The 72089-nt window shown below is 43.6% G+C and overlaps 1 protein-coding gene, 1 non-coding gene and 1 pseudogene across 2 annotated transcripts; 1 reads left to right on the top strand and 2 right to left on the bottom strand.

The window, feature by feature from the left end:
• Nucleotides 1-14078: 14078 nt before the first annotated feature.
• On the top strand, nucleotides 14079-17812 carry LOC142526864 (calcium-dependent protein kinase 32-like; annotated as a pseudogene).
• Nucleotides 17813-42014: 24202 nt separating this feature from the next.
• On the bottom strand, nucleotides 42015-42121 carry LOC142528145 (small nucleolar RNA R71). The gene has a single exon (XR_012815627.1). It is a non-coding gene; the product is annotated as a small nucleolar RNA R71 (small nucleolar RNA).
• A 15112-nt stretch (nucleotides 42122-57233) lies between these two features.
• LOC142527037 (uncharacterized) lies at nucleotides 57234-62032 on the bottom strand. Its single transcript, XM_075631742.1, has 6 exons — nucleotides 61594-62032; nucleotides 60749-61371; nucleotides 60413-60649; nucleotides 60248-60302; nucleotides 58331-60201; nucleotides 57234-57764 (listed from the first exon to the last, which is right to left on the bottom strand). The coding sequence occupies exons 1-6, from the start codon at nucleotides 62030-62032 to the stop codon at nucleotides 57234-57236; spliced, it is 3756 nt and encodes a 1251-aa protein (XP_075487857.1).
• Between the last annotated feature and the right edge of the window lie 10057 nt (nucleotides 62033-72089).

Raw genomic sequence — 72089 nt, 5'->3', positions numbered from 1 at the left:
TCTTACGGCTGACCTCTACGGATTCAGTCAAACAACGAAGACTGGAGTGTTAGATTAGACAGCTTAGGAGCTCTGCCCTGATGATAAACTTCTAACTCAAATCTCTGAATCTCTGACTGAAGAGATCTCTGCACTGACAACTATGCTACGACTGCAACTTTTCTGCTCAAGGAGTCCGCCACAAAATTAGCTTTCCCCGGATGGTAGCTAATCTCACAATCGTAGTTTTTACCAACTCCAACCACCGTCTTTGTCTCATATTCAGCTCTTTCTGCGTGAAGAAATACTTGAGACTCTTGTGATCAGTGAATATCTGGCATTTCTCGCCGTACAAATAATGTCTCCATATCTTCAATGCAAAGACAACGTCAGCTAACTCAAGATCATGAGTCGGATAATTCTTCTCATGTACTTTCAACTGTCTAGAGGCATAAGCTATAACCCGATCATGCTGCATCAAAACTGCGACTAGACCGAGCTTAGATGCATCGGTGTATAGTACAAAATTTCCTTCCCTGCTGGTATGGCTAACACGAACGCTGTGATAAGAGCTTGCATCAAATAAACATAAATAATTTAAAATAATGCATTTGAATAAATCATGCAACGCTAAAAATGCATTTAAATTTGAATAAATAATTTAACAATTAAATAATTGCATGAGATTTACGTGTACTGATTTTGGGCTCTACACATAAGATGGACCATACAAATTTATTTAATACTTTGGAAACCCATAATTAATTAGATCATCTTATTGGGTCATTTATTAGATATTTTGTCCATGTACCATTAATTAAATTATTTGAGCCTGCAAAATAGTTATAAGATTGAGATCTGTGGTTTTATTTTGTGCAAGATTTATTTGTAGTTGATTAACAACTACTTTCTATTTTGTAAGTTTTCCTTCACCACATAACATGTGATAAGAAATTTGCAAGCATTTCTTCCAGTGATAAGAAATCATCTGCTAATTTCATTCATATGCGTTCCTTGAATGATATCTTTTATCATCATCACGAGATAAGTTTTATAACACTCTTTTTTCTGTCTTTTTTTTTATACTAGGAAAAGACACGTGCAAAGCACGTGGGAACACACATCTGTTGTTGATAAATTTTGTTAAAGAAATGAGTTGAAAAGAGATTATTTGTTTGCAACTAATTAACGATTTTCATGCTATTTTATTTAGTCAAACGGTAAATTCAATGTAATATAACTTATACAACATGTATTATAACGTGAAAACGTTATCTATTCAAAAATTGTTGTGTATTTCAAATCTAATTGAATTTATAATTGTTGCAAAATATATTAGTAATCAATCTTAAAAATATAATATAGAATTGATGTCATAACAAATTATTAAAATAACTATGAGATAAAGAAAAAATATAATCCATATTGTTGATCACATTATTTTACCACTATCGATTTTAAAAAAAATAAAAATATAATGTATAGATAATGCATTCTAAACCTTAAATCTAATAAGTGTGTCAATCTTTCTTCCTTTATATTTTGGACTTATCTCTCTTTCACGATTTTTTTTGTCATTCGTGTTTTCTTTTTTGTGAAAGAAGCAATATTATCATCATCTTCAATAATAATTCTTGTGATGTTGTCGCCATCAATCATTTGCATTTTCATATCTTCATTTTTTGATGATTCTTTTGTTGGAAGATCTCTTTTTCGTATTTTTTTACGCTGAAAATCTTTCATTGCAAGAGAAGCAATTATTTCATCACCCTTAATCTCCATTCTTGTATTGTCGTCGTCTTCTATTACTTGTATGCCAATATAGTTAATGATCGATAAATTTGTTGGACATTCTCTTTTTAAAAAAATTTCTTGTTGTTCGAAATGTACTGATCTTTTTTTGCTTGCAATTCTTTCGTTGTTGAAATTTGTGCTTGGATTTTGAATACCTTCAATTACAAATGTTACATTCCATCTTATATTTCAACCGACTTGTACATTTTGAGAAGAAATTTATATTCTTCTCTATTTTGTGTACACGTAGATTCAATTATTTCATCTATCGTGGAAGTAAAATTTGTGTAAAAGTAACGAAATCTATTTCTTTAAATATATATAGATTGAAAAGAAAAAAGACAGAAACATGTACCATGTTGTTTCTCTTGAAGTATATTTTCAAAAGAAGAAAAGTTCGATTGGATGGAAATACTATCTTGAGTTTGGATATTAGCTTATGTGGACTTGTATTTGTGAATATTTTGATGTCATTCATTCTCTCCATTCGGAAAAAGAAAAGGATATTGTGAAGGATCCATAACAACCAAAATAATATTTAATTTTATGACTCTGACCATTGCATCCATGATTTACGATATTTATATCATACGGTATATTAACATTATTGCCTTCGATCCAAATGGCAGTAGATTGATCAGCTGTAGGCTTATTGTAACATTGTTGATCCACAATAGCATTTTTACAAATATGTAGCCTAATTTCCTCAAGAGACGACCAATCATTTATTCTGCGTAATAATTGAGCGTAAGGTTTTCTTTTCAGAACCTCCATTAATAGTCTCATTGTGTCTTCATCGATATCAGCATTTCCCATCATATTCATTCTATTATTTAACTCATTACTTGTATCTCAAAAATATATTTGGAAATGAGATGGACTAGCCTCATCGGGTGCCATAGGAGGAAGAATGTGGAATATTTGGCCTAATGCTGGAAACGTGTAAATTCCATGATTTAAATAAGCAAGTTCTTTGTCTATCTTAACTCCAAATGAAGTAAAATAGAATAGACTATTATAAAATATAATTTTTTTCTCGAAAATCAACAGCTTTGTGCGATTGATTTCCTGTGAATAGATATATCAATTCAAACGGCATCACAGTGTTTGCCAACTTAATTTTACCATTGTCACAACAAAATGTTGGAAATTCAAAATTTTTTGCTTCACAATAGCGACATATATTCATAGGTTTCAATTCATGCGGATCAACAAGTGATTGACCTAACAAAAAATATACAAATATGATAATAACAAAAAAATGCAATTTCCCGATACTTCATAAATGTGTATGAAACTAAACTTGGTTTTACCTTCATGAATCAAAACTTTCAGTAACCAAACTGTATTTTCCTTATTTAATTAATTTTGTAGATGTGCTGGATTCACATTCTTTTAATATTTTTTCATCTAGAATTCACAACATTATTAATGTAATGATGTTTTTTATCTATTGCCAAATTCGAATATTTGTTTTCGAAAGTACAACGCCTATCAAATGTCAATACATATGCAATTTTAAAAAAAAAATCAAACATCTTGTTAGGAATCAAATTTGGATACATTTTTTTTCAATTAAATACTACGAATTTGAAATCTTCAATTGATTTACCTTCGTACTATTTTCAATGGATGGGTTGGTTGCTTCAAAGAACTTACTATTTAGAAACACAATTGGTCACAACTTTTATTTCAATATATTATCAAAGATGCAAAGGACATTGAATAAACATAGTTTTTTGTCAATACCTCTTCAAATTTGAGAAAGAAGATTTTCTGTTTATAATAAACAGATATTTTGTAAATTCTACAAACATGGGCTAAAATTTCCGTTGATACCTCGAATCGAGGCAAAGATTGTACATACATTCAAAGATATAACAAATATCAATATTAGTACCAAAAGTCGAGCTAAATTGAAAGGTTAAAACTCATTCACCGGAAACCTATGAAACTCGAGGTAGGGCAAGATTTCGACCTCCAAATGCCTTGAAAAATCAAGTCCAAGCAACGGTGGAGGCCGGTGCGGAGGATGACGGCGGAAAAACGATCGGAAGAAAAAAGGGTCGACGACAAAGTTGCGAAATACCCCTCAATATCGGTATCAATAGATCTTTTCAAATATGCATTTATTTCTAAGCTTTGACGATGTACGGCGGCAAACTGACGACAAGAATAGGCGGCAAACATTTTAGAATTTGCATCAGAATTTTAAGGGGAGATAAACTTCATTTAATGGGGAGAGAGACGAGATGAGAAATAATAACATGAGAGAAATGACCTCTTTTCAATTACAAAAATTCTTTTACAACTTTTACATATATTATATAATTTTTATAGGAAAAAATATGTTCACTTTATCTGTAATAGTAAAAATCAAAATATTTTGATATTTCAATCAAACTTGATCCTTATTCAACAAATACATAGATTTTCATCGGAAAAAAAATGTTTACTTTATTTGTAATCAAATAAAAAATATTATAATAAAAATCAATGTGTTTTGGTATTTCAATCAAATTTGATCATTATTCAACAAACTATGATCAAATAAAAAATATAATAATAAAAATCAAAGTATTTTGATATTTCAATCAAATTGGATCTTTATTCAACAAATTATGACCAAATAAAAAATATAATTGTAAGGTCCAAAATGCGATAACGTAATCCAACTGCATGCAAATATAGTAAAAATAGAAAATGTTTAATTAAATCATTTTAGTTGTATTAATTATATGTGGTAGATATGTTTACATGTTAAAATGAGTTTTTTTATTAGAATCCATAAAACTGTGTTTTCAAGGGTTATTCGAGACGCGATCGATGAACGGGGAACGAGAACTATTAATGAAAAATATTTTTATTAAATGATTATTTTTAATTATTTAATATATGACATATTTAATAGGCAATTTTCAAAAATGTGTTTTTGAGATGTTTTTACATGCTGAGTCGTATTCTAAACCGGTAATCGAATTTGGAAGAAAACAAGGATTTTTTGGAGGCTCGGTTATTATTTTCGAAATTTTTCCTAAACGAAATATTGTTATTACATTATAATGGGCCTAATAAGCCTATTATACTAAGGTTATTGGGCCTAACTTTCTACCCAATTATGTATATCAAAAGATAGAGTTTCTAAACAACAAAACACTTCATATCACACAAGAAACCTCGGGCTTCTCTCCCAACCACACACGCATGCACACACCCACGTTTTTGAAGCAATTCACATCGGTTTTGAAGAAAGAAAATGCAGCAAGATCTCCCAGTCTCTCTGCCAATGTTCTTTGCGTCTAGAATTGGTTTTCGTGCATGAAATATGCAAAGGCATACTTTTCTCCTTCTTTTATCATCATTCATACCATATTATGTGTGAATAAAATTGTTGCATGAAAAATTTGATGTCCCTCATTTTATTTTCGTTTTTATGGCATATACATGGAAAACTTGTATTCTTTTGACATGAAACTCGTTGCATTCATGTTGCACAAGGGCCTGACATGTTAGGGTTTATATGGGCTTTATTTAGGGGTGGTTTAGGAGCCCTAGATGGGGCTGTACAAGGCTGGACATGGAGGGAAAAAGATGAACGAAAATTTGAGATCATGGATAGCTAGGGCACGGTTTTGGGAGGATAAAAGGGGGAGGCCATGCAGGGTGCTTTCCAAACAAGGGTCTGGGCTCATGAGGGTCCTAACATTGAGCCATGGTGGTCCACGCACGGATGGAGAGGCTGGATAGGTTAGGCGCACGACTAGGGCGGTGGCTGCGCGCAAAATAGAAGAACCATGCACATCCTCATGCATGGCTAGCTAGGGCTGGTGCAAGTGGGTCCTAAGGGGTTTGTTCTAGGTCCTAGGATAGCTGGTTAGGGGCTGGTCACGTTGGTTAAGTGCTATGATCGAAGGAGCTTGGGATATGTTGGGCTAGGGTTTGGATAGAATGGTGCAGAAATTTCCAGCAGCTTTCTAGTCATTTATGTGGGTTATAAATGGCTAGATTTGGGTTGCATAGGATATGGTTAGGTGTGGTTAAGCTATGGTTAAAGTTTGGACAAGTTTCGAGTTTATTCGGGATAAAACCGGGACTTCGGTTCAAGTTTTAAAACGAATTATGAAATTTAGTCGAGGGCTTAAGTTTACATCTAAAAAATGTTTATGAGTATATTTTAAGGTGTTATGATAAGTTTGGATGAATTCAGGTCATCGTTTTATGGTCCAAGTGTAAAAATGGGAAAGTTAAGGTTTCAGGGGCAAAACGATCATTTTAGACCTAAAAAATGTTATGACTCCTGGCAGTGTCCTGAATGCAATAACAAATGTTAAAATGTATATTATGAAAGGTTATGAAATTTTCTGATGAAAATTGTAAAATGTTAAAGAATAAGCCGCATGCTTGGTTCCGAGAACATGTTATATGCGTGAATTTTTATAAGAGATGGATATGATAAAATGTTTTGAAGGAAGTGATTTGATTGCAAATAATACGAACACGAATATGAATATCAATACGAAATGACACAATGACATGTAAGACCAATGCTCAGTTGACGGGTGAGAGTGTCGCTAACGTCCCCGCCACCTGGTACCATGGTAATACGTAAGATTGATCAATCGACAAACAGCTGATACGAAAGTCACAATTAATGATCTGAATTCATCCAAGGGGAAAACATATATGAATATATATATGATGAAATGAAAAGTATATGATGAAAGAAAATGTTTAAGTTTATGAATGTTCATGAAAAGCTATTTTTATTAAAATTATTTTCACTGTTGCATGTAGATGTATAAGTATTACTTGTTACTATGGCTTGCAGAGTCAATAGACTCACTAGCTGTGAATGATGCAGGTGAGGATTTTGATGTGGAGATATATATATATAAGAAAAATTATAGTACATTTTAATGGAATAACGAGTTAGAGACGTTTCAATAATAATAAAAATCAAAGTATTCATAAGAAAAATTATGTTCACTTTATCTGTAACAAAAAATATATAATAATAAAAATCAAAGTATTTTGTTTTTCAATCAAATTGGATCCTTAATTTTGACTTTATCATAATAATTGATTTTACAAAAACATCATTACTAAATGACTCAAGTGTGTACAAACCAAAGACAAAGTTGACAATACACAATATGTTCACTTCATCTGTAATCAAATAAAAAATATAATAATAAAAATAAAGTATTTTGATATTTCAATCAAACTTGATTCTTATTCAACAAACATGTAGTTTGTATATTTTGAACTTATCATAATAATTGATTTTACAAAAATATCTTTACTAAATTACTCAAGTGTGTACATACTAAGGACAAAGTTGACAACATATAATGAAAAATTTTAACCTTGGTTCACACTTTTATAATATGAATAGATAAATTAAGAACTCAAATGGCGAGCAGTTAACCATTAGACCTTTACACCTGATATCTACACATTTCATTTGGCTATGACGCAGTTGTTGGAGCACCGTTTTCTTGTACCAAAGGCACAACAAAAGTTTAAAAATATGTGAACCCAATCGAAACGATTGTAAGAAAATTTATTCAGCCCCTCAAATTTCATATCTCGATCCTATCACATTATATAATTAATATGAGAATTTAATTAATGAAATTAAGAGTTCTAAGGGCATTTGGATTAGAAACCCTAGTGACATAAGATTTGTGTATTTTAATAAATATGTTATCAAATGTTAATAATATAATATAACAAACAACACAAGACAAAAATTAATCTTTCCATCCCTCTCAATATTTCGGCCATCACATATTTTTCAAAGAAAAATTTCGGCCAACAGTGCTTCCTCAGCCGCTGTTCGTTGCCACCGCATCGACTCTGGATTTTTGAAATTTAGGTGTCCTAGTCTCAACACAGAATTTGTTTGAAATCTCTAATGCGATCCAAATAAGGAACAAAATCTCTGATCATTGACTTAATTTAACAATAAAAAAGAAGAAGATATGAAGTTACATATATACCTGTATGAACGTTACGTGGTTACGTATGCAGAGACACAACGAGAGGGGAGAAGACTTCGTTGACAACTTGTGTGATTTTTTTTTCCAAGTAAAATAAACAGCTTCTATTGGTCAACCAAACAAGTCACGGTTTATAGACGAACTCAAAAATAAAAGAGCATACCTCCTAAATTATAGGAGCACCCCATGAAATAAATCATGAGAGAGATTTGAACTCAAAAATAAAAGAGCATACCTTCTATTTTATATATAAATATAAATATATTTGTGTTGAAATATAATATTTAAAATATGTGTATTGAATATTTGAATGTTGAATATTTGAATGTTGAAAATAAGAGTTGTAAATATTGAAAATTAGTGTGTGATGATGTAGGTAATGATGAATTTATTTTTGGATTATTTGTAAAGATTTTCTATAAATAGATCTCTCATTTGTGAAGAAAATCACAATTGAGTTGAGAGAAAAATATTATAAAGTGCGTAGTTTGATAATTTTGAGAGTTTGAGATTTTTACTTTTTACCATAAATTTTTACTTTTTCACAACACGTTATCAGCACGAAGCTTTAAAAGTCCTCCATACTTTTCCAAGCTCCAAACAGAAGAAAAAGTACCACCATGTCAAATTTGACAAAGCTCGAATTTGTTGCGCTCGACATCACGGGAAAAATTTATATGCCATGGACTCTCAATGTAGAAATGCATCTTGAGTCATTGGGTCTAAACGAGACCATTAAAGAAAATGATATATCTTCATCACAAGAAAAAGCAAAAGCTATAATATTTTTGCGTCGACATCTTGATGAAGGTTTAAAATGTGAATATCTCATCGAAAAAGATCTCATGGCTCTGTGGAAAGGATTGAAAGAAAGATTAGAACATATAAGGGAAGTTATACTTCTGACCGCCCGTGATGAATGGAATATGTTAAGATTCCAAGATTTCAAGAAAGTTAGTGATTACAATCCAGTGATGTATCGAATAATCTCGCAATTAAAATTTTGTGGACATGAGGTTACAGAATCAGAAATGTTTGAAAAAACATTTTCCATGGACTCTCGATGTAGAAATGCATCTTGAGTCATTGGGTCTAAATGAGACCATTAAAGAAAATGGTATATCTTCATCACAAGAAAAAGCAAAAGCTATAATATTTTTGCGTCGACATCTCGATGAAGGTTTAAAATGTGAATATCTCATCGAAAAAGATCTCATGGCTCTGTGGAAAGGATTTAAAGAAAGATTAGAACATATAAGGGAAGTTATACTTCCGACCGCCCGTGATGAATGGAATATGTTAAGATTCCAAGATTTCAAGAAAGTTAGTGATTACAATCCGGTGATGTATCGAATAATCTCGCAATTAAAATTTTGTGGACATGAGGTTACGGAATCAGAAATGCTTGAAAAAACATTTTCCACGATTCACGCATCAAATATAACTTTACAGCAACAATATAGAGTGCGTGGATTTGCGAGATATTCTGAACTTATCGCCTGTCTTCTTGTGACGGAAAAGAACAACGAGCTATTAATGAGAAATCATCAGTCCCGACCCACTGGATCAACAGCATTTCCAGAAGTAAATGCTGTGAGTAAAAATGAATTTAAACCTGGAAATCAAAATCAAATCCAGAGACAAGGTTTTGGTCGAGGTCGAGGTCGATGTCGTGGTCGTGGACGTGGACGTAGAAGTGGTCGTGGTCGTGGTCGCGACCATGGTTTTGAAAACAATCGAGATAGTTATTATTATAACTCATCTCAAAAGGGCGTCACGAACCACCCACCAAAAAAGCATCATGAGAACATGAGTGTAAATGAAAATCACTCAAAAAGATTTGAAAGTTCTTGTTTTAGATGTGGCACTCCAGGACATTGGTCTCGTATTTGTCGAGTCCCCGAGCACCTTTGCAAGCTTTATAAAGAATCGATAAAGGGGAAAGAAAAAGAGATCAACTTCACTGAACACAGTGGCCGTTTGAGTGATTCAACTCATTTTGATGCTGCAGATTTCCTGAATGATTTCTCTGGAAATGATCAATAAGCTGGTGGATAGAAATGAAAAATATTGACGCTGGAAATTTTCTCAATGATTTTTCTGAAAATGAACAATATATTGGTAGAATATAATTGTAAAATAATTTATTTTTCATGTACTCATATGATAATGTTTCATTGTACAAGTATGATATGTGTTGTATTTTTCAATTTATTGCATATGTATTTTCAATAATTTTTTTTTCATTGTATATTTTTTTGAAGTTCAAATATAGAAAATGCTACGAACAAAGTTGAAGCTTGCATACCTGATAGTGGTACAACGCACACTATCCTCCGAGATAAAAGATATTTCTTGGAACTAAAACCAATAAAAACAATGGTGAATACAATATCAGGTCCTGTAGACTTGATTAAAGGATGTGGTAAAGTACAATTTTTGTTACCTAATGGTACAAAATTTTTGATCAATGATGCTTTGTATTCACCACAATCAAAAAGAAATTTGTTGAATTTTAATGATATATATTCCCATGGGTATGATACTCAAACAATGAATGAAGGGAATGAGAAATATATGTGTCTTACCACATACAAATCAGGAAAGAAAGATGTAGTTGAAAAACTACCAATGCTACCTACTGGATTGCATTATACATATATAAGTCCAATTGAATCAAACATGGTAGTTGATAATTCTTCAATACTGATCAATTGGCATGATCGATTAGGACATCCTGGTTCAACAATGATGCGAAGAATTATAGAAAATACACATGGTCATCCGTTGAAAGACCAGAAGATTTTTCAAAATAATAAGTTTCAATGTATAGCATGTTCTCTTGAAAAACTCATTATAAGACCATCACCAGCCAAAATTCAAACTGAATCACCAATGTTTCTTGAACGTATTAAGGGTGATATTTGTGGACCAATCCATCCACCATGTGGACCATTCAGATACTTTATGGTATTGATTGATGCCTCCAGCAGATGGTCACATATATGTTTATTGTCAACTCGAAATGTTGCATTTGCAAGATTACTTGCTCAAATAATAAAATTGAGGAATCAATTTTCCGATTATACAATCAAGAAAATTAGACTTGATAATGCTGGTGAATTTACTTCCCAGACTTTCAATGATTATTGTATGTCTATGGGAATCATTGTTGGGCATCCTGTTGCTCATGTACATACACAGAATGGATTGGCTGAATCATTGATTAAACGTCTGCAGATGATTGCTAGACCAATGATTATGAAAACAAAGCTCCATATTTCTATATGGGGACATGCAATTTTACATGCTGCTTCATTAATTCGCATCAGACCAAGTGCATATTATAAATACTTCCCATTGCAGCTTGCATTTGGTAAAGAACCAGATATTTCTAATCTGAGAATTTTTGGATGTATACTGTATGTGCCTATTGCACCACCACAACGAAAGAAAATGGGACCTCAAAGAAAGATTGGAATTTATATCGGTTATGATAGTCCATCAATCATTCGATATCTTGAATTTCAGACAGGTGACGTGTTCACAGCACGTTTTACTGATTGTCATTTTAATGAGGAAATCATCCCAATATTAGGGGGAGATAAGAAATATACCGAAAAGAAAATTACATGGTATGTGTCATCATTGTTACATCTGGATCCAAGAACAAAAAAATCTGAAAAAGATGTACAACAAATTGTGCACTTGCAAAGAATAGCAAATCAAATACCAGATGCATTTACATATGCAAAAAGGGTAACTAAATCATATATACATGCTGTAAATGCTCCTGCTCGAATTGAAATTCCGAATAAACAAATTGAAGATACTTATGATGTCATTAAACGCCTGAAGTGTGGAAGGCCAGTCGGTTCCAAGGATAAAAATCCTCGAAAAAGAAAATTCATAGAGAAACACGATGATCACAAAAGAGAAAATGATGTTTCTGAAGAAACACATGATAATTACAAAATAGAGAATGATGTTCTTGAAGAAACACATGATGATGAAAATGTTCTGTCAGAAACACAAACTGACGAGAATCATGAAATATCTATCAATTACATTAATACTGGAAAAATATGGAACCGAAAAGATATAGAAGAAATTGATGATATATTTTGTTATAATGTGGCAATCGACATCATAAATGATAATTAAGATCATGAACCAAAATCTTTTGGTGAATGTAAAAATCGACAGGATTGGATAAAATGGAAAGAAGCCATCCAGGTTGAATTGGATTCGCTAAATAAACGTAATGTTTTTGGACCTATAGTCCTTACACATGAAAGTGTAAAACCTGTTGGATACAAATTGGTTTTTATTCGAAAGCGAAATGAGAATAATGAAATAGTAAGATATAAAGCTCGACTTGTTGCACAAGGTTTTTCTCAAAGGCCTGGAATTGATTATGAAGAAACGTATTCTCCCGTGATGCAATTACGTTTCGGTATTTGATTAGCTTGGCAGTATCTGAAAATTTAGAAATGCGTCTTATGGATGTTGTTACAGCTTATTTATATGGATCACTTGATAGTAATATATATATAAAAATCCCTGAAGGATTTAAGATGCCTGAAGCACAAAGTTCAAAACACAGAGAATGTTATTCTGTTAAATTACAAAGATCATTATATGGGTTAAAGCAATCCGACCGAATATGGTATAATCGGCTAAGTGATCAATTGACGAAAAAGAGATATGTAAATAATTCAATATGCCCTTGTGTTTTCATTAAGAAAACAACATCCGGATGCGTAATTATTGTTGTATATGTTGATGATTTAAACATCATTGGAACGAATAAGGAAATTCAAGAAGTTTTGTCATACTTGAAGGAAGAATTTGAAATGAAGGATCTTGAAAAAACCAAGTATTGTTTGGGTTTACAAATTGAACAAAAAGAATGTGGAATATTTGTTCACCAGAAAAATTATACAGAAAAGATCCTTAAACGTTTTAATATGGATAAATCAAATCCTTTAAGTACTCCAATGGTTGTTAGATCATTAAATATAGAAAAAGATCCATTCCGTCCATGTGAAGACGATGAAGATATTCTTGGTCCAGAAGTAACATATCTAAGTGCTATCGGTGCCCTTATTTATCTTACAAATTGTACAAGACCCGATATATCTTTTGCATTAAATTTATTGGCAAGATTTAGCACATATCCAACAAAGAGACACTGAAACGGAATTAAACATATATTCCGTTATCTACGAGGAACGACAGACTTGTGACTTTTATATTCAAAAGATGCTAATCCAAGTATAATTGGTTATGCCGATGCTGGATACTTATCTGATCCACACAAGGCACGTTCCCAAATAGGATATGTATTTACTCGTGGAGGCACTGCAATTTCTTGGCGTTCACAGAAACAAACGCTCGTAACTTCATCAAATCATGCCGAGATTATTGCACTACATGAAACAAGTCGTGAATGTGTGTGGTTAAAATCAATGACCCAACATATCCAAATTTCATGCGGATTATCATTTGACGAGAAGCCTATGATACTATATGAAGATAATGCTGCATGTGTTGCTCAAATGAAAAAAAGGATACATAAAAAGCGACAGAACTAAACATATTCCTCCTAAGTTCTTCGCATTCACCAAGGAGCTTGAGAAGAATAAATATATTGATGTTCGTCACATTCAATCAAGTGAAAACTCATCAGATCTCTTCACAAAGGCACTTCCTACGACAATATTCAGAAAGCACATATATAATATTGGGATGTGCAATCTACGAAATTTGTGAAGAATTGTTCGTGTCAACATGAGGGGGAGTTTACGTGACTGCACTCTTTTTCCCTTACTATGGTTTTTATCCTACTGGGTTTTTCCTAGTAAGGTTTTTAACGAGGCAGTATAAAATTACATAATGAAGACAATAATTATGTTCATCATCACAAGGGGGAGTGTTGAAAAATAATATTTAAAATGTGTGTATTGAATATTTGAATGTTGAAAATAAGAGTTGTAAATATTGAAAATTAGTGTGTGATGATGTAGGTAATGTTGAATTTATTTTTGGATTATTTGTAAAGATTTTCTATAAATAGATCTCTCATTTGTGAAGAAAATCACAATTGAGTTGAGAGAAAAATATTATAAAGTGTGCAGTTTGATAATTTTGAGATTTTGAGATTTTTACTTTTTACCATAAATTTTTACTTTTTCACGACAATTTGTAATTTTTTTGTTAATTTTTGCATATTTTTTACTATTTAATGTTTCAATAACTTATTTTAGAAATTGAGGTCATAAAGTTGGTGTTAGCTTAACTCAAGGAGGAAAGTTTCTGATACTAAATTCCCCTTCTCGTCTTCGTTTCGTTCCTCGTTATCTTATGATAAACGACTGCCCCAGCTTCAGCAATTCTAGGCACTACACTGTTTTCCTTTCCTTTGAAGTCAGATTATTTTCCTCATTATCTTATTATTTTTGTTGGATTTACATATGCAGTTGGTATTTTCTTGATTTCTCTGAGATCCCCTAGGTAGGTTTTGATGGCTGCCTTTTCAGTCACTGATGAATATCCGCTTTATTTTTCTTGATTTTTCTTGTATTTCCATTCGTCATTCCTTTTTTTTTTTCGCCTCGCTACTATTCATTGGCGGGGATCGAAGTAGAGGAAAATTCTTCTAGCTGAAGCTTTAGATGAGGAAGATCGAGTCTTTTCAGATTTGTTTGAGCTGAGCAAAGCTTTGTTTTTTTTTTTTTTGGTTTGATCTGTCTCGATTCTTTTGGAATGGGAAATTGCTTTGCGGTACCTCAAACTTCCGATGAGAATGGAAGCAAGTATAAGTCGAACACATTTGCTGGTGATTTTGTGCCGACCGGTGGATGCAAGCCCTACGTTCTGAGTGGTCCGACGGGGCATAATATCGAGGAGTTTTATGATCTGGGTCGCGAGCTTGGCCGTGAAAAATTCGGGATCACGTATTTATGCACCGTTAAAACAAGCGGTGAAGTGTTTGCTTGTAAGTCCATATTTAAGAAGAAACTGAGGACTAGGGTGGATATTGAAGATGTGAGGACTGAGGAGGGAGGTTGAGATCATGAAGCATTTGCCCAAGCATCCCAATATTGGGAGTTTGAGGGATACCTATGAAGATGATCATGCGGTTCATTTAGCTATGGAGTTGTGTGAGGGAGATGAACTGTTTGACAGAATTGTTGCCCTGCGGATATTACACAGAGAGGGCCGCTGCAGCTGTCACACGCACAATTGTTGAAGTTATTCAGGTATGACTTGAAATTTCATGTTGCCCCGACTCTGATCTGCATTTAGCCGGTGAATCTTTTTTTCCCTGTAACCTGCTTAATTTCATTGCTGCTTACTACTACTACTCTTTGTTCGGCGAAACGGTCGTGGTGTCAGAGACTGCAGTTCCAGTTCCAAGCGCGAATTTTTAATTCTTTGTAAAAAAATAGAGATTAATAAAATTTTAGAAAAAATTATATAAAGTAGTTTGAATATCAATTCCAAATTTTTGTCCGATTGTAAATTCCAGCTTTCAAATGTCAACTCTTGACTTTCATGTTCATTCATCGATCTTTGTCATCATTTATCCTGCAGTTCGTCATGTCCCGGAAGATATTTTATGTTAGTGGAGTATTAATTTACTGATAATTATGAGATGATATTTTTCTCACGCTTTTAACATGTGAAGAATTTCTTTTGGTTTGTTTTGTAGAATTGCCATAAGCATGGGGTCATATATCGTGATCTTAAGCCTGAGAACTTCTTGTTTGGTAAACAGAAAGAAACATCTCCTCTCAAGGCCATTGATTTTGGGTTGGCAGTTTTTTTCAAGCCTGGTAACTCCACTCCCCATACACTTTTATTTGTTCATTGCATTTATGGATAGGACAATATTTACTATTTAGTTGATTTGTTGTTCATATGTTTTCACTTCAATAGCCGAGAGATTTAATGAGATAGTTGGGAGTCCTTATTATATGGCTCCAGAGGCGCTGAAGAGAAACCACGGACCAGAAGTGGATATTCAGAGTGCTGGAGCAATACTCTACATCTTACTTTGTGGCATTCCTCCATTTTGGGCTGGTCGGTTGCCTCTTTTCGTTTTCTGTGAATTTAACATTAATATGCTACTAATCATGTCTCGGAGTTTTTTACTGGATTTGGAACTCCTATTTAGTGTAAGTAGGATGATCAGTATTTTATATGGTGTGATCCAGAAATTTAATTGAAGCCAATAAGAAATTTGCCTTTAGTGGTCGATAATATACCTACACACAATTGAGGCCAATTCTATTGTGTTACGGATTAACCGAAGCTATTGACATCATGACGAGAATAAAGACAAAAAAATCCGGAACAAAACAATTAACAAAAACACAATAATTTACGTGGTTCACCCGATATAGACTCTTTTATGAAGGATCCTGCAAATCTTTATTACATGTACAAATATTTTTCAAGTGTTCACAAACATTCAATTTCTCGCAATCCCGACCCCGAGGATAACAAAGAAATAAGTTATCTAACTCACATAATAGGACCTCACAACAGTCAAGAACACCTTTGCTTTCTCACTTGATTTTGGGACGGTCTTTCAAATGAAAAGAAGGAAGCTATTTATAGCCTCATCCCCTGGTGTGAATATGAATTAAGAACACTTTTTCCGCCTCCATATTTTTCAAACTTTACTGCAACTGTATTTAATGTGGTCATCTAAGTTTGACACCAAAGTTCAGCCACTTTCCTGGATTGATTGAATGATGAGGTCCACATTCACCTGACATATTGTGCTTCAATTGCATGCTTGCGAGCTGATTTTACCTAAATTTGGCATACATTTGACCTAAATGATCATTAAATTGCAGAAACTGAACAAGGAGTTGCCCAAGCCATCATTCGTTCGGTTGTTGTGGACTTTGAAAGAGACCCTTGGCCTAAGATTTCAGATAGAGCAAAAGACCTAGTGAAGAAGATGCTCAACCCTGACCCTAAGAGGAGACTGACTGAACAAGAAGTTCTAGGTAATATAGTCCATTAACAGTTATTTGTTTCTTAGTTTGCTCTGGTAATGTCTGCAGAATAGTTTTTTCCAAGTTCGTTGCATCAATGAACATGCATGACTGATGTACCTGTGGATCATCATTGGTTACAAAATGAGTGCTCCCAATGTTTCTCTTGGTAAAACTGTCAAAGCTAGGCTTAAGCAATTTTCAATGATGAACAAACTGAAGAAAAGAGCTCTAAAGGTAACATTTATTGGTTTATATAGAAGTTGAAATATTAAATGAGTGACGGTACATGAGCATGTGTTGCAGCTCATGTTGGACCAACCCATGACCAGTAGTTGTGCATGAGTATAGGCTAAGGCTCATGCTGGGTCAACCTATAGCCCGTGGTCTTTACACTCTCCCTCAAGGTGGAATGTACATGTTATACGTTCTCAGCTTGCCAACCATTTTTTAGTACATGGGTCTAAACTGGCCTTTTGTTAGGACATTCGTGGTTTGATCCGATGCTGGGACATACGTTATGCTGATTGTTATTTCAACTGTCTTCTCTTTAATAAAATGCCGATCGACTTCAACATGTTTGGTACGATCATAATGCACCGGATTGTGTCATATTTATTGCAGCCCCGTTATCACATAATAGTTTCAGTGGCATCATTGTATTCATTTTCAGCTAGTCTAGCAACTTTTTCAGCCATAAGGCTTCACACACACAATGGGCTACTGGCCTTAGTTCAGCTTCGGAACTGAACTTTGCTACTACTGGTTGTTTCTTACTCCTCCAATTTAACAAATATCCCTAGACAAAGGAACAATATCCTGATGTGGATCATCATTTACTGGTCCGGCCCAATCTGCATCAGTAAACATCTCAATGCTTATCGCTTTTGTTTTCTTGAAGAAAAGTCCTTTTCCTAGTGCCCATTTAGATACCTTAAACTTCGATAGGCTGCTGCCATGTGTTCTTCTGATGGGGCATGCATAAATTGGCTTACACAACTCAGAGGAAAAGCTATGTTTGGTCTAGTAGTAGGGAAATTGATTTACCTTGTTTAGGGTTTGGGGTTGGAGGTAGCACCAAAATATTAAAACACAGTGATGGGCAAGGAGAACCCTGCAGTAAGCGCCCATCAAATACAACCTGAATCAGGTGGTCGCCCATAAGGTAAACCCGCCTGGCTCTTCTGTGTCCTGTAAAACGTGCACTTCTGAGAGCGCGTGCGACCTGGTAATGGCAAAGACTGACATGCAGTAGTAGGAGGAATAGCCAAATCATCCACTCGAGAACCACTCCCAAGATCGATCTCTAAAGGTGTAATGGAAACAGAAGCTGTAGGATCAACCATCTGCATCGGAAAGGTGGAAACAATCATCGGATCGAGAGCAACTGGGACCACATCAACCGGAGGAGAGCTCATCCCAGCACTAGCGCCTTGATCTTCACCAGAAATAACAGAAGTAACAACCACAGAGATGGCCGGAGGAGTAGGCTTTGGAGCCACCACAACCTCAGGGACAAAAGGGGCGTCTACTACTATAGCCTCCAATTCATGAGAAGAAGGCGGTGAGCATGAAGATGAGCAACCACCTGAAGCTCCACCCTGAAAGGACTCACCTGGGCTGGAATGAAGAACCTCAAAAGGGTTACTCGAAAGAGCCTGGGGAATAACCTGACTAGTAGCCGGACGACGCCTACGTCGCTGTTGAGACCAACCCGACTCAGCACTCCCAGAATCAGGACCACTGGGGTGAACAGAACCAAGAGGAACACCCTGAGACTGACCTGTAAACCCTGGATCATTAGCCGAAGAAGACTGAGGCTGCTTCTCCTGAGCTTTGGAACGGCCACCAGAAGATTTGTAACTAGTGCGAGCACAATGCTGGGAAGAGTGCCCCAACATCTTGCACTCAGAACAGTAAAATGGAACTCGTTCATAAACCACATCCAAGTGAAGAACATGAGAACCCCATCCAACCCAAATCTTATCCGGACGAGGTTCGCAAACATCAATCTCAACACACACACGGGCAAAAGAGCCCCGGGAACAATCTGCAGTAAACTCATCCATCTGAACTGGCGTCCCCAAAAGCTTGGCAATCATAAAGAGAGTCCGCCTCGAGCAAAGATGAAGAGGTAAATTTGGAATTCTAACCCAAACTGGGGCAAGAGGCGACTCCTCCACAAAATTAAATTCCGGAGTCCACTTCGAAAACCTAATCAACACCGAACCAATAGAAAGAGTTCCAAGAGACGTGAATTTCAGAAAATCCTCCTCACGATTAAGAAGTAGAGCCATGAACCCCCGAGGAAGAAATCGAACTCTAGGCGAGCCCACTAACTCAAACTGAGAAATAGCAGTCAAAATAGCACTATTGGGAGTGACACCCCTATTTCCAGTAATGCGTCCAATCAAAGAAAAATTAAAAGGCGCAACCAATTTATACATAACCTCATCCGGGAATAGTATACCCAATATACCATCAAGTACCTTCGGCTCAAAATACTTATCCATCACTTCCGCAACACCAGCAAACGTCTTAACTCGAGGCACGGAGGATACAGGAGCAAGTAAATCACGGAATGAACGAACAGATTCAGGCGAAACAACACTTTTCTGGCCCGAGTTGACTGCAGGAGTTGAATGGTTGACTGCCGAGTCAGCACGCCGAGTTCGGCCGAGTGACTCGCCCGCGTCAACTCGTGAGTTACCGGCCGGAGACACACCAAGGACCGGTAAAGGTGAGGGGATTCTGGAACCGGTAGATACAGCACAAGAACCGCTCGAAACAGGGCCGATAAAGACCGAACTCGGTGATGAACTCGCTTGAGAAAATTGAAATTGGGCATTTTTGATCGAGCCAACTTTTTCTGAAATTGATTGCGCCAATGTGTTACCCATAACTTCTTGATTATTTGGTAGAGAGGAATTGAAAATCGGAGTACCGATGCCGGAGTAATTGGAGAAAGAGGCTGGCGCAGCTAGGGTTTGAGCCCCTACAATCGTAGATCTGAAATTACGGTCGGTACCGGCTATAATCGGAAACGGGCCTGGGTTCAATAGAAGCGCCGTCTCATGGGTATTCAGGATTTGGTCTCCGATTGAAATTTCATGGCCGAATACGGCCGGAATTGCAGAATCAATCTGCCGCGGCGCGTGAAGGACAACCGACGAGATTTTAGCTGGCAAATTGGACGGGCAAACAAACTCCGAATGACTTGAAATTTAGACAGTAGCATCGCCTTGAGGAGAGGGATCCAATGATATATTATTTGACCTGAACTGGTTACGATTCGCCGGAGACGTCAAGGTGGCCGGAATTTTCGGGATTTCGGGTGGCATTTTGGTCGGGCAAACGAGCTCCGTTTTGGCTGAAATTTTAGTATGTTGTTCGCCATGATGGGACGAACTATCGGAGGCGGTGAACCGGCGGCGGCGGCGGCGAAGGAGAGTCCATTTTAAGGCTAATTTGGGGCGATTTTGGGTCTTTTTTCCTTGGAGAGCATTTTTTCTTTTTTGTCTTTTTTCGGTTTGGTTTAGGGTTTAGGGTTTAGGGTTTCGGGTTTCGGGTTTCAGGTTTAGGGTTTAGGGTTTAGGGTTTTTTTTTTGGAGAAACACCGCCGAAAGCGAGGGTGTTAGGCAGACCCCTACCTCTATGTATCATCAAAACAGAGATACAAGATAAGACCTAACGAGAGGGGGACTATACCAAACCTCTCGAAAAGTTAAACACACAACTTACATAAAAACAAATACCTAAGGTGGCAAATATATGAGCCAAAAACTAATCCCCAAGAAAAGCGAATAATACAAATGAACATCTAGGAGCAGCGCTAAGTACATGAAACTATATCGAAACATATCTAAACAGTAAATATCCAGCTCAGAAGTAGGTGCAAAAGACTGCCGATGGTACCCATCTCTGAGCCGTCTGTCAGTGTAATGCCAAATTGAAAAAGACACCCTATTCCGAGATCGGTCTGCTGTACAGGATCCCGCAGTCAGAATAGTAGCCAGCTTGAAAATCACGGTGCAAAAACGGTCGAAGCACAAAAGGAGGACCGCAATCCAGCTCAACTCAGAGAAGCTCCAAATCTCCAGTAGTAGGTGAAAACGGACGGAGCTCAAAAAGCCAGAAATCCAAGCATAAATCACGTTACTGGGCCTCTGATATAAGAAACAAACAAAAGAGAACATCCAGAGCCACCAATACACGCAGCAAAAGTAGAGCACATATAAACCTCGACATGAATGGAGCTCCGGGCCAAAGAAACCACCGAGAGATATCATCCAGAGCAACCACAACACTCGGGAAGCGAACATAAAAGATAAAAAGTGATGGGCAAGGAGAAGCCTGCAGAGAGCGTCCGCTAGAAAACAAGGGTGATCCCAAGAAAAGCACCAACAAAGAAAATGCTGGAACCCAGCCATATCCAAAGAAACAAAACACTGAGGGTGCAAATGTTTGAACCCACTCGCACACAACTTGCAAAAGGGGAAAAATGCGATCCCAAAAGATACAGTACCTGCAAAGGAAAGAATACATACGTATATATAGATAAAAAGAAATAGGTCCATAAAAAGGAAGGGACTGCAAATAGCTAAGAACATCTGTATCTAAGATAGGGAAGCCCGGATATATCCGAGCGGGTCAGGATGGATATATGTCTGGGTAGGGAAGGACCTAACTCTAAGGTATAAACCCTAAGGGTATGAGCCCTCGCCGCCAAGCATCCGCCACCGAACTGCCCTCCCGAAAAATATGAGAAAAATGAACAACCCGCCCCCTCAAAAGAACCAGAATCCGAGTGACTATATGATGAAGATCCCAATGACACCGACGCGATCGAAGGATCTGAAGAGAAATCTGAGAATCGGTCTCAACCCAAAGGGGAAAAAGACCGAGATCGGAACAGATAAGAAGGCCCCTCCAAACCGCCCAAAGCTCCGCCCGAACATTGGTCCCAACTCCAATAAACTCGCTGAAGGAGAGCACCACCCGGCCAGCAGAATCGCGAACAACACCACCAACAGAAGACACCCCAGGATTGCCCCTCGAACTCCCATCGACATTTAGCTTAAAGCACCCAGGAGGTGGACAGAGCCACCGGACAATCGCTAACCTATGGGTCCGCTGAAAGCCAACAAAGATACCCAGCGATCTCGCCGCCTCAAATGCACCAAGCCAAAGCTTGGGCTTAACAATGAAAGCAGCATGGGCAAGACGCAGATAAGACAGAATCTGAGACTTCACAGTCTCCCCTGAAATACGCAACTGACGGTCCTATGCATCATTATGAGCCGTCCAGAGAAACCACAAAACAATGAGAGGCAAAAATTCCTTGACATGGCCCCCAGGTGCCCAATGAAGATTAATCTTCCAAGCACTAAGGAACAGCCTGAGATCTCTTGTGCAGGGGATCCGGACACGAAATATGGCCCCAAAGAAATGCCAAACAGAACGTGCTACCGGGCCATCAATGAAGACGTGTGTGAATGTCTCCGACATATCACAACACTGACATCGAGAAAACAACTCAAAGCCACGACGCTGGAGCAGATCATCCACTGGGAGCCATTGATGCCAAAACCTCCAAAGAAAGAAAGACATCGTGGGCCTCAACCAACGGCCCCAACAACGAGTCAAGATATCAGAAACAGGGTCTCTCAATCAGACAAGCTCCCAAGCAGACCTAATTGAGAAAGCACCGTCAGAACTATGAATCCAAAGAGCCAGATCAGGCTCGCCCAAGGCGATCGGTGTCAGAGTAATCGCCTCAGCAACAGAGGGGGCCACCACAGAGCAAAGAAGATCAAAATCCCAAGCCCCCTCAGACAAAAAGTTGAACACCCGAACATCACGGCCCCCACGGACCTCACACTGACTGGAGAGAGCGGTGTCCCCAAACCATATGTCATCCCAAAAGTACACGTCTCCAAGGCCAACACGCCAGCGAATGCCAGGCTCGGCGCGATGTCGGATCCGTAGGAGACGACGCCAGGTGGGGGATATAGAACCACGAGGGAGAACACAGGCAGGAGCATCCATCTGGCAATACTTCCGTAAAAGGAATCTCGCCCAGAGAGAGGTGCCTTGCAGAAACCGAAACAACAACTTAATATAAAAGCTTTCCACCATGTCTTTCAATCGACGGAAGCCAAGACCGCTCTCCTTTACTGGGAGGCAGGCCCGGGACTACCTGGCCCAGTGCCATTTCTTCCCCAATGGCCGCGACCCCTAGAGAAAAGCATTGAAAGCCATCTCAAGTTTCTCCATGACAGCAAGCGGTGGTTGGACCACCTGAAACAGATATATCGACATGGAGAGGAGCACACTGGGGATAAGGGTCATGCGGCTACCCGGAGAGAGAGTCCGGATCTCCCAACCCTCAAGCTTCCTACAAACAGACTGTAAGAGGAGCTCAAAAAGGGAGCATACTCGATTACCCCTAAACAAGGGAACTCCGAGGTATTTGAGGGGAAAAAGACCCTCCGCAAACCCAGTGATGCGCAAAATACGTGAGCGGAGTCGCGGAGAACACCTCGGAGACAAAATCACAGAGCTCTTGACAGCGTTCACCAGCTGCTCAGAGCAATTTTCATAATGATGTAATAAACCAATAAGACGTTTCAAACCACGAGACCCACCATTGGCAAAAATTTTGACATCATCAGCATAAGCCAGGTGGGAGATCAGAATATCACAGCCAGAGTGCTACCTGAGCTCAGGATGCTGCAGGTAGAGGCGGTCAAGACCTCGCGAAAGGTACTCCGCCCCCAAGATGAAAAGTAGGGGGGACAAAGGATCGCCCTGTCTGAGGCCTCTGGTGGAACCAAAGAACCCCGAGAGAGAGCCATTAATGTTCACGGAGAAATGACAATGGGAAATACAGGCCGAGACCAAAGCCACAACACGCTCGGAAAAACCAAAATGTCTCAAAACGTCAAATAGGAAATGCCACTGGACCCTATCATAGGCCTTGGCCATATCCAACTTCAAGATGACATTACCACCACGAGTGGTGAGAGTAATGCTGTGAGTGAGCTCCTGGGCAAGGAGAATATTATTAGATATCATCCGCCCTGGAAAGAAGCCACTCTGATTCGGAGAAACAAGTCTCTCCACCACATCCCTCATACGAGAGTACAACAACTTCAAGATGATCTTGTTTGTGACATTGCACAGACTGATCGGACGGAAGTCCGACCAAGCACGTGCACCCTCGACTTTGGGAATCAGAGTGATCGTGGTGGCGGTAAAACCCTGATGCATAGGAGAACCCTGGAAAAAATCAAGAACAGCACCAAAAACATCCTGATGGACAATCTCCCAGCAATGCTGAAAGAACGCCGAAGAGAAGCCATCAGGGCCAGCAACGCTATCAAGGTGAATGGAGAAGACGGTCGCGCGGACCTCCTCCAAAGAGGGAATCGCAGCAATACCATCATTCTCCACATCAGAGATAACCGAGGGAAAACCCGAAAAATCGAGGCAATCGAGCGCAGAGGGCTCCCCGGTAAGAAGATCCTGGAAAAACAAGGCTCCCGACTGCTGAATCAAATCCTGAGACGTCAGGCAGACCCCATTCTCTCAAATGCGGAAAATCTTATTCGCAATGCGCTTTTTCCTTACCATGTTATGGAAGAGTCTGGTGTTTCGCTCACCATCCTCAAGCCAATGGCAAGCCGTTTTCTGTTTCCAAAAATCCGGCTCCATGGTGGTGATACGGGCCAGATCCTCATTGCGATCAGACAGCAAAGTCCAATTCGCGTGAGAAGGGTTAGCCTCACAGACAGTCTCGGCTGAACGAACAGCCCTCTCAGCCTCAGTGATTCTATCAAAGATGTTACCAAAAACATCCCGATTCCACCACCGGAGGTGATGCTTGAGACGCTTCATCTTGGCAAAAAGCCGAGGCATGCCGCTCAGACTGCAAGGCAGATTCGAATTAAGTCTCACAGTCTGCAAAAAACCATGGTGCCTAACCCACATACGCTGGAAGCGAAACGAGCTCGGCCCACGGGCACAAACAGGAGCGGTGACCAAAAGCGGACAGTGATCCTAGACAGTACGAGCGAGATGTTCAACCTGAATCGAGCTGAAATGATCTCCCCAATCAACAGAAACCAAGACCCTGTCCAACCGCTTCCAAATCGTCTTATTCGTTCAAGTGAACGAAGACCCCTCAAAACCAGCATCGATCAGGCCAGAATCTAGAATAAAAGTATTGAACTCCTCCATGGGTAGCAACCTACCACCACGGGAGCCCAAGCACTTAGACGCATCCCTGACGACATTAAAGTCGCCACCAACCACCCAGGGACCCAAAACAGGCTTAACCAAAAGCAAAGAAGCCCAAAGATCCCTACGCTGAACATAATCACATCTAGCATAGACAAAAGAACAAAATATCTCTGTCGGCAAGAAAGAGGCAGAGACTCTGATGTGGAGGAACTGAGCATGATCGAAAACACACTCCGCCCTCACATCAGCAGCAAAAAATACCCAAATATGACCGGAGAGATTAGAGATGACTCCAGAAAACCCCAAACGGCGAGTCATGTATCTCTGATCCAGATCAATCATGGGCTCCAAAACAGCCAAAACCTTAATCTGTTTCTTCTTCACAAAGGCATGCAGCCTCTGCTGGGACTCCGAACCCCGAAGTCCCCTGATATTCCAGATTAAGAAATTCATGGGGAACGGGTGGAAGAAGGATCCGATTGCTTTTTACGCGATCGCCGACCATCATCCTGAGTTCTTTTCCTGGGATTGGACATGTCAGTGTCCAGGATACTACACTCAGACCCACAGCTAACTCCAGACACAGAGTGTCGATCAAAATCCTGATCAGGATCATCAGCCGACATGTGACTGGGAATCATCTCAAGAATGGGGGGGTCCCTATCTAGCAATCAACTCGTTCAGCATAGAGGTGCCATCAGCAGGGGATGGAGGAACGGATGGGACCGAGTGACTGCTATGATTTTCAACACAAACCTCCGGGGGGACAAACACGGTCACCACATCCGGGCATGGAGATCCAAGGTCATCAACGCAATCCACGTAATGAACACTCTCATCGTCCTCAGCCACCGTGACCTCAGGGCGGTCAGAAATAGGGGCCTCCTGATGAGAACTCAAACCAACAGAGGGATCAAGAACACCTAATCCAAGCTACTCAGAGCCTACCTCTGTCTCCTGCAAATGGGAAAGAACTCCAAAAGAGTTCGAAGCAAGAGGATCAGCCCTCAGGAGAGCCTGACGAACAGGCCTCCGTCTCTGTCTACGTCGGGGACCATGGCCATTGACATGAAGCTGGGGCTGTGGTCCCGGAACAATAACAGGGGCAGCACCCTCAGGAGGTGCTGTAGTAGGAGGGGCCTCCGACTGAGGAGGATCTCGATCAGCATGCTTGGATCGAGCAGGTTTTGGATTTTTCCGATGGGAATAGCAAACGTTGGTCGAATGACCCAACATCTTGCAATCCAAGCAATACCCAGGGATTTTCTCATAAACAACATCAATCTCCTGAGTATGATCACCCCAGCCCACCCAAATTTGCTTAACGGGTGGTTCCAACACATTCAACTCCACACAGACTCGAGCAAAAGCGCTCCGAGAGGAATCAGCAGTAAAGTCATCCATTTTCACCGGGTTTCCCAAAATCTTGGCAAGGGCAAAAAGACTTTTCTTGTTAAACAGGTGAATGGGCAAACCCGGTAGACGCACCCAAACAGGGGCGATGGGAGATTCTTCCTGAAGATTGAATTCCGAGGTCCATTTGGAGAAACGGATCCCGAGAGGTCCCACCATCATCTGCCCACGCGTCCAAAAGAACGCATAATCCTCCTCACAATGAAGTGAAAGGATGAGAAAACCCTGAGGCAAGAACCTCAAATCAAAAGATCGCTTCAATCCCAAACGAGCAAATGCCACAGAAATTTCCAAATTTGGGACTAAGGATCGATTACCAGAAATCTTCCCAACTAAAGAAAACTTAAAAGGCTCGGTCAGAGAAGACATTACCTCATCCGGGAATAAAATACCCGGTTTCCCATTCTTCAAAGTCGACAGGGGCATGGCATCCATAGCATTCTCGACATCTCCAAAGCCATTCTTCCCCGAGTGGGCCGAAGTAGGAGACAGAGCATCCCTAAATGACACCGGAAACGTCTTAGGCGCCCGAGAATCAGATTTAGAAGTTGAACCATTGTTGTTAACTGTTGAGTGAACTCGGTCAACTCGTTGAGTTGACCCGGCCGAGTTGACCGCCGAGTTGACCACCGGAGATGTACCAAAGATCGGCGACGGCGAGGATATCACAGAATTGGTCTTCAATCCACTAGAACCGGGCATAAAAGGGGTCGATTGAACCAAAGAAGAGGGGGAAAATCGATTTTGCCCTAGAATTTGGGGGTTTCCGACCGCTGGCCGGAAACCAGAAATTGATTGAGGCAAAACACGACCCATGATCGGGCGAAGATCTTGGCCAGAGGAATTGAAGAAATACGCCGGAACGGCGCCGGAAATCGGAAAGAGTAGATCTGAAATTGTCCTCGACGGTGAACGGCGTTGGGGCTAAAACTGATGCCATCTGAATCGTCTGAGTGTGGGCATCACAGATCGGGGCTTTTAATGAACCGAGGTTGTAAGAAACGGCCGGAATCAAAGAAGAAATCGCCGGGGAGCTCGTCAACAATGAAGGCGTCACTTTGATCGGTTATTGTGGTGGATGGACAGTGTTGTTGAGGGTGAGGGTGGTACCAAACTGACCGTCTGGTCGAGGCGAGTCGAACGGTGGGTGGTCGGCGCCGATTGGGGCAGTGTACGACGCCGGCGAAGTTTTGGTCGGAAAAGAGGTATTTTCGATCGGGAAATAGGAGGGGTTGCCGAACTCCGATGCATCTGATATTTGAGTATGTTGGTCGGCAGATGAAGGCGGTTCAGATTTGGGTGGTGGCCGGCCGGGATCTGGCGGCGGAAGCATGGCGGCAAATAGGCGTGAATAGTGTCGAATTTAGTGTGTTTTTTCGCATCTTTTACTGTGTGTTTTTCCAGAGAAAATTTTTTGGGGGCGAATGGGTTTTGGTGGTTTAGGGTTTGGGGTTTGGGGGTTTGGGGTTTAGGGGTTTCGAGTTTAGGGTTAGGGGTTTAGGGTTTTTGGGGTTTGGGTTTGGGTTTGGGTTTGGGGTTGGGGGTTGGGGGTTTCGGGGTTGGGGTTTCGGGTTTCGGGGTTTGGGGTTGGGGGTTTCGGGGTTGGGGTTTCGGGTTTCGGGGTTTGGGGTTTGGGGTCTAGGGTCTAGGTTGTTAGGTTGTAGGGTTTTAGGGTTTAGGGTTTAGGGTTTTTTTTTTTTGAAGAAGCACCGCCGGAAGCGGGGGGTTAGGCAGACCCCTACCTATATATATCATTAAAACAGAGATACAAGATAAAACCTAACGAGAGGGGGACTAGATCAAGACCTCTCGAAAAGCTATACACACAACACATAAAATAAGATACCTAGGGTGGCAAATATATGAGCCAAATACTAATCCCTAAGAAAAGCGCATAATACAAATGAACATCTAGAAGCAGCACTAAGTACATGAGAATAAATAGCAACCTATGTAAACAGTAAATATCCAGCTCAGAAGTAGGTGCAAAAGACTGCCGATGGTACCCATCTCTGAGCCGTCTGTCTGTGTAATGCCAAACTGAATAGGACATCCTTGTTCGAGGTCGATCTGCTATACAGGATCCCACAGTCAAAATAGTAACCAACTGGAGAATCACTGTGCAAAAACGGTCGGAATACAAGAGGAGGGCCGTAATCCAGCTCAAGTGAGAGAAGCTCCAAATCTCAAGCAGTAGGTGAAAACGGTCGGAGCTCATAAAATCAGAAATCCAAACATGAATCATGTGACTGAAACTCTGATATAAGAGACAAACAATAAAGAACATCCAGAGCCACCAATACAAGCAACCAAAGTAGAGCACATACACACCCCGACATGAATGCAACTCCAGGCCATAGAAACCACATATAGATATCATCCAGAGCCACCACAACACTCGGGAAGCGAACATAAAAGATAAAAAATGGTGGGAAGGAGAAGCTTGCAGAGAGCGCCCGCCAGAGAACAGGGGTGATCCAAGAAGAAGAACCAATAAAGAAGGTGTGGGAACCCACCCAGATCCAAAGAAGCAAAACACTGAGGATGCAAGTGTCTGAACCCACTCGCACTCAACTGGCAAAAGGGGAGAAAAAGCAATCCCCCAAGGAGACAGTACCTGCAAAGGAAAACATACATATATGTATATATATATAGATATGTAAAAGAAGTAGATCCAAATAAAAGAAGGGGCTGCAAATAGCTAAGAACATCTATATCTGAGGTAGGGAAGCCCGGAGATATCCGAGCGGGTCAGGATGGATATATGGTTGGGTAGGGAAAGACCTAACTCTAATGTATAAACCCGAAGGGTATGAGCCCTCGTCGCCAACGCATCCGTCACCGAATTTCCCTCCCGGAAAATATGTGATAAATGAACAGCCCGCCCTCTCAAAAGAACCAGAATCCGAGTGACTGTATGATGAATATCCCAATGACACCGACGCGATCGAAGGATCTGAAGAGAAATCTGAGAATCGGTCTCAACCCAAAGGGGAAAAAGACCGAGATCGGAACAGATAAGAAGGCCCCTCCAAACCGCCCAAAGCTCCGCCCGAACATTGGTCCCAAATCCAATAAACTCGCTGAAGGAGAGCACCACCCGGCCAGCAGAATCGCGAACAACACCGCCAACAGAAGACACCCCAGGATTGCCCCTCGAACTCCCATCAATATTCAGCTTAAAGAACCACGGAGGTGGACAGAGCCACCGGACAATTGCTATCCTATGGGAGCGCTGAAAGCCAACAAAAAAACCCAGCGATCTCGCCACCTCAAAGACACCAAGCCAATGCTTGGGCTTAACAATGAAAGCAGCCTGAGTGATGCAGGTAGGACAAAATCTGAGACTTCACAGTCTCGCCTGAAATATGTAACTGACGGTGCTTCGCATCATTACGGGCCGTCCCGAGAACACAAAACAATAAATGGCAGAAACTCCTTGACGTGGCCCCCAGGTGCCCAGTGAAGATTTCTCTTCCACGCACTGAGAAATAATCTGAGATCCCCAGTGCAGGGTATTTGGACACGAATGATCGCCCAAAAAAAATGCCAAACAGTACGAGCAATCGGGCCATCAATAAATATGTTTGTGAAAAAATATAGATATCATCCAGAGCCACCACAACACTCGGGAAGCGAACATAAAAGATAAAAAATGGCGGGCAAGGAGAAGCTTGCAGAGAGCGCCCGCCAGAGAACAGGGGTGATCCAAGGAGAAGAACCAATAAAGAAGGTCTGGGAACCCACCCAGATCCAAAGAAGCAAAACACTGAGGATGCAAGTGTCTGAACCCACTCGCACTCAACTGGCAAAAGGGGAGAAAAAGCAATCCCCCAGGGAGACAGTACCTGCAAAGGAAAAAATACATATATATATATATATATAGATATGTAAAAGAAGTAGATCCAAATAAAAGAAGGGGCTGCAAATAGCTAAGAACATCTATATCTGAGGTAGGGAAGCCCGGAGATATCCGAGCGTGTCAGGATGGATATATGTCTGGGTAGGGAAGGACCTAACTCTAAGGTATAAACCCGAAGGGTATGAGCCCTCGTCGCCAACGCATCCGTCACCGAATTTCCCTCCCGGAAAATATGTGATAAATGAACAGCCCGCCCTCTCAAAAGAACCAGAATCCGAGTGACTGTATGATGAAGATCCCAATGACACCGACACGATCGAAGGATCTGAAGAGAAATCTGAGAATCGGTCTCAACCCAAAGGGGAAAAAGACCGAGATCGGAACAGATAAAAAGGCCCCTCCAAACCGCCCAAAGCTCCGCCCGAACATTGGTCCCAACTCCGATAAACTCGCTGAAGGAGAGCACCACCCGGCCAGCAGAATCGCGAACAACACCACCAACAGAAGACACCCCAGGATTGCCCCTCGAACTCCCATCAATATTCAGCTTAAAGAACCCCGGAGGTGGACAGAGCCACCGGACAATCGCTATCCTATGGGAGCGCTGAAAGCCAACAAAAAAACCCAGCGATCTCGCCACCTCAAAGACACCAAGCCAATGCTTGGGCTTAACAATGAAAGCAGACTGAGTGATGCAGGTAGGACAAAATCTGAGACTTCACAGTCTCGCCTGAAATATGTAACTGACGGTGCTTCGCATCATTACGGGCCGTCCAGAGAAACCACAAAACAATAAATGGCAGAAACTCCTTGACGTGGCCCCCAAGTGCCCAGTGAAGATTTCTCTTCCACGCACTGAGAAATAATCTGAAATCCCCAGTGCAGGGTATGTGGACACGAAAGATCGCCCCAAAAAAATGCCAAACAGTACGAGCAATCGGGCCATCAATAAATATGTGTGTGAAAGTCTCCGACATATCACAACACTGACATCTAGAAGCCAAATGAAAGCCACGACGCTGGAGCACATCATCCACTGGGAGCCACTGATGCCAAAGCCTCCAAAGGAAGAAAGACATAGTCGGTCGTAACCAATGGCCCCAGCAAGGAGTCAAAATATCAGCAATCGGGTCTCTCAAGCGGACAAGCTCCCAAGCAGATCGAAGCGAGAAAGCACCATCAAAACTATGAATCCAAATAGCCAGATCAGGCTCACCCAAGGCGATCGGGGTTTGAGTAATCGACTCAGCAACAGAGGGGGCCACCACAGCACATAGAAGATCAAAATCCCAAGCCCACTCAGACAAAAAGTGAGAAAACTGAACATCACGGCCCCCACGGACCTCACACTGGCTGGACAGAGGTGTGTCCCCACCTGGCTTATGCTGATGATGTCATTATTTTCGCCAACGGTGGGTCTCGTGGTATGCAGCGCCTTATGGGCTTATTGCATCATTATGAGAATTGCTCGGGACAGCTGGTGAATGTTGTCAAAAGTTCTGTTATCTTGCCTCTGAGATGCTCTGAGCGCCTTCGCTCCCGGATTTTGCGCATCACTGGGTTTGCGGAGGAGCACTTGCCCCTCAAGTACCTCGGAGTCCCATTGTTTAGGGGTATCAAGGTTTGTTCCCTTTTTGAGCACCTCCTGCAGTCTGTTCGTAGGAAGTTAGAGGGTTGGGAGATTCGGACGCTCTCTACGGGTAGCCGCATAACCATTATCCGCAGTGTGCTCCTCTCCATGCCGATTTATCTGTTTCAGGTGGTCCGGCCACCGCTTGCTGTCATGGAGAAGCTTGAACTGATTTTCAACGCTTTTCTCTGGGGGTCGCGCACTTTGGAGAAGAAATGGCACTGGGCCAAGTGGTCCCGGGCATGTCTCCCAGTGATGGAGGGTGGTCTTGGCTTCCGCAGATTTAAAGATTTGGTTTGGGGACGCACCTCTGTCCAGCCAGCGTGAGGTCCGTGGGGGCCGTGATGTTCAGTTTTCTCACTTTTTGTCTGAGCGGGCTTGGGATTTTGATCTTCTATGTGCTGTGGTGGCCCCCTCTGTTTCTGAGTCGATTATTCTGACCCCGATCGCCTTGGGTGAGCCTGATCTGGCTATTTGGATTCATAGTTCTGATTGTGCTTTCTCGCTTTGATCTACTTGGGAGCTTGTCCGCTTGAGAGACCCGATTTCTGATATTTTGACTCCTTGCTCGGGCCGTTGGTTACGACCGACTATGTCTTTCTTCCTTTGGAGGCTTTGGCATCAGTGGCTCCCAGTGGATGATGTGCTCCAGCGTCGTGGCTTTCATTTGGGTTCTAGATGTCAGTGTTGTGATATTTCGGAGACTTTCACACACATATTTATTGATGGCCCGATTGCTCGTATTGTTTGGCATTTTTTTTGGGCGATCATTCGTGTCCAAATACCCTGCACTGGGGATTTCAGATTATTTCTCAGTGCGTGGAAGAGAAATCTTCACTGGGCACTTGGGGGCCACGTCAAGGAGTTTCTGCCATTTATTGTTTTGTGGTTTCTCTGGACGGCCCGTAATGATGCGAAGCACCGTCAGTTACATATTTCAGGCGAGACTGTGAAGTCTCAGATTTTGTCCTACCTGCATCACTCAGTCTGCTTTCATTGTTAAGCCCAAGCATTGGCTTGGTGTCTTTGAGGTGGCGAGATCGCTGGGTTTTTTTGTTGGCTTTCAGCGCTCCCATAGGATAGCGATTGTCCGGTGGCTCTGTCCACCTCCGGGGTTCTTTAAGCTGAATATTGATGGGAGTTCGAGGGGCAATCCTGGGGTGTCTTCTGTTGGTGGTGTTGTTCGCGATTCTGCTGGCCGGGTGGTGCTCTCCTTCAGCGAGTTTATTGGAGGGGCCTTCTTATCTGTTCCGATCTCGGTCTTTTTCCCCTTTGGGTTGAGACCGATTCTCAGATTTCTCTTCAGATCCTTCGATCGCGTCGGTGTCATTGGGATCTTCATCATACAGTCACTCGGATTCTGGTTCTTTTGAGAGGGCGGGCTGTTCATTTATCACATATTTTTCGGGAGGGAATTCGGTGGCGGATGCGTTGGCGACGAGGGCTCATACCCTTCGGGTTTATACCTTAGAGTTAGGTCCTTCCCTACCCATCCATATATCCATCCTGACCCGCTCGGATATCTCCGGGCTTCCCTACCTCAGATATAGATGTTCTTAGCTATTTGCAGCCCCTTCTTTTATTTGGATCTACTTCTTTTACATATCTATATATATATATATATGTATTTTTTCCTTTGCAGGTACTGTCTCCTTGGGGGATTGCTTTTTCTCCCCTTTTGCCAGTTGAGTGCGAGTGGGTTCAGACACTTTCATCCTCAGTGTTTTGCTTCTTTGGATCTGAGTGGGTTCCCACACCTTCTTTATTGGTTCTACTCCTTGGATCACCCCTGTTCTCTGGCGGACGTTCTCTGCAGGCTTCTCCTTGCCCGCCATTTTTTATCTTTTATGTTCTCTTCCCGTGTGTTGTGGTGGCTCTGGATGATATATATATGTGGTTTCTCTGGCCCGGAGTTGCATTCAAGTCGGGATGTATATGTGCTCTACTTTGGTTGCGTGTATTGGTGGCTCTGGATGTTCTTTATTGTTTGTCTCTTATATCAGAGTTTCAGTCACATAATTCATGTTTGGATTTCTGACTTTATGAGCTCTGACCGTTTTCACCTACTGCTTGAGATTTGGAGCTTCTCTCACTGGAGCTGGATTACGGCCCTCCTCTTGTGTTCCGACCGTTTTTGCACAGTGACTCTCCAGTTGGTTACTATTTTGACTGTGGGATCCTGTATAGCAGATCGACCTCGGACAAAGATGTCCTATTCAGTTTGGCATTACACAGACAGACGGCTCAGAGATGGGTACTATTCGCGGTCTTTTGCACCTACTTCTGAGCTAGATATTTACTGTTTACGTAGGTTGCTATTTATTCTCATGTACTTAGCGCTGCTTCTAGATGTTCATTTGTATTATGCGCTTTTCTTAGGGATTAGTATTTGGCTCATATATTTGCCACCCTAGGTATCTTATTTTATGTGCTGTGTGTATAGCTTTTCGAGAGGTCTTGGTCTAGTCCCCCTCTCGTTATGTTTTATCTTGTATCTCTTTTTTAATGATATATACAGGTAGGGGTCTGCCTAACCCCCCGCTTCCGGCGGTGCTTCTTCAAAAAAAAAAAAAAAAAACCCTAAACCCTAAAACCCTACAACCTAACAACCTAGACCCTAGACCCTAGAACCCTAAACCCCAAACCCCAAACCCCGAAACCCGAAACCCCAACCCCGAAACCCCCAACCCCAAACCCCCAACCCAAACCCAAACCCAAAACCCAAAAACCCTAAACCCCTAAACCTAAACCCGAAACCCGAAACCCCTAAACCCCAAACCCCCAAACCCGAAACCCGAAACCCTAAACCACCAAAACCCATTCGCCCCCAAAAAATTTTCTCTGGAAAAACACACAGTAAAAGATGCGAAAAAACACACTAAATTCGACACTATTCACGCCTATCTGCCGCCATGCTTCCGCCGCCAGATCCCGGCCGGCCACCACCCAAATCTGAACCGCCTTCACCTGCCGATCACCATACTCAAATATCAGATGCATCGGAGTCCGGCAACCCCTCCTATTTCCCGATCGAAAATACCTCTTTTCGGACCAAAACTTCGCCGGCGCCGTACACTGCCCCAATCGGCGCCGACCACCCACCGTTCGACTCGCCTCGACCAGACGGTCAGTTTGGTACCACCCTCACCCTCAACAACAATGTCCATCCACCACAATAACCGATCAAAGTGACGCCTTCACTGTTCACGAGCTCCCCGGCGATTTCTTCTTCGATTCTGGCCGTTTTTTACAACCTCGGTTCATTAAAAGCCCCGATCTGTGATGCCCACACTCAGATGATTCAGATGGCATCAATTTCAGCCCCAACGCCGTTCACCGTCGACGACAATTTCAGATCTACTCTTTCCGTTCCAGTCGCGACTACGCCGTTCCTTTCCTTTCCGAATTCCGGCGCCGTTCCGGCGTATTTCTTCAATTCCTTTGGCCAAGATCTTCGTCCGGTCATGGGTCGTGTTTTGCGGTTTAGGGTTTAGGGTTAGGGGTTTAGGGTTTAGGGTTTTTTTTTTTTTTTTTTCAAGATAAACACCGCCGGAAGTGGGGGGGTTAGGCAGACCCCTACCTGTATATATCATCAAACACAAAATACAAGATAAAACCTAAAGAGAGGAGGATAAAATCAACACCTCTCAAAAGGCTAGTCATACAAATAGAAAACAGAAACCTAGGGTGGCAAATACACAAGCCAAAAACTAATCCCTAAGTAAAATGCGTAATACAAATAAACACAAGTGATCATCGCTAAATACATGAGAACAAAGCGAAACATATCTAAACAGTAGTGATCCAGCTCAGAAGTAGGTGCAAAAGACCATCGATGGTACCCATCTCTGAGCCGTCTGTCGATGTAATGCCAATCTGAAAAGTACATGCTAATCCAAGAACGGGCAGCTGTATAAGATCCCGCAGTCAAAAAAGTAAACAGCTGTAAAGTAACATCATGAGTCACGCGAATGAATGGAACTCTAGGTCAGATAAACCACTGAGAGAAAATATCCAAAAACTCCATATCACTCGGCAAAAACATAAGAATAGAAGTCGGCGGACAAGGAGAAGCCTACAGAGAACGCCCGCCAGATAACAGGGGTAGTCCAAAGAAAAGCACCAACGAGGCAAGTATTGGGACCCACCCCAACCCAATGAAGCAAAACAAGGAGGGTGCAAGTGTCTGGGCCCACTTGCACAAAAGGAGAACCATAATCCAGCTCAAGTCATAAAAGCTCCAAGACCCAAGGCGAGGGGGACAACTGACTGAGCTCATAATATCAGAAATCCAAGCATAACTGTAACTCTGAAATAAGAGGCAACCAATAGAGAACGTCCAGAGCCACCAATGCATGGAGCAAAAGTAGAAACCATATAAATCCCGAGATGAATGATGCTCCGGGCGAAAGAGACCACCGAAATAGATCATCCAGAGCCACCATAACAATCGGCAAGATAGCATAAAAGTAAGAAAGCGGCGGGCAAGGAGAAGCCTGCAGTGAGCGCCTGCCGGGTAACAGGAATGGTCCAAAGAAAAGCACCAACGGATGAAGTGCTGGGACCCACCCAAATCCAAAGTAACAAAATATGAAGAGTGCAAGTGTCTAGGCCAACTTGCACAGCTCAAATGTGAGATAAAAAACAACCTCCAAGTACAAAAGACCTGCAAGAAAAAAATATACATATATATATAGATAAAGAAAGAGAGCCAAAAGGAAGAAGGGGTTACAAATGGCTAAGAATATCTGGATCTGAGGTATGGAAGCCCTGAACGATCAGAAAGGGCAAGGATGGAGATGTGGCTGGGTAAGGAAGGACCTAACTCTGAGGTAAACTGCCTAAGATCATGGGCCCTAGCCGCCAAAGCATCCGCCACCGAATTACCCTCCCGGTATATGTGCGAGATATGAACCATACGCCCCCTCAAGAGAACCAAAATCCGAGACACAATGTGATCCAACCCCCAACGACACTGACGAGAGCGGAGGATCTGAATAGAAATCTGGGAATCAACCTCGATCCAAAGAGGGAAAAGAGAAAGATCAGAACAAAGGAGAAGACCCCTCTAGACCGCCCAGAGTTCCGCCCGGATAGTAGACCCAGCTCCAATGAACTCACTGAACGAAAGCAAGACCCGCCCAGAATGATCACGAACGACGCCACCAACCGAAGAATCCCCAGGATTCTCTCTCGAACTCCCATCCACATTAAGCTTAAAACAATCGATCGGCGGCCGAAGCCAACGAACAATCGCTGTACGATGATATCTGTATAAGCAAACCGAAATCCCCAGCGATCGCGCCACCTAGAAATAACCCACCCAATGCTTGGGTTTGACAGTACGAGCAGAATGGGCGAGGCGCAGGTAAGACAAGATCTGGAACTTCACCGTCTCTCCAGAAATGGAGAGCTGGCGATGCTTCGCATCTTTCCGAGCAGTCCAGAGAAACCACAAAATAATGAAAGGAAGAAACTCCCTCACATGGCCCCCTGGAGCCCAGACCAGATCCCTCTTCCACACACTAAGGAATAACATAAAATCCTCAGTGTCAGGGATACGAACCCCAAAGACAGCAGCAAAAAAATGCCAAACACGGCGAGCAACCGGGCTGCGAATAAACACATGCGTGAATGTCTCAGACATATCACAACACTGACAACGAGACGCTAACGCAAAACCACGGCGCTGAAGCACCTCATCAACTGGGAGCCACTGATGCCAAAATCTCCAAAGAAAGAATGATATCGTAGGCCTCAACCAACTACCCCAACAAGGTCGATTAATATCAGAGATCGGGGCGCGCAAACGGATCGACTCTCAAGCGGAGTTGACAGAAAAAGCACCATCAGAGCTATGGATCCAACGAGCCGAATCCAACTCTCCCGAAAGAATCGGGACCAACACAATCTGCTCCGCAATAGAAGGAGCAACTACTGAGCAAAGGAGGTCAAAATCCCAGGTTCCTTCCGAAAGAAAATGGGAAACTCGGGCCCCACGATCCCCACAGACCTCAGCCTGACTGGACAGGGGAACATCCCTGAACCAACAATCATTCCAAAAAGAAACATCTCCGTGGCCAACTCGCCAGCGAATACCACTCTCCGCACGAGGCCTGATCTGGAGCAAACGCCGCCAAGTGGGAGAGATAAAACCACGAGAAGAAACACAAGCTGGGTGCGCCAAGAGACAATATTTCCTCATCAAAAATTTGGCCCAGAGGGAAGATCCCTGCCTGAACCGAAACCACAATTTTATGGAGAAGCTATCCACGAGATCTTTCAATCTGCGGAAGCCAAGACCCCCCTCTTCCACGGGGAGGCAAGCCCGAGACCAACGAGCCCAATTCCATTTCTTCTCCAAGGGCCTAGACCCCCAAAGAAAGGCATTAAGGGCCCTCTCAAGTTTCTCCATGACAGCCAACGGAGGCTGAACAACCTGAAACAAATATATGGGCATCGAGAGGAGCACGCTACAAATGAGGGTCATGCGGCTCCCTGGAGAAAGAGTACGAATCTCCCAACCCTCCAGCCGCCTCCTAACAGACTGTAAGAGGGGCTCAAAAAGAGAACACGTCCTATTTCCCCGAAATAAGGGAACTCCTAGGTACTTGATCGGCAGATGACCCTCCGCAAAACCAGTGATACGCAAAAGTCTAGAGCGAAGGCGCTCAGAGCAGCGCGGAGGTAAAATCAGGGAACTCTTGACAGCATTCACCAGCTGTCTCGAATAGTTCTCATAGTGATGCAGGAAAGCTAAAAGACGCTGCATCCCACGAGACCCACAATTGGCAAAAATAATGATATCATCAGCATAGGCAAGGTGGGAAATCAAAAGATCACAACTAGAACGGTACCTAATAGCAGGATGACGCAAGTATAGTCTGTCAAGGCCACGCGAAAGATACCCCGCCCCTAAGATGAAAAGAAGGGGGGACAATGGGTCTCCCTGCCTGAGGCCCCTGGTAGAACCGAAGAACCCCGAAAGAGTACCATTGATATTAACGGAGAAATGACAATGAGAAATACAGGCCGAGACCAACGCCACAACCTGCTCAGAGAAACCAAAATGGCGCAAAACCGCAAAAAGGAAAGGCCATTGGACCCGATCATAGGCCTTAGCCATATCCAACTTCAAAATAACATTACCACCACGAGTGGGAAGAGTTAGACTATGAGTGAGCTCCTGAGCAAGGAGGATGTTATCAGAAATCATCCGTCCCGGAACAAAACCACTCTGATTCAAAGAAATAAGTCTCTCCGCCACAGCCCGCAAACTTGAGTACAACAACTTAGAAATGATTTTGTTCGTGACATTACACAGGCTGATTGGACGAAAATCCGACCAAGCCCGAGCACCCTCGATTTTTGGGATCAAAGTAATCGTGGTGGCAGTAAAGCTCTGGGGCAGGAGAGAGCCTCGGAAAAAATCCAAAACCGCATCCAACACATGCTGATGAACGATCTCCCAGCAATGCTGGAAAAACGCCGAAGAGAAGCCATCAGGGCCTGCCACACTGTCATGAGAAATGGAGAAAACAGTCGCACGCACCTCCTCAAGAGAGGGGGTAGCCGTAATCCCATAATTCTCCTCATCAGAAATCACTGAAGGAAACCCCGAAAAATCAGGACAATCAAGCACAAAAGGATCCCCAGTGAATAAGTGCTGAAAAAACGAGGCACCCGACTGCTGAATCATCTCAGGAGACGTCAGGCAAACCCCATCATCCCATATGCGAAAAATCTTATTAGCCACACGCTTCTTCTTAACCATGTTATGAAAGAGTTTGGTGTTCCGCTCACCATCCTCTAGCCAGTTGCATGCAGCTTTTTGTTTCCAAAAATCCGCCTCCATGGCGGTGACACGAGCCAGATCCGCATTCCGATCGGACATGGCAGTCCAATTCGAATCAGAAGGATCGGCCTCACAGGCAAGCTCAGCAGAACGAACTGCATTCTCAGCCTCGGTGATTTTATAAAAGATGTTACCAAAAACATCCCGATTCCACCACTTGAGGTGATGCTTAAGACGCTTCAACTTGACAAAAAGACGTGATAGGACTCATTTTTACGTGTTTTTAGTGTTGGTTTTGAGTCGCGTTCATTCATCATATTAGTTTGTTTTAGTTGAATTTTGCATTTTTTTTAGCATTATTGAGCATTTGACAAATCTCGTGTATTCTGTGGTTATTTTCTAGGAATTGAACCAAAAAGTGAGAGAAACTTTGGCATAATATCGAAGGTGTCTCGCTAGGGCGATCAAAAGTGACCGCCCCAGCGAGCATTGTGGTCTGGCCGAGGATTATTTTGCGCAAGTGTCTCGCTTTTGATCGCCCCAGCGAAACCAGGGACATGCTCGAGGAAGCTTATTCGAGGACCTCTCGCTAGGGCAGTCAAAATATACCGCCCTAGCGAGAAGCGAGATTGAGAAAGATTTGTTTCCAAATTTTGAGGGGCTCTATCCTACACCAAGACCTAACACACGAGATCAGCCGTTTTTGACACACTTTATCAGACTTTTCATTATTTTTCTTGGAGAGGAGGCTAGGAGCAAAGGAGATTTCGAAGATCTCGAGATTTCCACGCGTCGTGGCCGTCATCCATCGTCATCTTTAGTATTTTCATTATTCAGTATTTTATTTCTTACATTGATTGTTGGTTTTTATCATGAATTTCAGTAGCTAAACTCTAGATTTGTTGGGATTTGAGGGGATCCTACCCCGTACTCGGTGTTTAACATTATTTCTCGACGTTTTTATTAGTGATTTGTTTATGCTATTGTTATTTCTTGTTTCAATCGAAGCCTAGCTAACTTCCTTTGATTATTTCATGTTGTTGATGAGTTCGATAGAATAGTTAACAATACGATCAAATAGTATAAACCACAGATTTACAATTTTAATAGATATACGGAATTGGGTACGTGTCGATACTGATAGTTCACCCGAATGAAAGCTAGTGGATTCCATAGAATGTAATGCAATCTTGAACTGTTAAATATTTGAGGACACTTGAGTACTGCATGTTTTTGATTTGTATTAATATAGCTCGACAGAGTATATTAATTAGTCTAGGGAATTCCGTCGAACGCACGAGTAAAAGTCGAGTGTGATTATTTAAACACGAGTGGTAGGTGAACTGCTAATTCCCAACAAATTCATTTCTCATTTGATTTAATCCAAATTAATCATTGCGGTCTTGAGTACGTTTTCTTTGCATTTTAATTATTTTAGTTGTTTAATTTACATTAGTTTAATCATCAATTCATTTTATCGTTGCTAAAGAAATTTTACTTGAAAATAAAAATAGTGTAACGCAGTCCTTGTGGAACGATACTCGTATTCACTTACGTTTATTATAACTTGACTATCGTGCACTTGCGATATTTAAATTGAGCTTTCATTTATAAAATAAATTTTGGGATTATTCACTGTGCAAGTTTTGCTCGATCAAGTTTTTGGCGCCGTTGCCGGGGACTGTTGATTCACAATTTTTTATTTTTCATTTAAATTCTTTAGTATTATTTATTTTATTGTTATTTGATACTCTCATTGTGTTGCAGATTTTTCTTGTGGTGCATGCGAAGATCACTCGAGTTTAAGCTTGAGCCTTTTGACCCCGAGATCGAACGCACAGCTAGACGTCGACTACAGCAGCAAAGAGCGAAGGAAAGAATGGAAGGCGATCAACAAAGAGAGGAGCCAAGGCGTATGCCGATGTTGGATTATGCACAGCCGTCTCTTGATGGAGCACGTCCAAGCATCGTAAGACCAGTCATCCGAGCTAATCAGTTTGAGATCAAGCCAGCTATCATTCAGATGATTCAGAACACTGTCCAATTTGGGGGAAGTGCACTTGACGACCCTAATTCTCATATAGCTGACTTTCTTGAAATTTGTGATACTTTTAAGTTTAATGGCGTGTCTGATGACGCTGTTTGTTTGCGTTTATTTCCATTTTCACTGAGAGATAAAGCTAAGTCATGGTTAAACTGTTTGCCTATATGGTCTATTACTACATGGGAAGATATGGCAAAGGCGTTCATGATCAAGTACTTTCCTCCGTCGAAGACTATGAAGCTCAGAGCCGACATTACTAATTTTGCTCAATATGAGCAAGAGTCACTTTACGAGGCATGGGAGCGCTACAAGGACTTGTTGAGGAGATGTCCACACCATGAGCTACCTCTTGGGTTAGTTGTTCAAACTTTCTACTACGGTCTGCTTACTCCTAACCGTACTATGATAGATGCTGCTGCCTGTGGTAACTTACTGAGAAAGACGGCGGAGGAAGGATATGAGTTATTGGAGGAGATGGCTGCTAGTAGCTATCATCCTCAGTCTGATAGGCAGAGACGAGGTGCTGGAGTTAATCAAGTTAATGATTTGTCGGCGGTTTCAGCACAGTTAGAGGCTTTGAATAGAAAGATTGATGGGATGAGCATGAGTGGGTCGGCTATGCGTCTGCAAGAAATTTTCTGTGATAAGTGTGGGGGTGAGCATGATGTGCAGGATTGCCAAGATGGCAATCCATTTTATGTGCCTGAGGGAGCACCGGTAAAACAAGTGGGATTCCAGAACCGTCCTAGAAATGACCCTTACTCGAACACATATAATCCGGGATGGAGGAATCACCCAAACTTTTCATGGGGAGGTCAAAACAACCAACATCGCCAACAAAGAGGTCCACCATATGTGATGCACCAAGGATTCAAGCCAGAACCGTCTCGGGAGGAGAAGTCCAATTTAGAGCAAATGATGACTAAATTTATTTCTGCAACAGAGACGCGATTTCAGAACCAAGATGCATCCATAAAGGGGTTAGGGAATCAAATTGGACAATTGGCTAAGCTGATTGCTAATAGGGAGCAAGGAACTTTACCAAGCAACACGGAAACTAACCCAAGAGAACATGTGAAGGCGGTGGAATTGCGTAGTGGAAAAACACTCGGGTCTAATGAGGAAAAGACCAAGCACGGTGAGGATGAGGTGAAAAATCGAGGAGGTAAGTCTTCTAACTCTACATCTACACCTATTGCACAGAATAAAATTGTTATCCCTCCACCTTTTCCTGCAGCAATGAAGAAAGCTAAATTAGATGCACAATTTGGTAAATTTCTTGAGATATTTAAAAAATTGCATATTAACATTCCTTTTGCTGATGCTTTATTGAATATACCAAGTTATGCAAAATTCTTGAAAGATATCTTATCAAATAAGCGGAAGCTAGAAGATCATATGACGGTGAATTTGACCGAAAATTGCTCCGCTTTAGTTCAAAACAAGATGCCTCCGAAGCAAAAAGATCCAGGGAGTTTCTCGATACCTTGCATTATTGGTGACATTAATTTTCATAAAGCTCTATGTGATCTTGGTGCGAGCATTAATTTGATGCCTTTTTCTGTGTTTAGGAGACTGGGATTAGGTGAACCCAAGCCAACTAGGATGTCGTTGCAGCTGGCTGACAGATCTGTCAAGTATCCACGTGGGATTATCGAAGATGTTCTGGTGAAAGTGGATAAGTTTATTTTTCCTACAGACTTTGTGGTACTTGACATGAAGGAAGATTTAGAGATGCCTTTAATCCTAGGGAGACCGTTTCTGGCTACAGGGAAAGCACTGATTGATGTTGAGGAGGGGAAATTGAGACTGAGAGTTGGAGAAGAAGAAATTATTTTAGATGTATTCAATACTCTCAAGCACACAATGCACAATGATAGTTGCTTTCGTATTGATGTCTTGGATTCGCTTGTTTGTGATTTTGTGCAGGATGGATTGAAAGAACCATTGGAGGCCACTCTCACTACTGAAAAGCAGGAGGACGAGCTAGATGAGGAAAAGATGGAGATGGTAGCTCATTTGAATGCCATTCCACCTTGGAGAAAGCAAGTGAGGCTTAGACTAGAGGAATTGGGAGACAGAAAAGATTTAATGCCTCAAAAGTCAAGCCTAGAGGAGCCACCTACTTTGGAGCTCAAACCATTACCTCCACATCTCAAGTACGTATATCTAGGAGAAAATAATAAATTGTCTGTTATTATTTCCTCTTCTTTGACAGATGATATGGAGAGTAAGCTCTTGGGAGTCCTCAAGGAGCATAAAGGAGCGTTCGCTTGGAAGGTTTCGGACATAAAAGGGATAAGTCCTTCGATCTGCATGCACAAAATTCTGATGGAAGATAAATACTCACCTCTAGCACAACCACAAAGGAGACTCAATCCAAAGATGCAAGAGGTAGTAAAAGCTGAAACAATTAAACTTCTGGATGCAGGTATTATCTATCCTATCTCTGATAGTGCGTGGGTAAGTCCTGTACAATGTGTGCTTAAAAAGGGTGGGATTACTGTTATTACTAATGAAAAAAATGAGTTGATTCCCACTAGAACTGTTACGGGTTGGTGTGTATGCATAGATTATAGGAAATTGAATGATGCAACCCGTAAAGATCACTTTCCCTTGCCATTTATCGATCAAATGATTGAACGATTAGCAGGTCATGAATTTTATTGCTTTTTAGATGGATACTCGGGATACAATCAAATCACAATTGCACCTGAGGACCAAGAGAAAACTACTTTAACTTGCCCTTATGGTACTTTTGCGTTTAGGCGTATGCCCTTTGGTTTATGCAATGCACCTGCAACATTTCAAAGATGCATGACCGCTATCTTTCATGACATGACTGAAAATTTCCTTGAAATCTTTATGGATGACTTCTCTATTTTTGGCTCCTCATTTAATGAATGTTTAGAGAATTTGAACTTGGTGTTAGTTAGATGTGAGGAGAGCAATTTGGTGTTGAATTGGGAGAAGTGTCATTTTATGGTTCAAGAGGGGATTGTGTTAGGACACAAGGTATCGGAGAATGGAATTGAGGTTGACAAAGCCAAGGTGGAAGTAATCAAAAACTTACCTTCACCTTCATCAATAAAAGGAGTTAGAAGTTTCCTAGGGCATGCTGGTTTTTATAGGCGTTTCATTAAAGATTTTTCCAAAATTGCTAAACCTTTATCCTCTTTGTTGATGAAAGATGCTGAATTTAATTTTGATTCTACTTGTCTGCATGCATTCGAGATACTCAAGGAAAGCTTGGTGACAGCACCTGTTCTGACTGTCCCTGATTGGGAGCTACCGTTTGAGGTGATGTGCGATGCTAGTGATACAGCTATTGGTGCGGTGCTGGGTCAAAGGAAGAACAAGGTATTTCATACCATCTACTATGCAAGTAAGACTTTAAATGATGCTCAATTGAATTACGCTACTACTGAAAAGGAATTGCTTGCTATAGTATTTGCTTTCGACAAATTTCATTCATACCTTGTTCTGTCTAAAGCAACTGTGTATACAGATCATTCTGCCCTAAAATACTTGCTTGCTAAGAAAGATGCGAAACCTAGGTTAATTAGGTGGATTTTATTATTGCAAGAATTTGATCTCGAAATTCGAGATAAAAAGGGTGTGGAAAATGTAGTTGCTGACCACCTGTCTAGGCTTGAGCATGTTAGAATTAAGGGCAGTGACGATGATATAGATGACTGGTTTCCTGATGAACAATTGCTTGAGGTAAATGCGTACCCTTGGTATGCCGATTTTGCAAATTTTCTTGTCACTGGCACACCTCCACCTAATTTATTGTTTCACCAAAGAAAGAAATTCTTTTCAGACCTGAAATATTATTTTTGGGAGGAACCGTTCTTGTTTAAGATTTGTGCAGACTCCATGATAAGAAGATGTGTGGCGGAGGAGGAAACCAATCAAATTCTGAACCATTGTCATGACCGTGAGGTAGGTGGTCACTTTGGACCCATACGGACGGCATCTAAGGTACTTGAATGTGGCTTCTATTGGCCGACTCTTTTTAAGGATGCTCGTTTGTATGTTTTCAATTGTGATAGATGCCAACGCACAGGTAATATTTTCAACCGTCATGAGATGCCTTTAAATAACATTATTGAGTGTGAAATATTTGATGTGTGGGGGATTGATTTTATGGGTCCTTTTCCTGCGTCTTTTGCAAAGAAATTTATTCTGGTGGCAGTGGAGTATGTATCTAAATGGGTGGAGACAGAGGCTTGTGCCACTAATGATGCACAAGTGGTGTTAAAATTTTTGAAGAAACATATTTTTAATCGATTTGGTGCACCACGTGCAATCATAAGTGATGGTGGCACCCACTTTTGCAACAAAATTTTTGATAAACTGTTGGGCAAATATGGTGTCACCAACAAGGTTTCCACTCCATACCATCCCCAAACTAGTGGACAAGTTGAAGTATCCAATCGAGATATTAAGAGGATTTTAGAGAAGACGATTAATGTGAATAGGAAGGGCTGGTCCATTCGGTTAGATGATGCTTTGTGGGCGTATCGTACTGCTTTTAAAACACCTATAGGCACTACACCATATAGGTTGCTTTTTGGTAAAGCATGTCATCTACCAGTCGAATTAGAGCATAGAGCATATTGGGCGACCAAAGCACTAAACTTTGATTTAGCTCTTGCAGGTGAAAAACGATTGCTGCAGTTGAATCAGTTAGATGAGTTTCGGGGAAGAGCTTATGATCTTGCACTATCTTACAAGGAACGCACCAAACGAGCCCATGACAAACACATTATAAGAAGGGAATTCAAAGTGGGTGAAGCGGTGTTGGTATACAACTCTCGATTACGACTCTTTCCGGGCAAGCTAAAGTCAAGGTGGTCAGGACCATTCACTATAGCCAAGGTGTTCCCATCGGGTGCAGTGGTGTTGCATGATGGCAAGGAAGGGACATTTACTGTGAACCCTCAAAGGTTGAAGCACTATATCGGTGGCACAATTGAGCCACAAATTGGAGTCACTCGGCTCCATGACAGTCATTGAGGACATGGGTGAAGAGTCGAGCTCTAGACTATAAATTGAGAACTACTTCTACTCCTTATTTCGATTTTGATTATATTTTTTTTTTAGTTATTAATCACATCATTTGCATTTAGGTAGTTGCATGGCATTGCATTCAAATTTTTTTCCCGAACACTTCTTTTGCGAAAACGTCTCGCCAGGGCGGAGTCGCGCAGATTAAAAATTTTTCTCCCCGAAAACTTGACCGCCCTAGCGAGTCGCACAGATTAACAAATTTTTTTTTTTTTTTCCGAAAACTTCTCGCTCGGGCGGTCAGTTTTGACCGCCCTAGCGAGTCGCGCAGATTATAAATACTTTCCTCTTCTCTTTTCCTCCCCACTTCGAACCCTACTCCTCCCCTCCGATTTTCGGCGCCCCCCCTCCATCTTTTGTGCTCAATCCTTATTATTTGGTGATTTTTCAGGGCAAAGACTCAATCTTGGTCCATACACTCCAAGAGGATGATTTCTGATTAGGGGAGTTTACTGTTTCCCCTTTCTTTTTATTTTGCATATTCTGTCTTTGCCTTCACATTCATGAGTTTTTATGTTTTTAGTGTTTGTTTCGTTTTGTGCAATGAGGGCATTGCACAACTCTAGTATGAGGGGGTAGATTGTTATGTTTTCTTAGTTAATTGGTTTTAAATTCGTAGCATTTCTTTTGTTTGGTGGAGTTTATATTACTTTGGTGGTGTCAATTTTCAGTTATGGGAGTTTATTTGGTGTTGTTAGTATTGCTTGTGTTGAGTTGGTTGTTTTTAGTCTGTTATAGTATTGCATGTTTGGTGTCGTTTATGGTGAGAAGACATAGTGTATGAGCCAATGATGATGTTGAATTGATAGTATACAAAAGTATTGATTGGGTCACCTCATGAATGGTACTGTTGATTGTTAAAGCATGAATTTTGGCACAAAGTTGAACTTTTTGAGCACATATGTGTGGGGACTAGAATTTTGTAAGAATAATGGTGAAATTTGAATGTTTTGTGTGGTTAACTTGAAAGGCATCATTTATGAGTTGATTTAGCATGTAAACCCGTGAAAATAAGTCACTAATTGGGACCTTGAATGAGAACATGTGATTTGCCTTGAACTTTACATATACCCCCTTTTTCAATGCACTGAATTAAAATATCATACTCCTAACCAGCTGTAATCCAAAGTATATATTCTTAGCCTAGGGAGTACACGTGTGAAAATTGTGCATCAAAAAAAAAAATTATATCGAAAAGAAAAAATTGGTGGAGATGTAAGGTGAGGGGGAGCCGAAATAAAAGGAATGAAATTCTATTCCTGGGCTAAAAGTTGGAGATGTAAGGAGACGAGGAAAGTCAGACGAAAAGTCTTGACGATTGCACAATGAAAATGATCGGTGTACTCCCGACTGTTAGCCACTTGAGCTTATTTTCCTTCTTTTCGACACCCTTCTCTGCACTTAAGAATCGAATAAAGTTCAAATTATGGTTAGTGATAAATGGACACGGGGGTGCATGCTAGTGAGACTTGTATTGAAGTGCTAATTGAGTGACTCGCATGATCGGATGATTGATCTATTTGAAGTACGAATGACTAGACCCATCATAACACACACACACGTTCAAATTCGTGTCGAGATTTATGTGTAGATGAGAATAAGTATTCGTTTGTGATTTGACTTGATTATGATTTGTATGTGGGAAAGTTCACTGAGGCATGAGCATAAAAGTGTTAACTCACCATTGACATTTACTTGTGTTGGTTATTTCTTGTTTGAGTATTTTGTGTTTGTTGTGTTTGTTTAGAATCTCGTGCTTTAACCTATTTTGCTCGAGGGCGAGCAAAAGGTTAGTATGAGGGGGTTGATAGGACTCGTTTTTACGTGTTTTTAGTGTTGGTTTTGAGTCGCGTTCATGCATCATATTAGTTTGTTTTAGTTGAATTTTGCATTTTTTTTAGCATTATTGAGCATTTGACTAATCTCGTGTATTCTGTGGTTATTTTGTAGGAATTGAACCAAAAAGTGGGAGAAACTTTGGCATAATATCGAAGAGGTCTCGCTAGGACGGTCAAAAGTGACCGCCCTAGCGAGCATTGTGGTCTGGCCGAGGATTATTTTGCGCAAGTGTCTCGCTAGGGCGGCCACCAGCGAAACCAGGGACATGCTCGAGGAAGCTTATTCGAGGACCTCTCGCTAGGGCGGTCAAAATATACCGCCCTAGCGAGAAGCGAGATTGAGAAAGATTTGTTTCCAAATTTTGAGGGACTCTATTCTACACCAAGACCTAACACACGAGATCAGCCGTTTTTGACACACTTTATCAGACTTTTCATTATTTTTCTTGGAGAGGAGGCTAGGAGCAAAGGAGATTTCGAAGACCTCGAGATTTCCACGCGTCGTGGCCGTCATTCATCGTCATCTTTAGTAGGGTTTAGGGTTTAGGGTTTTAGGGTTTTAGGGTTTTAGGGTTCGGGGTTCGGGGTTCGGGTTCAGGGTTCAGGGTTCCGGGTTCAGGGTTCAGGGGTTGGGGGTTTCGGGTTTCGGGTTTGGGGGTTTCGGGTTTCGGGTTTGGGGTTAGGGGTTTGGGGTTTGGGGTTGGGGTTTGGGGTTGGGGTTTGGGGTTTAGGGTTTAGGGTTTAGGGTTTTTTTTTTTTTTTTTTTTTTTTCCGGAAAACACCGCCGGATGCGGGGGGTTAGGCAGACTTCTACCTGTATATATCCACAAAATAAACAGTAACAAAATACAGAATACAGAAAAAAAATCCTAAAAGAGGAGGTGGATAAAACCATAACCTCCTCAAAAAGGCTAAAGCAGTAGAAACATAAATACAAAGCAACCTAGGGAAGGAATTACAAAAGCAAAACGAACCCTAGAAGACTACCAAATAAGCGGCAACAACTAATCAAAAAGGAGAAGCGCTATGAACCACATGCTGAGGAAGACAAAATGATAATGGCGAGATGATCGCAGAGTCCATGCAAAAGCTCTCATCCCGGAGCTATCATCCTGGAGAGTCCAATCTGTCAATATAAATATAATCTGGTAGCTGTCAACTGTACCAAACCCACTAGTCAAAAGAAAATCTGGCCAGGAAGCCACTATACAATGGCGATCACAGAGTAATATATAGATCGCAATCCCGCCAGAACAAAAGATATCTAGCATCTGAATCAAAAGAGCAGAGATCTCGATCCCATGAAGTAGGAGTCTGACGAACATGTCATAAGAAGCAGAGGATCCTTTAGAAAGCACCCCATGAATCCACCATGACATCCAGCAAACACCTCTACAATAACTGATACGGCGGCCAAGGAGAACCAGCAGTAAACGCCCTCCAGGAACCATGAATGTGCCAAAGGAAAGCACCAACAGAAATAGGGCAGAGACCCACTCAGAACAAACAAGAATACACACATCATGTGCAAGTGTCTGGACCCACTTGCACAGACCATACGGAAGTGAAAAACAACCTCCAAGTACACTAACCTGCAATAAAATATATATATATATATATATATATATATGTATATAGATATAAATAGATATAGAGCCAGAGACCATAAAGAAAGAGATCCAAAAAAGAAGAAGGGGCTGCAAATGGCTAAGAGGATCTGTTTCTGAGGTATGGAAGCCCAGAATGATCAGATCTAGCAAGGGTGGAGATGTCTGGAGGTAGGGAAGGACCTAACTCTAAGGTGTACTGCCTAAAAGTATGAGCCCTCGCCGCCAAGGCATCCGCCACAGAATTCCCTTCCCGGTAAATATGCGATAAATGAACAGATCGCCCCCTCATCAACAAAAGAATCCGTGTAACAAAATGTTCAAGATCCTAGCAGCAGCGACGAGAACGAAGTAAAAGAATGGAAATCCAAGAGTCAGTCTCAATCCAAAGAGGGAAGAGATGAAGATCAGAAGAAATGAGAAGACCCCTCCAAATAGCCCATAATTCTGCCCGGACATTGGTCCCAACTCCAATGAACTCACTGAAAGAAACCACCACATGCCCAGAAGAGTCACGAACAACCCCACCAACAGTAGAGTCCCCAGGACTACCTCTCGAACTCCCATCTACATTCAATTTAAAACACCCGAACGGCGGCCGCAACCAACGAACAATCGTCAGTTTACGAGCCCTACGCAACTGAACAAAAATCCCCATAGCCGTCGCAGCCTGCAAAACACCCCGCCAGTGCATGGGCTTAACAGTAGACGCAGCGTGAGCGAGGCGCAAATAAGACAAAATCTGAGACTTAACAGTCTCCGCGGAAATGTGCAAATGACGGTGTTTCGCATCGTTACGAGCCGTCCAGAGAAACCATAAAACAATGAAAGGCAAAAACTCCTTCACGTGGCCCCTAGGAGTCCACCCCGGATGCCTCTTCCAAGCACTGAGGAAGAGTCTGAAATCACTGGTAAGGGGAATACGGACATGAAAAACAGCCCCAAAGTAATGCCATACAGACCTGGCAAGAGGGCTATCAATGAAAATGTGCGTGAATGTCTCAGGCATCTCACAACACTGACATTTAGACGCCAGCTCGAAACCACGACGCTGGAGCACATCGTCAACTGGAAGCCATTGATGCCAAAACCTCCAGAGGAAAAAAGACATAGTAGGCCTCAGCCAACTGCCCCAGCAAGGAGTGAAGATATCAGAAACTTGGTCTCTCAAGCGGACAAGCTCCCATGCGGATTTCAGCGAAAAAAACACCGTCAGAACTATGCACCCAAATAGCCGAATCGGGCTCCCCCGATGCAATAGGGATCAGAGTAATAGTCTCAGCAACAGAGGGTGGGACAACTGAGCAGAGGAGGTCAAAATCCCAAGCCCCATCTGAAAGAAAGTGAGAAACACGGACACCCCGATCCCCCCTAAGCAGGACCTGACTAGACAAGGGAACATCCCCACACCAGATGTCATCCCAAAAAGCAACATCTCCCACCCCAATTCTCCATCGAATGCCAGATTCAGCACGAGCCCTAATCTTAAGCAAACGACGCCAAGTGGGAGAAATGAACCCAGCAGATGAAACATAAGCTGGATGCACCAACTGGCAGTATTTTCTCATCATGAATTTGGCCCATAGGGATGAACCTTGACGAAAACGAAACCATAATTTAATGGAGAAGCTATCCACAATATCTTTGAGCCTGCGAAATCCAAGACCCCCTTCAGAGACAGGAAGACATGCACGAGACCACCTCGCCCAATGCCATTTCTTATCCAAGGATCTGGATCCCCACAGGAAACCATTGAAAACATTCTCAAGCCTCTCCATAACTGCCAGAGGTGGCTGGACTACCTGGAACATGTAAATGGGAACCGAAAGGAGGACACTCCTAAGGAGAGTCATACGGCTCCCCGGGGAAAGAGTTTTAAGCTCCCAACCCTCCAACTTCTTACTCACCATCTGCACAAGGGGATCAAAAAGAGAGCAAACTCTATTCCCACGAAACAAAGGAACTCCGAGGTATTTGATAGGAAAACAACCCTCCCCAAACCCAGTGATACGAAGGAGACGGGAACGAGTACGACCAGAACACCTCGGAGGCAAAATAATGACACTCTTAACTGCATTCACCAACTGCCCCGAGCAGTTTTCATAGTGATGCAAAAAATCCATGAGACTGTTCATCTCACGAGTCCCACCATTGGCAAAAATAATGATATCATCAGCATAGGCCAGGTGGGAAAGAAGGAGATCACAACCAGATCGGTACCTAATCGCAGGATACTGACGATAAAGACGATCAAGACCACGCGAAAGGTACTCTGCCCCCAAAATGAAAAGAAGTGGGGACAAAGGGTCGCCCTGCCGGAGACCCCTAGTGGATCCAAAGAATCCAGTGAGTGAACCATTGATATTAACTGAAAATTGGCAATGAGAAATGCAGGCAGATATCATCGACACTACCTGCTCTGAAAAGCCATAATGCCTCAAGACATCCAACAGAAAAGACCATTGGACCCTATCATAAGCTTTAGCCATATCCAGTTTCAAAATAACATTGCCACCACGGGTGGGGAGAGAAAGACTATGAGTGAGCTCTTGAGCAAGGAGGATATTATCCGAAATCACCCGCCCTGGAACAAAGCCACTCTGATTCCACGAAACCAGCCTCTCCGCCACCTCCTTCAGCCGAGAATATAAAAGTTTGGAAATTATCTTATTAGTCACATTACACAAGCTGATAGGACGAAAGTCCGACCAAGCCTGAGCACCCATGACTTTGGGAATCAATGTGATCGTGGTGGCAGTAAACCCCTGTGGCAAGGGACTACCCCGAAAGAAATCCAGGACCGCATCAAAAACATCCTGATGGACAATCTCCCAGCAATGCTGAAAGAAGGCCGAAGAGAATCCATCAGGCCCCGCCACACTATCACGATGAATGGAGAAAACAGTCGCCCGCACCTCCTCCAAAGAAGGAGGGGCAGCAATATTTGCGTTCTCCAAATCCGAGATCACCAAGGGGAAATCAGAAAAATCTGGGCAAGAAAGCACAAAAGGATCCCCAGTAAGCAGGTTTTGAAAAAAGGCGGCCCCAGACTGCTGAATAAGCTCAGGGGAAGTAATGCAAGAGCCATTATCCCAAATACGAAAGATTTTATTAGCCACCCTTTTTTTCTTGACCATATTGTGGAAGAGTTTGGTGTTCCTCTCACCATCCTCTAACCACCTACAAGCGGCTTTTTGCCGCCAAAAATCCGCCTCCATGGCGGTAACCCTAGCAAGATCGGCATTGCAATTGGACAAACTAGTCCAATGCAAATCCGAAGGAGCAGCCTCGCAATCTGCCTCAGCAATCCGGACAGCCTGCTCCGCCTCAGCAAGTTTGGCAAAAAGATCACCAAAAACACTCTTATTCCACCACTTCAGATGGCTTTTGAGGCGCTTCAATTTCACAAAAAGACGGGGCATACCGTTCAAATGACACGGTAAATTCCAATTAAGCCTCACCGTCTGCAAAAAACCATGGTGCCTGAGCCACATGCTCTGAAAGCGAAAAGAACTCGGCCCACTAGCAAAGACCGGGACTGACACAAAAAGAGGACAATGGTCAGAGACCGTACGAATGAGGTGCTCCACACGAATAGAATGAAAATGGTCACCCCAATCAATAGACACAAAAACCCGATCAAGACGCTTCCAAATGGTCTTGTTCGTCCACGTGAACGAAGACCCCTCAAAACCAGCATCTACTAACCCAGAATCCAAAATAAAGTGATTAAATTCTTCCATGGGAAGCAACCGCCCACCAGAAGAACCCAAACACTCCGACGAATTCCTGACTACATTAAAGTCGCCACCAACAAGCCAAGGACCCTGAGCAGGCTTAACCTGAAGCAAAGAATTCCAAAGCTGTCTGCGCTCAATGTAGTCACACTTAGCATAAACAAAGGAACAAAAGACAGTGGTCGGCAAAAAAGTAGCAGAAACCCGGAAGTGAAGGAATTGAGTGTGATCAAAAAGACACTCAACCATGACATCCTCAGCAAAGAAAACCCAGATATGACCCGAGGAGTTCGATATAACTCGAGAAAAACCAAAACGACGAGTCATAAAACGAACATCCAGATCAATCATGGGTTCCAAAATAGCCAAGATCTTGACTCTCTTATCTTTAACATGGGCATGTAGCCTTTGTTGAGACTCCGAGCTCCGGAGCCCCCTGACATTCCATATGAGAAAATTCATGGAGAATGGGCACCAGAACCACCCTGTCGCTTTTTACGCGACCTATGAAAAGCATTCTCCTTCCTTTTCTTAATATCCCCCATATCAGCATCCAGAATACGACCTTCAGACATACAGCCATCACCCGACTCAGAATGCCGATCGAATTCCTGATCAGTATCTCCAGCAGATTCCAGCCGGAAGACCAGCTCACTGACAGAAGGACCCTGCCTAGCAACCAATTCCTCTACCGTAGAGGAGGCATCATCAGGAGACAAAGGAACAGAGGGGATGGAATGACTACTGTGATTCAAAGTACAAGGCCCCAGAGAGCCAAACACAGGCAACTCACTAGTAGACGGGACCCCAATACCATCCACACAATCATCCAACTGTAACCCTCCATCAATAACCTCATCACTGAGGATCACACCCTCAACAAGAACAGACTCCAAAGGATCCTTTCCAGAAGACCCAACACCGGCATCCTCCAGATGACCACATGGAGGGTCCATATCAACACAATCTAATCCAACAGGATCAGGCTCCGCGTCCTGCCCATGCGAGAGCACCTCAAAAGGATTCAACTCAAGAGGATTCTTTCTTGGAAGAACCTGCCGAACTGGCCTCTTTCTCCCTCTACGTCTGGGACCCGTGCCAGTTTTCTGAAGCTGAGGCTGGGTCCCCAAATTAAAACCAGAATTAACACCCCCTGGAGGGGCAGACTCTGTAGATGGGGGAGACTGGCCAGAAGCACGGTCAGCAGGCTTAGGACGAACAGGTTTGGGATTTTTTCCATGGGAATAACAAACACTGGTCGAATGACCCAGCATTTTGCAATCCATGCAGTACCCGGGGATTCGCTCATAAATGACTTCAATTTCTTGAGCATGATCACCCCAACCCACCCAAATCTCTTTGACTGGCGGTTCGAGCACATTAATTTCAACACAGACGCGAGCAAAAGCGCCTCGAGAAGAATCTGCAGTATGATCATCCATCTTCACCGGTTTCCCAACAATTTTGGCCAAAGCAAAGAGACTTTGCTTAGAAAACAAATGAAGGGGAAGACCCGGGAAGCGGATCCAAACTGGGGCAATGGGTGACTCCTCCTGAAGATTAAACTCTGGCGTCCACTTAGAGAAGCGGACCGACAGAGGTCCAACCTGCATAACCCCCTTGGTCCAAAAGAACGCATAGTCTTCTTCACAAGCAAGAGTGAGAACAAGAAAACCCCGAGGCATGAACTTTAAGTCAAAAGATCTAACTAGTCCCAATTTAGCAAAAGCCGCAGAAATACCAGAATTTGGAACTAGAGATCGATTCCCTGAAATTTTTCCAACCAAAGCAAATTTGAAAGGTTCTGCGAGGGTAGAAATAACCTCATCCGGGAAGAGAATACCCGGTTTTCCATTTCGAAGAGTCGGCACAGGCATGTCATTCATAGAGTTGTGCAACTCATCAAAGCTTTTTTTGGCCGTCCGAGGGGATGGTGGAGTCAGGATATCACGAAATGAGACAGTAAGCGGAATAGGAACACGCGTACCTGGTTTGACCGTTTCAGCACAAGGGTTGACTGCCGAGTCAATTCGTCCTTCACGGTGATTCGACTCGACCGAGTTGACTCGTGAGTCACCTACCGGAGCACCACCATGGACCGGCGACGGTGAGGGGAGTCCAGAACCGGGACCAATTCGTGCAGACTCGGGCATTGGAGGGTCCGATTTAACCAAAGGATGTGAAGAAACTCGTCTTTGCCCTAGAAATTGGGCGTTTCCGACCGGTGGCCGGAAACCAGAAATTGAAGATGGCAAAACGCGACCCATACCTGGACGATCAACCCCTAAAGAGGAATTGAAGAAAGAAGCCGGAATAGTGCCTGAAATCGGCGGTGAGAAAGACGGCAGTGAGGCGTCCAACGGCGAGTTCTTAGATCTGAAATTCACGGCTGATTTGAACTCCGATTGGAGTGATTCATGAACCATTGGAATCGTCTGGACGAGAGGGTCACAGATCGGGGTCGGGATGGAACATTGGATGTCGGAGTTGGCCGGAATCGACGAAACAAGCGACGGCTGCGCAGTGAACAGTGACTGCGGAGCTTTGAACGGAGATGACGCCGGAACGGGGTAACTGGACGGTCGCGCAGGTGCCGGAAATGAAAGGGGAGGGTGAGGCGAAGAGAATGATGTATGGCCCGTTCCAGGAGGAGCGACGGTTGCCGGCGCCGACGACGGGGAAGAAACCGCCGCGATTTTGACCGGAGAAATGAATGGGTAATCGGACTCCATTTGAGCTGAAATTTTGTAGGGAGGGTCGTCGTGAGGTGGCGGTTCAGATGGTGTGGTTGGCCGGCCGGGATCCGGCGGCGGTGGCATGGCGGTGGGTAGGGCGTGAATAGTGACGGGTTTAGTGTGTTTTTTCTCACCTTTTACTGTGTGTTTTTTCAGAGAAAATTTTTTTGGGAGCAAATGGTTTTTTTGTTTAGGGTTTAGGGTTTAGGGTTTTTTTTTTTTTTTTTTTTTTCCGGAAAACACCGCCGGATGCGGGGGGGTTAGGCAGACCCCTACCTGTATATATCCACAAAATAAACAGTAACAAAATACAGAATACAGAAAAAAAAACCTAAAAGAGGAGGTGGATAAAACCATAACCTCCTCAAAAAGGCTAAAGCAGTAGAAACATAAATACAAAGCAACCTAGGGAAGGAATTACAAAAGCAAAACGAACCCTAGAAGACTACCAAATAAGCAGCAACAACTAATCAAAAAGGAGAAGCGCTATGAACCACATGCTGAGGAAGACAAAATGATAATGGCGAGATGATCGCAGAGTCCATGCAAAAGCTCTCATCCCGGAGCTATCATCCTGGAGAGTCCAATCTGTCAATATAAATATAATCTGGTAGCTGTCAACTGTACCAAACCCACTAGTCAAAAGAAAATCTGGCCAGGAAGCCACTATACAATGGCGATCACAGAGTAATATATAGATCGCAATCCCGCCAGAACAAAAGATATCTAGCATCTGAATCAAAAGAGCAGAGATCTCGATCCCATGAAGTAGGAGTCTGACGAACATGTCATAAGAAGCAGAGGATCCTTTAGAAAGCACCCCATGAATCCACCATGACATCCAGCAAACACCTCTACAATAACTGATACGGCGGCCAAGGAGAACCAGCAGTAAACGCCCTCCAGGAACCATGAATGTGCCAAAGGAAAGCACCAACAGAAATAGGGCAGAGACCCACTCAGAACAAACAAGAATACACACATCATGTGCAAGTGTCTGGACCCACTTGCACATACCATACGGAAGTGAAAAACAACCTCCAAGTACACTAACCTGCAATAAAATATATATATATATATATATATATATGTATATAGATATAAATAGATATAGAGCCAGAGACCATAAAGAAAGAGATCCAAAAAAGAAGAAGGGGCTGCAAATGGCTAAGAGGATCTGTTTCTGAGGTATGGAAGCCCAGAATGATCAGATCTAGCAAGGGTGGAGATGTCTGGAGGTAGGGAAGGACCTAACTCTAAGGTGTACTGCCTAAAAGTATGAGCCCTCGCCGCCAAGGCATCCGCCACAGAATTCCCTTCCCGGTAAATATGCGATAAATGAACAGATCGCCCCCTCATCAACAAAAGAATCCGTGTAACAAAATGTTCAAGATCCTAGCAGCAGCGACGAGAACGAAGTAAAAGAATGGAAATCCAAGAGTCAGTCTCAATCCAAAGAGGGAAGAGATGAAGATCAGAAGAAATGAGAAGACCCCTCCAAATAGCCCATAATTCTGCCCGGACATTGGTCCCAACTCCAATGAACTCACTGAAAGAAACCACCACATGCCCAGAAGAGTCACGAACAACCCCACCAACAGTAGAGTCCCCAGGACTACCTCTCGAACTCCCATCTACATTCAATTTAAAACACCCGAACGGCGGCCGCAACCAACGAACAATCGTCAGTTTACGAGCCCTACGCAACTGAACAAAAATCCCCATAGCCGTCGCAGCCTGCAAAACACCCCGCCAGTGCATGGGCTTAACAGTAGACGCAGCGTGAGCGAGGCGCAAATAAGACAAAATCTGAGACTTAACAGTCTCCGCGGAAATGTGCAAATGACGGTGTTTCGCATCGTTACGAGCCGTCCAGAGAAACCATAAAACAATGAAAGGCAAAAACTCCTTCACGTGGCCCCTAGGAGTCCACCCCGGATGCCTCTTCCAAGCACTGAGGAAGAGTCTGAAATCACTGGTAAGGGGAATACGGACATGAAAAACAGCCCCAAAGTAATGCCATACAGACCTGGCAAGAGGGCTATCAATGAATATGTGCGTGAATGTCTCAGGCATCTCACAACACTGACATTTAGACGCCAGCTCGAAACCACGACGCTGGAGCACATCGTCAACTGGAAGCCATTGATGCCAAAACCTCCAGAGGAAGAAAGACATAGTAGGCCTCAGCCAACTGCCCCAGCAAGGAGTGAAGATATCAGAAACTTGGTCTCTCAAGCGGACAAGCTCCCATGCGGATTTCAGCGAAAAAACACCGTCAGAACTATGCACCCAAATAGCCGAATCGGGCTCCCCCGATGCAATAGGGATCAGAGTAATAGTCTCAGCAACAGAGGGTGGGACAACTGAGCAGAGGAGGTCAAAATCCCAAGCCCCATCTGAAAGAAAGTGAGAAACACGGACACCCCGATCCCCCCTAAGCAGGACCTGACTAGACAAGGGAACATCCCCACACCAGATGTCATCCCAAAAAGCAACATCTCCCACCCCAATTCTCCATCGAATGCCAGATTCAGCACGAGCCCTAATCTTAAGCAAACGACGCCAAGTGGGAGAAATGAACCCAGCAGATGAAACATAAGCTGGATGCACCAACTGGCAGTATTTTCTCATCATGAATTTGGCCCATAGGGATGAACCTTGACGAAAACGAAACCATAATTTAATGGAGAAGCTATCCACAATATCTTTGAGCCTGCGAAATCCAAGACCCCCTTCAGAGACAGGAAGACATGCACGAGACCACCTCGCCCAATGCCATTTCTTATCCAAGGATCTGGATCCCCACAGGAAACCATTGAAAACATTCTCAAGCCTCTCCATAACTGCCAGAGGTGGCTGGACTACCTGGAACATGTAAATGGGAACCGAAAGGAGGACACTCCTAAGGAGAGTCATACGGCTCCCCGGGGAAAGAGTTTTAAGCTCCCAACCCTCCAACTTCTTACTCACCATCTGCACAAGGGGATCAAAAAGAGAGCAAACTCTATTCCCACGAAACAAAGGAACTCCGAGGTATTTGATAGGAAAACAACCCTCCCCAAACCCAGTGATACGAAGGAGACGGGAACGAGTACGACCAGAACACCTCGGAGGCAAAATAATGACACTCTTAACTGCATTCACCAACTGCCCCGAGCAGTTTTCATAGTGATGCAAAAAATCCATGAGACTGTTCATCTCACGAGTCCCACCATTGGCAAAAATAATGATATCATCAGCATAGGCCAGGTGGGAAAGAAGGAGATCACAACCAGATCGGTACCTAATCGCAGGATACTGACGATAAAGACGATCAAGACCACGCGAAAGGTACTCTGCCCCCAAAATGAAAAGAAGTGGGGACAAAGGGTCGCCCTGCCGGAGACCCCTAGTGGATCCAAAGAATCCAGTGAGTGAACCATTGATATTAACTGAAAATTGGCAATGAGAAATGCAGGCAGATATCATCGACACTACCTGCTCTGAAAAGCCATAATGCCTCAAGACATCCAACAGAAAAGACCATTGGACCCTATCATAAGCTTTAGCCATATCCAGTTTCAAAATAACATTGCCACCACGGGTGGGGAGAGAAAGACTATGAGTGAGCTCTTGAGCAAGGAGGATATTATCCGAAATCACCCGCCCTGGAACAAAGCCACTCTGATTCCACGAAACCAGCCTCTCCGCCACCTCCTTCAGCCGAGAATATAAAAGTTTGGAAATTATCTTATTAGTCACATTACACAAGCTGATAGGACGAAAGTCCGACCAAGCCTGAGCACCCATGACTTTGGGAATCAATGTGATCGTGGTGGCAGTAAACCCCTGTGGCAAGGGACTACCCCGAAAGAAATCCAGGACCGCATCAAAAACATCCTGATGGACAATCTCCCAGCAATGCTGAAAGAAGGCCGAAGAGAATCCATCAGGCCCCGCCACACTATCACGATGAATGGAGAAAACAGTCGCCCGCACCTCCTCCAAAGAAGGAGGGGCAGCAATATTTGCGTTCTCCAAATCCGAGATCACCAAGGGGAAATCAGAAAAATCTGGGCAAGAAAGCACAAAAGGATCCCCAGTAAGCAGGTTTTGAAAAAAGGCGGCCCCAGACTGCTGAATAAGCTCAGGGGAAGTAATGCAAGAGCCATTATCCCAAATACGAAAGATTTTATTAGCCACCCTTTTTTTCTTGACCATATTGTGGAAGAGTTTGGTGTTCCTCTCACCATCCTCTAACCACCTACAAGCGGCTTTTTGCCGCCAAAAATCCGCCTCCATGGCGGTAACCCTAGCAAGATCGGCATTGCAATTGGACAAACTAGTCCAATGCAAATCCGAAGGAGCAGCCTCGCAATCTGCCTCAGCAATCCGGACAGCCTGCTCCGCCTCAGCAAGTTTGGCAAAAAGATCACCAAAAACACTCTTATTCCACCACTTCAGATGGCTTTTGAGGCGCTTCAATTTCACAAAAAGACGGGGCATACCGTTCAAATGACACGGTAAATTCCAATTAAGCCTCACCGTCTGCAAAAAACCATGGTGCCTGAGCCACATGCTCTGAAAGCGAAAAGAACTCGGCCCACTAGCAAAGACCGGGACTGACACAAAAAGAGGACAATGGTCAGAGACCGTACGAATGAGGTGCTCCACACGAATAGAATGAAAATGGTCACCCCAATCAATAGACACAAAAACCCGATCAAGACGCTTCCAAATGGTCTTGTTCGTCCACGTGAACGAAGACCCCTCAAAACCAGCATCTACTAACCCAGAATCCAAAATAAAGTGATTAAATTCTTCCATGGGAAGCAACCGCCCACCAGAAGAACCCAAACACTCCGACGAATTCCTGACTACATTAAAGTCGCCACCAACAAGCCAAGGACCCTGAGCAGGCTTAACCTGAAGCAAAGAATTCCAAAGCTGTCTGCGCTCAATGTAGTCACACTTAGCATAAACAAAGGAACAAAAGACAGTGGTCGGCAAAAAAGTAGCAGAAACCCGGAAGTGAAGGAATTGAGTGTGATCAAAAAGACACTCAACCATGACATCCTCAGCAAAGAAAACCCAGATATGACCCGAGGAGTTCGATATAACTCGAGAAAAACCAAAACGACGAGTCATAAAACGAACATCCAGATCAATCATGGGTTCCAAAATAGCCAAGATCTTGACTCTCTTATCTTTAACGTGGGCATGTAGCCTTTGTTGAGACTCCGAGCTCCGGAGCCCCCTGACATTCCATATGAGAAAATTCATGGAGAATGGGCACCAGAACCACCCTGTCGCTTTTTACGCGACCTATGAAAAGCATTCTCCTTCCTTTTCTTAATATCCCCCATATCAGCATCCAGAATACGACCTTCAGACCTACAGCCATCACCCGACTCAGAATGCCGATCGAATTCCTGATCAGTATCTCCAGCAGATTCCAGCCGGAAGACCAGCTCACTGACAGAAGGACCCTGCCTAGCAACCAATTCCTCTACCGTAGAGGAGGCATCATCAGGAGACAAAGGAACAGAGGGGATGGAATGACTACTGTGATTCAAAGTACAAGGCCCCAGAGAGCCAAACACAGGCAACTCACTAGTAGACGGGACCCCAATACCATCCACACAATCATCCAACTGTAACCCTCCATCAATAACCTCATCACTGAGGATCACACCCTCAACAAGAACAGACTCCAAAGGATCCTTTCCAGAAGACCCAACACCGGCATCCTCCAGATGACCACATGGAGGGTCCATATCAACACAATCTAATCCAACAGGATCAGGCTCCGCGTCCTGCCCATGCGAGAGCACCTCAAAAGGATTCAACTCAAGAGGATTCTTTCTTGGAAGAACCTGCCGAACTGGCCTCTTTCTCCCTCTACGTCTGGGACCCGTGCCAGTTTTCTGAAGCTGAGGCTGGGTCCCCAAATTAAAACCAGAATTAACACCCCCTGGAGGGGCAGACTCTGTAGATGGGGGAGACTGGCCAGAAGCACGGTCAGCAGGCTTAGGACGAACAGGTTTGGGATTTTTTCCATGGGAATAACAAACACTGGTCGAATGACCCAGCATTTTGCAATCCATGCAGTACCCGGGGATTCGCTCATAAATGACTTCAATTTCTTGAGCATGATCACCCCAACCCACCCAAATCTCTTTGACTGGCGGTTCGAGCACATTAATTTCAACACAGACGCGAGCAAAAGCGCCTCGAGAAGAATCTGCAGTATGATCATCCATCTTCACCGGTTTCCCAACAATTTTGGCCAAAGCAAAGAGACTTTGCTTAGAAAACAAATGAAGGGGAAGACCCGGGAATGCGGATCCAAACTGGGGCAATGGGTGACTCCTCCTGAAGATTAAACTCTGGCGTCCACTTAGAGAAGCGGACCGACAGAGGTCCAACCTGCATAACCCCCTTGGTCCAAAAGAACGCATAGTCTTCTTCACAAGCAAGAGTGAGAACAAGAAAACCCCGAGGCATGAACTTTAAGTCAAAAGATCTAACTAGTCCCAATTTAGCAAAAGCCGCAGAAATACCAGAATTTGGAACTAGAGATCGATTCCCTGAAATTTTTCCAACCAAAGCAAATTTGAAAGGTTCTGCGAGGGTAGAAATAACCTCATCCGGGAAGAGAATACCCGGTTTTCCATTTCGAAGAGTCGGCACAGGCATGTCATTCATAGAGTTGTGCAACTCATCAAAGCTTTTTTTGGCCGTCCGAGGGGATGGTGGAGTCAGGATATCACGAAATGAGACAGTAAGCGGAATAGGAACACGCGTACCTGGTTTGACCGTTTCAGCACAAGGGTTGACTGCCGAGTCAACTCGTCCTTCACGGTGATTCGACTCGACCGAGTTGACTCGTGAGTCACCTACCGGAGCACCACCATGGACCGGCGACGGTGAGGGGAGTCCAGAACCGGGACCAATTCGTGCAGACTCGGGCATTGGAGGGTCCGATTTAACCAAAGGATGTGAAGAAACTCGTCTTTGCCCTAGAAATTGGGCGTTTCCGACCGGTGGCCGGAAACCAGAAATTGAAGATGGCAAAACGCGACCCATACCTGGACGATCAACCCCTAAAGAGGAATTGAAGAAAGAAGCCGGAATAGTGCCTGAAATCGGCGGTGAGAAAGACGGCAGTGAGGCGTCCAACGGCGAGTTCTTAGATCTGAAATTCACGGCTGATTTGAACTCCGATTGGAGTGATTCATGAACCATTGGAATCGTCTGGACGAGAGGGTCACAGATCGGGGTCGGGATGGAACATTGGATGTCGGAGTTGGCCGGAATCGACGAAACAAGCGACGGCTGCGCAGTGAACAGTGACTGCGGAGCTTTGAACGGAGATGACGCCGGAACGGGGTAACTGGACGGTCGCGCAGGTGCCGGAAATGAAAGGGGAGGGTGAGGCGAAGAGAATGATGTATGGCCCGTTCCAGGAGGAGCGACGGTTGCCGGCGCCGACGACGGGGAAGAAACCGCCGCGATTTTGACCGGAGAAATGAGTGGGTAATCGGACTCCATTTGACCTGAAATTTTGTAGGGAGGGTCGTCGTGAGGTGGCGGTTCAGATGGTGTGGTTGGCCGGCCGGGATCCGGCGGCGGTGGCATGGCGGTGGGTAGGGCGTGAATAGTGACGGGTTTAGTGTGTTTTTTCTCACCTTTTACTGTGTGTTTTTTCATAGAAAATTTTTTTGGGGGCAAATGGTTTTTTTGTTTAGGGTTTCGGGTTTGGGGTTTGGGGTTTGGGGTTTGGGGTTTCAGGTTTCGGGTTTGGGGTTTGGGGTTTGGGGTTTGGGGTTTCGGGTTTAGGGTTTAGGGTTTAGGGTTTTTTTTTTTTTTTTTTTTTTTTTTTAATAAAACACCGCCGAAAGCGGGGGGGTTAGGCGGACCCCTACCTGTATATATAAACACAAAAGAAATACAAGATAAGGCCTAAAGAGAGGGCAGGTATACCAAGACCTCTCTAAAAGCGAGTCTGACAACACATAAAACATAAAGACATAAAACCTAGGGTGGCAAATACACGTGCCAAAATCTAATCCCTAGGAAAAGCGCATAATAAAATGAACATATAAGAGCAGCGCTAAATACATCAAAACAAATCGAAACATGTCTAAACTGTAAAGATCCGACTCAGATGTAGGTGCAAAAGACAACCAATTGTACCCATCTCTGAGCCGTCTGTCGCTGTAAGTCCAACATGAAAATGGCGTCCTAGTCCGAGATCGGTCGCAATCCAGCTGAAGTAAGAGAAACTTCAAATCCCCAGAAGAAGGTGAAAACGTATGGAGCTCATAACGTCATAAATCCAAGCGTGACTGGAACGTTGATATAAGAGGTAGCCAAGAGATAACATGGAGAGCCACCAATGCACGTAGCAAAAGCAGAGAACATATAAATCCCGACATGAATGGAGCTCTGGGCCAGAGAAACCACTGAGAGAGATCATCCAAAGCCACCATAAAACCCGGCAAGAGAACACAAAATATAGAAAGCGGCGGCCAAGGAGAAGCCTGCAGAGAGCGACCGCCAGAGAACAGGGTGGTCCAAATAAAAGCACCAATGGAGAAGGTGCGAGAGTCCACCCAGATCCAAAGAAACAAAGCACTCCAAAGAGACAGTACCTGCAAAGGAAAAAATACATATAGATATATATAAATATATATATATATATATAGAAATAGATCCAAATAAAGGAAGGGGCTGCAAATAGCTAAGAACATCTGTATCTAAGGTAGGGAAGCCCGGAGATATCCGAGCGGGTCAGTATGGATATGTGTCTGGGTAGTGAAGGACCTAACTCTAAGGTATAAACCCTAATGGTATGAGCCCTCGCCGCCAACGCATCCGCCACCGAATTTCCCTCCCGAAAAATATGTGAAAAATGAACCGCCCGCCCCCTCAAAAGAAACAGAATCCGAGTGACTGTATGATGAAGGTCCCAATGACACCGACGAGAACGCAGGATCTGAAGAGAAATCTGAGAATCGGTCTCAACCCAAAGGGGAAAAAGACCGAGATCGGAACAGATAAGAAGGCCCCTCCAAACCGCCCAAAGCTCCGCCCGGACATTGGTCCCGACTCCGATAAACTCGCTGAAGGAGAGCACCACCCTGCCAGAAGAATCACGCACAACACCACCGACAGACGACTCCCCAGGATTGCCCCTCGAACTCCCATCAACATTCAGCTTAAAGCACCCAGGTGGTGGACAGAGCCACCGGACAATCGCTAACCTATGGGTCCGCTGAAAGGCAACAAAAATTCCCAGCGATCTCGCCGCCTCAAAGGCACCAAGCCAGTGCTTGGGCTTAACAATGAAAGCAGCATGGGCAAGACGCAGATAAGACAAAATCTGAGACTTCACAGTCTCCCCAGAAATACGCAACTGACGGTGCTTCGCATCATTACGAGCCATCCAGAGAAACCACAAAACAATGAAGGGCAGAAACTCCTTGACGTGGCCCCCAGGTGCCCAATGAAGATTTCTCTTCCAAGCGCTAAGGAACAACCTGAGATCCCCTGTGCAGGGGATCCGGACACGAAATATGGCCCCAAAGAAATGCCAGACATAACGGGCTATCGGGCCTTCAATGAAGACATGTGTAAATGTCTCCGACATATCACAACACTGGCATCGAGAAGCCAACTCAAAGCCACGACGTTGGAGCATATCATCCAACGGGAGCCACTGATGCCAAAATCTCCAAAGAAAAAAAGACATCGTGGGCCTCAACCAACGGCCCCAACAAGGAGTCAAGATATCAGAAACAGGGTCTCTCAATCGGACAAGCTCCCAAGCAGACCTAATCGAAAAAGCACCGTCAGAACTGTGAATCCAAAGCGCCAAATCAGGCTCGCCAAAGGCAATCGGGGTCAAAGTAATCGCCTCAGCAACAGAAGGGGCCACCACAGCGCAAAGAAGATCGAAATCCCAAGCCCCCTCAGACAAAAAGTGAAAAACCCGAACAGCACGTCCCCCACGGACCTCACACTGGCTGGACAGAGCAGTATCCCCAAACCATATGTCATCCCAAAAGGACACGTCTCCAAGGCCAACGCGCCAGCGAATGCCGGGCTCGGCGCGAGGTCTGATCCGTAGGAGACGACGCCAGGTGGGGGATATTAAACCACGAGGGAGAACAGAGGCAGGAGCATCCATCTGGCAATACTTCCGTAAAAGGAATCTCGCCCAGAGAGAGGAGCCCTGCCGAAACCGGAACCACAACTTAATAGAAAAGCTATCCACCAGATCTTTCAATCTGCGGAAGCCAAGACCACCCTCCATCACTGGGAGACAGGCTCGAGACCACTTGGCCCAGTGCCATTTCTTCTCCAGTGTCCGCGACCCCCAGAGAAAAGCGTTGAAAACCAGCTCAAGCTTCTCCATGACAGCAAGCGGTGGCTGTACCACCTGAAACAGATAAATCGGCATGGAGAGGAGCACACTGCGGATAAGGGTTATGCGGCTACCCGGAGAGAGCGTCCGGATCTCCCAACCCTCTAACTTCCTACGAACAGATTGTAGGAGGTGCTCAAAAAGGGAACATACTCGGTTACCCCTAAACAAGGGGACTCCGAGGTACTTGAGGGGCAAATGACCCTCCGCAAACCTGGTGATGCGCAAAATCCGAGAGCGAAGTCGCTCAGAACACCTCGGAGGCAAGATAACAGAACTTTTGACAGCGTTCACCAGCTGACCCGAACAATTCTCATAATGATGCAGTAAACCCATAAGGCGCCGCAAACTACGAGACCCACCATTGGCGAAAATAATGACATCATCAGCATAAGCCAGATGGGAAATCAGGATATCACAACCAGAGCGGTACCTGAGCTCAGGATGCTGCAGGTAGAGGCGGTCAAGGCCGCGCGATAGGTACTCCGCCCCCAAAATGAAAAGCATGGGGGACAAGGGATCGCCCTGTCTGAGGCCTCTAGTGGAACCAAAGAACCCCGAGAGAGAGCCATTGATGTTCACGGAAGAAATGACAATGAGATATGCAAGCCGAGACCATCTCCACAACCCGCTCCGAGAAACCAAAGTGTCTCAAAACCTCGAAGAGGAAAGGCCACTGGACCCTGTCATAGGCCTTGGCCATATCCAACTTCAGGATAACATTACCGCCACGAGTGGGGAGAGTGAGACTGTGAGTGAGCTCCTGGGCTAGGAGAATATTATCGGAGATCATCCGACCCGGAACGAAGCCACTCTGATTCGGTGAAATAAGTCTCTCCGCCACAACCCTCAGCCGAGAGTACAACAGCTTAGAGATGATCTTATTAGTGACATTGCACAGACTAATCGGACGGAAGTCCGACCAAGCATGAGCACCCGCGACTTTGGGGATCAGAGTGATTGTGGTGGCGGTAAAACCCTGGGGGAGGGGAGAACCCCTGAAAAAATCCAGGACAGCATCAAAAACATCCTGATGAACAATCTCCCAACAATGCTGAAAGAACGCCGAGGAGAAGCCATCAGGCCCAGCCACACTATCAGGATGTATGGAGAAGACGGTCGCACGAACCTCCTCCAAAGAAGGGGTCGCAACAATACCCTCATTCTCCACAGCAGAGATAACGGAGGGGAAGCCCGAAAAATCAGGACTCGCAAGCGCAGAGGGGTCACAAGTAAGCAAATGCTGGAAAAACGAGGCTCCCGACTGCTGAATCAACTCAGGAGACGTCAGGCATACCCCATTATCCCAGATGCGGAAAATCTTATTCGCCACCCTTTTCTTCTTCACCATGTTGTGAAAGAGTTTGGTGTTCCTCTCACCATCCTCTAACCAGTGGCAAGCAGCTTTCTGTCTCCAAAAATCCGCCTCCATGGCGGTGACACGGGCCAGATCCTCATTGCGATCAGACAGAGAAGTCCAATTCAACTCAGAAGGATCAGCCTCACAGACAACCTCAGCGGACCGAACAGCCCTCTCAGCCTCAATGATTTTATCGAAAAGGTTCCCAAAAACATCCTGATTCCACCACTTGAGGTGATGTTTGAGGCGCTTAATCTTAGCAAAAAGGCGAGGCATACCACTCAAACTACAAGGCAGAAACCAATTAAGCCGAACAGTCTGCAAAAAACCATGATGCCGAAGCCACATACGCTGGAAGCGAAACGAGCTCGGCCCACGGGCAAAAACCGGAGCGGTGACCAAAAGCGGACAGTGGTCAGAGAAAGTACGGGGAAGATGTTCAACACGAATGGAGCTGAAATGATCACCCCAATCAACGGAGACCATAACCCTGTCCAACCGCTTCCAAATGGTCTTATTCGTCCAGGTGAACGAAGAGCCCTCAAAACCGGCATCAACCAGACCAGAATCCAAAATGAAAGTATTGAACTCCTCCATGGGTAGAAGCCTACCACCACGGGTGCCCAAACACTCAGATGCATCTCTGACTACATTAAAATCACCCCCAACAAGCCAAGGACCCAGAGCAGGCTTGACCTGAAGAAGGGAAGACCAAAGATCTCTGCGCTCAACGTAGCCGCAGCTGGCATAAACAAATGAACAAAACACCTCAGTCGGTAAAAAAGAGGCGGACACCTTGATGTGCAGGAACTGAGCATGATCAAAAACACACTCAGTCTGCACATCCGCGGATGAAAAAACCCAAATATTACCAGAAAGATTCGAAATGACTCTAGAAAAACCAAAACGGCGAGTCATGAATCTCTGGTCCAACATGATCATCGGCTCCAAAATGGCCAAAATCTTAATCTGATGCGCCTTCACATAAGCATGAAGCCGCTGTTGGGACTCCGAACTCCGAAGTCCCCGAACATTCCAAATGAGGGAATTCATGGAGATCGATGAGCAGAAGCACCCGGCCGCCGCTTAAACGAAACTCCCAACGCTTCCTTTTTCCTTTTATTCACGTTCGACATATCAGTATCCTGAGCACCAGAATCAGAATGTCGATCAAACCCCGTGTCGAGGTCATCAGCAGACATACGCTCGACAATCCGCTCACAAACAGGAGACCCCTGTTGAGCAACAAGTTCCTCAAGATGAGAGGAAACATCTGGAGAAGAAGGAATGGAAGGAATCGAATGGCAGCTGTGATTCTCCATGCACTGAACAGAAGTGCCAAAACCCCCCTCCTCAAACTGATGAACCAAAGACTGAACAGACACACAAGCCGTACCCGAAGGTAAGGCGTCAACAATGGGCAGACCCAAACTAATCGGGTCAACATCAACAACAGGAGCCTGATCCAAAGGAGCATCTCCAAGTAAACCATCACCCACAACCTCCAAGTGGGATCCAAGATCAGGATTAAGACCAACCAACTCAGTAGCGTCGCAACGCTGAGCCTCATCATGCCAGGGTGACAAAACCTCAAAGGCATTTGAGGAAGTAACTTGATGCGGAACATCAGGAACTGTAGGGGGGGCTCCAGCAGGATGACCCCTGTGCACAGGCCGCCTCCTCCGTCTACGTCTAGGGCCATCGCCATTTAAATGAAGCTGAGGCTGTGGTCCAGAATTAAAGACAGGAACAGCACCCTCCTGGGGTGTTTGTGCTTTGGGAGGAACTGGATCTTGAGATTTTTGAAAAACGGGTTTAGGCCTCGACGGCCTAGGATTCTTCCCGTGAGAATAACACACGGTAACTGAATGTCCCAGCATCTTGCAGTCAATGCAATATGCGGGGATCTTCTCATAAATGACATCAATAACCTGTGTGTGATCACCCCAACCAACCCAAACCTGCTGAATGGGAGGCTGTAAAACATCAATTTCCACACATACTCGGGCGAAAGCGCCTCGAGAGACATCAGCGGTGTGGTCGTCCATCTTAACAGGCTTACCCACAAGACTCGCAAGAGCAAAAAGAGTACGCTTGTTGAACAAATGCAAGGGTAAGCCCGGAAAACGGATCCAGACTGGCGCAATGGGGGATTCCTCATGCAGATTAAATTCGGGGGTCCACTTAGAAAAACGGATCCCAAGTGGTCCCACAAAAATGTTCCCCCTCGACAAAACGCGCGCGTAATCTTCTTCACATGAGAGAGAAATGACCAAAAAACCTCTGGGTAAGAATTTCAAGTCAAACGATCGCACTAGTCCCATTGTTTCGAAAGCCACAGAAATCGAAGAATTAGGGACTAAGGACCTGTTCCCCGAAATTTTACCGACTAGAGCATATTTAAAAGGTTCGATCAGTGAAGAAATTACCTCAACCGGGAATCGGATACCCGGCTTGCCATCCAGAATAGACGGCTCAGGCAGCTCCTCCATCGAATTACGCACATCCTCGAAACTTTTCTGCACGGTACGAGGAGACGGAGGTGCAAGAGCATCACGAAAAGAAACAGTAGCCCGAACCTCAGCACGAAGGACGGGTTTGACCGCAGATGCAGAACCATTGACTGCCGAGTCAACTCGGTCAACACGACGGTTTGACTCGCCCGAGTTGACCCGCGAGTTACCGGCCGGAGTTGCAGCGATCGCCGGCGACGTCATGGGGAGTACAGAACCGGTATCCAAAGCACGAGAACCGGACGTCGGAGGGGCCGATTGGACACTAGAATTGGATGAAATCGATTGAAAATCGCCAATTTGGGCGTTTTTGATCGGAGATGAATTACCTGAAATTGAAGATAAAATTGGATTACCCATCGAAAGTGGAGTACACGGTTGAAAGGAATTCACCAACGGAGCGGCGATGACGCCGGAATTGAAGAAAAACCCCGTCGGCGTTAGGGTTTCAGTGGTGCGAGGTGTAGATCTGAAATTCCTGTCGGAATTGAACATCGATGATGACGGGCCTTGTAGAGTTGGAATCGACTGCTCATGGGGATTCCAGATCGGGGTCCCAATTGAACAGAGGTGACCGGAATCGGCCGGCATGGACAGAAACGTGGCTGGATGCGTGATGAACAGTGCAGGCGGAAGTTCGGAGCTTAAATCGGCGGGGCAAATGGACACCGATTTACCTAATTTTTGGACACAAGGGTCGCTTGGAAGAGGCGAATCTAAGGGTACATAAACGGCGCCAATCGGAACGGTAGATGAAGTCGACGCGTTTATGGCCGGAATTTGCGGGATTTGTGTCGGCGATTTGGTGGGGCAAACGTGCTCTGATGACGATGATTTTTGGATATTATGTTCGTTGGGGTGTGGCGCGTCGGGTGGTGTGGTGAACCGGCCGGGAACCGGCGGCGGCGGCATGGCGGCGGTGAGAGCAAGTTTGGGCGATTTTTAGGGGTTTTTTTGGGTTTTTGGGGTTGAGAGCATTTTTCCGGTCTAGGGTCTGGTTTGGTTTAGGGTTTAGGGTTTAGGGTTTTTTTTTTT

The sequence above is a fragment of the Primulina tabacum genome, chromosome 15 (genome assembly GCF_025594145.1).
Source record: "Primulina tabacum isolate GXHZ01 chromosome 15, ASM2559414v2, whole genome shotgun sequence".
Classification (NCBI taxonomy): Eukaryota; Viridiplantae; Streptophyta; class Magnoliopsida; order Lamiales; family Gesneriaceae; genus Primulina; species Primulina tabacum.
Note: the sequence above shows the minus strand (reverse complement) of the source record. Positions and strands in the feature narration are given on the sequence as shown.

What these genes read in the sequence shown, in the direction of transcription:
- LOC142527037 (XM_075631742.1), bottom strand. Translation starts at nt 62,032, where the DNA reads ATGAATTTTCTCATATGGAATGTCAGGGGGCTCCGGAGCTCGGAGTCT. An exon ending in CCCCTCCTTCTTTGGAGGAG is followed by an intron (nt 60,650 to 60,748) that starts GTGCGGGCGACT and finishes ATTGTCCATCAG; the next exon opens with GATGTTTTTGATGCGGTCCT. An exon ending in ATTATGGCTTTTCAGAGCAG is followed by an intron (nt 60,202 to 60,247) that starts GTAGTGTCGATG and finishes GCCAATTTTCAG; the next exon opens with TTAATATCAATGGTTCACTC.